This window comes from Geotrypetes seraphini, chromosome 8 (assembly GCF_902459505.1).
Source record: "Geotrypetes seraphini chromosome 8, aGeoSer1.1, whole genome shotgun sequence".
Classification (NCBI taxonomy): domain Eukaryota; kingdom Metazoa; phylum Chordata; class Amphibia; order Gymnophiona; family Dermophiidae; genus Geotrypetes; species Geotrypetes seraphini.
The window spans coordinates 68,582,998-68,651,506 of record NC_047091.1 but is presented as its reverse complement, the minus strand read 5'-3'; the positions used below and the strand labels follow the sequence as shown (position 1 = coordinate 68,651,506).

The 68,509-nt window shown below is 45.0% G+C and overlaps 2 protein-coding genes across 2 annotated transcripts; both read left to right on the top strand.

Moving 5' to 3' along the window:
• Window positions 1–2,711: 2,711 nt before the first annotated feature.
• LOC117364506 (toll-like receptor 5) lies at window positions 2,712–25,416 on the top strand. The gene is made up of 3 exons (XM_033953745.1): window positions 2,712–3,021; window positions 11,606–11,785; window positions 22,373–25,416. Exons 2-3 carry the CDS (start codon window positions 11,701–11,703, stop codon window positions 24,334–24,336), a joined length of 2,049 nt encoding a protein of 682 aa, XP_033809636.1. The 5' UTR covers window positions 2,712–3,021; window positions 11,606–11,700; the 3' UTR covers window positions 24,337–25,416.
• Window positions 25,417–37,762: 12,346 nt separating this feature from the next.
• TM7SF2 (transmembrane 7 superfamily member 2) lies at window positions 37,763–59,460 on the top strand. The gene is made up of 11 exons (XM_033953926.1): window positions 37,763–38,067; window positions 38,830–39,037; window positions 45,434–45,630; window positions 45,865–45,919; window positions 46,155–46,349; window positions 49,891–49,994; window positions 51,609–51,728; window positions 51,984–52,152; window positions 53,245–53,325; window positions 57,102–57,224; window positions 59,027–59,460. Exons 2-11 carry the CDS (start codon window positions 38,980–38,982, stop codon window positions 59,185–59,187), a joined length of 1,263 nt encoding a protein of 420 aa, XP_033809817.1. The 5' UTR covers window positions 37,763–38,067; window positions 38,830–38,979; the 3' UTR covers window positions 59,188–59,460.
• The last annotated feature ends 9,049 nt before the right edge of the window (window positions 59,461–68,509 follow it).

Here is a 68,509-nt window from a genome sequence, read left to right as displayed (position 1 = left end):
TTTCTCCTTTCCATGTTAATCAGGATGTATGTTTGCCTGCCTTTCACCCAACAGGTTCCAAGTCACAGGACTGCCTGTTGAAGAAACTGGATGTACGCAGAGTGCTTCTGCATTATTTGGAGGGCATCAACGAGTTTCATCTATCTTACCATCTGTTTGTGCTGACTCATTCAGTTAAGCAGGGTGCTCCCGCTTTCAAGGACACGATTTCCAGATGGATCCGGGAAGCTGTCTCTTGTTTCCGTTAAGGCGCATTCTTCGTGGGTAGAAGCTAGATCTGTCTCTCATGAGAAAATTTGCAGAGTGGCTACGTGGTCTTCTCTGCACACATTTGCTAAGTTCTACAGACAGGACTCCGTCTTTGGGTCCTTTGTCTTAAGGGTCAGTGCAGCAAGCCTACCCTAGAGTTTGGGGGGACTGGTTTTCTACATCCCTACTGTCTAGAATGTCTTACCTATTGCATTGGAAAAAAGAGACTTATCCAGGTAAGCTCTTTTCCAGTAGATAGGTGAGACATTCTAGACTCACGCCCTGTCTTTACTGTATCTGCTTTCAGTTTTCAGTCTGTTATGCTTCTCCAAGCTGATTCTTGGATGCCTGTCAGCCTTTTGGGGGCTGGGAAGAATTTTTATATATGTTCCATTTCTTGGGGAGTATTTTCTGAGCTCATTTGAAGCCTATGTTGGCAGTTAATGGTACTTTTAGGTTACTGTTTGAGCCTGTTGCTCCAGGTGCTTCTACACGTGGATTGGGTTGCTCTCTGCTTGACTACTAACTGAAGAGAGCACTAAACTGCACAGTGAAATACTACAGAGGCAGAATGGAAAATCCAGAGTGGATTCCTTCTGCAACCATGCAGCTAAAGGGAAATAACCCTACTGTCTAGAATGTCTCACCTACTGGAAAAGAGCTTACCAGGGTAAGTGCATAATCTCTTTTTCTAGGATGTATAATTGCAAGTTAAAGGTGGAAGATAGGAAGGAGGCTGGGAGTCTCTCTTCCCCTTGATCTGCAGTGAGTATATTAATCCACGCAATCAGAGATATTACTTGGTATAATAGTGGCCAATTTCCAAAGGACTAACTATAGAAAAAAACAACACACTGTAGCTGGTACATATCACACGCTCAAAACATTTACATGGAGTTTCAGAGACGTTTAAACAGTGCTCAGAAGTTTTAAATCTCAGACCAAACTATGGAACGTACCCGAGTGAATGTCTGTGTCTGGAATCTCAATCATCACACATGTTCATAATGCAAAAAATATCCACTTCTTTTAAACTGGTAAACAAAACCACTTATCTGATGAATGTAGAAAACATTGGGTTTTTTTTCTTTGGGTTCTGGCGCATTTCGTGGCTGCTGCCTCAGAAAATTCATAAACAAGTGCCTCTGACCCAAATTTCAAACTTGTAAATGATTTGTAAACAAAAAACATACAATGCAATTACAATCTGCTAAATGTAAAGTTTATAATGACTCAAGAAAGGAGCATTAAAATACAGTTATGGAGACTCCAGGAGATACCTATTAGAGAATGACACGGGGAAAAAATCTGTCCCCGTCACCGCCCCATCACCGGCCCACCATCCTCTGCACCGCCCCGTCACCGCCGATCCCTTCACCGCCCCGTCACCATCACCGCCATCCCTTTCACCGCCACTGCCATCCCATTCGCCGCCCCGTCACCGTCCCCACTGCATCCATATAAGCCTTTTTCCTTTCACTCCCTCCTTCCAATTTGAGCCGGGAACACTAGCGATCGCACGGTCCCCGCGGCCACTACCTGCCTGCCCGGTCGATCCTGGTGTTTGGCCGGCTCTCTCCCTTCTCCTCACCTTGGTTTGTGGGTTTTCTTTTTCGGCAACCTGCGCGCTTTCCCAGGGAGCCGCACACGCGCGGCTGCTCAGTGTTCGATCTGCTCTGCTGCAACTTCCTGTTTCTGGTTGCGTCAGAGCAGAAGATCGAGGCTGAGCAGCGGCGGGTGTGCGCGGCTCTCTGGTAGCGTGCGGGTCGCCGAGGAGGAGGATCTGCGGACTGGGGTGAGGAGAGGGGAGAGAGCTGGCTGGACACTGGAATCGATTGGGCGGGCGGGTGTGAGCTGCGGGGACCGCGCGATCCTTCATGCCTCACTGCGGGGGACAAGACCATTCACCGCCCCGCGGGCGGTGAATGGCCTTGTCCCCGTCGCCGCAGCGACTGCTAGTTTTCTTCCCCGTTTTCGGCGGGTGACCCGCGGCTAAAATGCGGTGGCCGCGGGTAAACCGCCACCGTGTCATTCTCTAATACCTATCTATCAAACCGCCTTCATTCTCACTTGCAGACAAAGAGTAACAAATGCCATCAGCATTAAATGGATCCTCACCAGAAATGACTTCACCTGCTCAGCGTGGGATTTTTAAAAAACAATCACTGACTTGAACCAAGCTTTCATCCTTTATTTTAGGAAGCACTGTGAAATCGATGTTCTTGATGTAAAAATTTATTAGTGCATAAAATAAAACCCAACAAAGAGCTAAAGTACAATAAATAGGATTGTTCCAAAACAAGCGATGCAAATGATGTAGAGATAATAAAACACATGCTTGTGAGTTTGGCAACTTTTGCTTCAGATTTCACTGATTTTTATTTGGAATTCATTTCAGATCCTAACTCAGATCGTTATTATTACAATTTAAATCCCCAAAGAAGGCTTTCTTTGTCGAAACATTGATCGTGTTGGGTCTGTGTCATATACTGACTTGTGTATTATTGACTCTACATCATTTACATTGCTTGTTTTGGGACAATCGTATGACCTTTATTGAGTTTTATGCACTATAAAATTTTTACATCAAAAACATTGATTTCATAGTGCTTTCTTTTTGTTTTACCTTCAGAGAGATGAGCATCCAATTGACACATTAAACTTGTAGTAATCTGCTGGTCTCTAACCAAGATGGACCTTTAAATGCAAGGCTCTGAGCCCAGGATAATTAAGCGGTGAGATATCTCCTCTCTCCTTTACAGGAAGGGACTGGTGAGTATTGCTCTCAACTTATCGTTGTAACTGCACAAAATATTATGTTTAGTGTGGTTCCAGACACTCTTGATTTGGTGAAATTTGCCTGGGCTGCAGGATTGCCACATGGCCGACAAGATGGTGCTGGCATCAGCAATGGAGTCAGCTTCAACTGATCAATTGACACTGAATAGTGGGTCGGAAGCGGTTTTTGCAGCGTTCCTGAAGAGCTTCGATGAAGCACCAGGCTCGTTGGCAGCCTTCGGCACTATTTTATAGGAAATCCACATGGATCTCAAGGTGATCAGAGCTGCCTTCTTTGGCGGCGAACATACAGGGGGAAATCTCAGAACAGGGCCATAGGCTGGAGAATTAGAGAGGTGTGTGGAAGATCTTGCTGAAATCATAACTAATACGGAGACACATTTTAAGAAACTTGCCCAAAAAGGAAACATTTATATTGGATAAAATAGAGGATCTTGAAAATTGCAGCAGATGCTGCAACATCCACATTCACAGTGTGTTAGAGCTACCAGAATTTATCAACTGTGAGGTAGTGGTGTAGCAAATCACAGCCATGTTGTTTAAAGAGGAACTGGACTACATCTCAGAAAGCAACATTAAGCAAGTAAGGGCACATTGGGCTTTGGGACGGGGTGTACCTAATAAACCAAAATATAAAATTTCTTTTTATTTGGATTTTAAAATCAAAGAATCTATACTTGCTCAGGCCTGCAAGTGGGAGTTTGTTCAATAGGAAGCTTACCCAAAAGAACTTCACCAAGATTTTGCAACAACTACATTAAAACGTGGGGTGAATTAAGGCCTTTTATGCTAGGGTTGTCCAGAAAAAAACTAAAGTAGGAAAAATTGTTCAAACTGAAGTTTTTCCCATGAATTTGATTGTCCTTGATCAGAAAATATTTTTAAAAGCCCATCCTGGGGTCACTCAAAGGCATGAGGCCTTTTTGCAAGGAGTTGAACAGCATTGCAGTCTTGAGTGTTTGGAATGCCATTGGTAGATGACTACACTAAAGAGTATGGAGCTCATAATCGAAAGTGAAAAACATCCAAAAACCGGCCTAAGTCAGCACTTGGACAGTCATAAACGAAAGACGTCCAAGTTAGAGAGTTGCGCGGGGACAGAAATCCTACCCGTCCCCACCCGTCCCCGCCAAAGTCCCACCCTTCCCCACCCATCCCCGTGAGGAATCCCCTCCGTCCCCGCCCGTCCCTATAAACTTCAGAAATAGTTATTTCATTTAATTATGCTACTGAATTAAAGGCTCTGGTAGAAACCCATTTACAAATAAGCAAAAAGACTTTATTAATTTGGAAATATTAATTGGGAAGAATACATACTTTGTAAACGGGTTTCTACCAGAGCCTCTTTTGTTTATAAATTTTTATCAACACAACTAATATACTACTTTATCCTGAAGAAAAAAAGAAATAGAATTCTTTTCCTACCTTTGTTGCCTGGTTTCTGCTTTCCTCATGCTCTCATTCAGTTCCTTCCATCCACTGTCTCTCTTCCTTCTGCGTCTTCCATTTGCTCTGTTACTGTGCCTCTCCCTTTCTCCCCCCTTCCAAATTGGTCTGACACCCATCTTCTTCCCTCCGCTCCCCCCATAGTCTGGCATCTCTGTCTTCTTCCCTGCCAGCGTCTTCTCCCCACTCTCTCTTCCCCATTTCCTTTCAGCGTCCTTCTCCCCCCCATCTTCCCCATGTCCTGTCAGTGTCCTTCTCCCCTCTTTGTCTTCTCCATGTCCTTTGTGTCCTTCTCCCCCCTCTGTCTTCCCCATGTCCTTTCAGTGTCCTTCTCCCCCCTCTGTCTTCCCCATGTCCTTTCAGTGTCCTCCCCCCTCTGTCTTCCCCATGTCCTTTCAGTGTCCTTCTCCCCCCTCTGTCTTCCCTATGTCCTTTCAGTGTCCTTCTCCCCCCTCTGTCTTCCCCATGTCCTTTCAGCGTCCTTCTCCCTCTCTGTCTTCCCCATGGCCTTTCAGCGTCCTTCTCCACCCCCCCGTCTTCCCCATGGCCTTTCAGCGTCCTTCTCCACCCCCACCCCGTCTTCCCCATGTCCTTTCAGCGTCCTTCTCCACCCCTTTGTCTTCCCCTTGTGCTTTCAGCGTCCTTCTCCCCCTCCTTCTCTCTCGCCCCGGGTGCAGCACAGCCGTCCAGGTCCCCTTACTTTTGTGGCGCTTCCCCGACCGACCGACAACAGCCCCGGTCTGACAAACCTCCCTGTCCTTAACCGCGAATCTAAATTTCCTTCTTACAGCTGATGTAAGAAGGTAATTTAGATTCGCGGTTAAGGGCAGGGAGGTTTGTCGGACCAGGGCTGTTGTCGGTCGGTCGGGGAAGCGCCATAAAAGTAAGGGGACCTGGACAGCTGTGCTGCACCCGGGGCGGGGCGGACTGCCCCCCTCCCTTGATAGCCACTCGAGCCGCGAGGCTACTCCTCCTTACCTACCCTGCCTGCAGCACAGAGCCGAATGGAAGTCTTCCCGACATCAGCGCTGACGTCGGAGGGAGGGAGGGCTTAAACAGCACTGACGTCGGGAAGACTTCCATTCGGCTCTGTGCTGCAAGCAGAGCAGGTAGGGAGAAAAGCCCCGCGACTTAGTACATCCAGCCCCGCAGGAACCCCGCGACCCTCGGAGGGGGATTCCCGCGACCCTAGGGGGCGTCCCCATGGGATCCCCGTGACCCGAAGGGGGAACCCGCGGGATGCCCGCGGGTCCCGTGGGATTCCCTTCGTCCCTGTTCCCGTGCAGCTCTCTAGTCCAAGTGCCGATAATTGAAACGGATTTTGGACGTGTTTACAAATGACCTAGGCCTTCCCAGTGCCGCTGAATGACCAGAGCTAAACGGGGCTTTTCAGGAGGAATGTTGAGGGCAGGACGTGGGCCATGCTAGACTTAGTCGTACTGAATGTATAACCAAAAGTTGTACAATACAGCCTAGACCAGTGGTCTCAAACTCACGGCCCGGGGGCCACATGCGGCCCGCCAGGTACTATTTTGAGGCCCTCGGTATGTTTATCATAATCACAAAAGTAAAATAAAACAGTTTCTTGATCATATGTCTCTTTAGCTATAAATTACAATATTATTATAAAGACTTAGCCAAAAGGAAAGATTTTTAAACTATAAAGAGTTTTACCTCATGCAAAGTTGTCATTTCTTTAATAAGACATTAACTATTTTTTCTGCGGCCCTCCAAGTACCTACAAATCCAAAATGTGGCCTTACAAAGGATTTGAGTTTGAGACCACTGGCTTAGACGGAACTTGGACGTTGTGACTTAGGCCATTTAAAACATGGTCTAAGTCACAAAAACCTATATAAAGTGACCAGATAAGCACTGAAAACAAATAGTACCGACCCCCACACACTACCCCAGTGACCACTGAACCCCCCCCACCCCAATAAAAATTGTAATCACAATTTTAAATATCTGCCTCCAGAACATCAGCACCTGACAACCTGCCATAGGAAAGCCTAGTAAAGCTGCACAGAGGCGGCTTAAGTCATCTTGGGAGTGGGTTAGGGACCCATGGAGAGGAGGACCCAGGCCCATAAGCCACTGTAATTACTGCATTCATGGCGAAACGTGCACTCCTCAAAAAAACCCAAAACCATTTTGTACTGCCATATAAGTGGCTCCTGCAGCTATTGAGGTTGAAGACAGGTGGGTATAGTACATTTTGGGGGGGCTCACCATGACCTATAAGGGAGCTGTGAGATGTTTATGGGGCACCCTTTTTGTGAAGTTCATAGCAGTGCCCTGTAAGGTACCCCCAGTATTCAGGTGCCATGTCTGGGTGTCCAGTCCATCACTTTGCTGACCCCTCCCACATCCAACAGAGCTTATTCTAGGCATTTTTGACTTGGACAAAAATGTTGTATAAAGATGGACGATTTAGCAGCTTGGATGATCAGACAGCTGGACATATAGTTAGACAATTATTTTTTTTTTTTAATTTTGGGCATATTTTTCAAAAATGTTTTCTAAGCTGTTTCTGACTTTGGGCGACTTAGGCAAAAACGGACTTAGACGTTTCTTTCGATTATGCCCCTCCACGTGTTTGGCTATTAGCAAAGTATGTTCAATTTCTGTTATTTACCACAATAAAGTGCAGATATTAAAGGTTCATTTAATAAAATACTGCTAGATGTTTGCATAAATGTCTTTTTATCAATGTGTCATTGCTGAGTGTGAAAACATTAAAGCTATGGGGGCGTCATGTGCCTACGGACAAGATGGCTGCTTAGCTCCCTCGCTCCGTTATAGCCCTGCCTGATCAGCGCCATTCTAGCCCTACAGAGCAAGCGATCGGGTAATTACTCACTCCCTTCACCTCCGACAATGTCCACCAAATCCAGCAAATCGGATTCTGCCACAGTCGCGAGCTCCGTTTCCTCACATTCAGCGTCTAAGCGCTCCAAGCACGAGCCGCCATCTCCCGCTAAGGCCACCGCCGCTGCTACCAGCGCCGCTGAGAGCGGCGTCTCTATTTCAAATGACCTACATGTTTTAAAAGATCTTATGCAGGAAAACCTAACTGCCACCGCTGACATTAAGCAGGAAATGTGTAACATCCTGATGCAGTTGAAACAGCACAACGCTCGTATAGACCTCGTGGAGGAGCGCCTAGCAACGCATGACTCTCAGTATCTGGCAGTACAACGTGAGCTCCATAAAATCACCTTACTACAAGCTGAAATGGAAGATATGTCTAACCGCATGCGCCGGAGCAATGTCCGCCTTATTGGTCTCCCGGAATCTTCAGAGGGGACAAACATGCTGGTGTTTCTACACTCCTTCATCCCCAAAGTTTTAAATATCCAATTCTCCCCTCCACTGGAGATAGAGCGGGCGCACAGGGTCCCTTCGGGCCCTCCCTCGCCATCCAAGCCACCGAGACCCATCGTCTTAAAATTACTACGCTATCCACAGGCTATTCAAATTCTTCAATCAGCAAAGTCTATCTCAGATTTAAAAGTGGACGGCAAAAAGATCATGTTTGTTCCAGATGTCTCCAAAGCCACAGCGCAAAAAAGAAAGGCTTTCCTATCAATGCGCACTCAGCTCAAAAATATTGGAGCACAATATGGGCTTTTTTATCCAGCCCGGATGAGGGTGACTTACCATAATGTCACTAAAAACTTTGATACTCCAGCAGATCTACAAAAATACCTAGATGACCAAGTGGGAGCCATGACCTGATTTGCCTCTTTGAGGGGCTAAATTCACTTATTCATTGTAGCTACCATGAGGCGGGCTTCGGAGCCATTTGCTGAGCTCCTCTTGTTAACATGCGACCCCATCTCAAGAGCTTCGTTTGTTATGTTAATCTTGTTCACTTTAAGCATGACTCTGCTATTTTGATTTCCCTCTCCTCTTTTTTTTTGTTCCCCCCAAGTGGTCACTCTTATTTTCCACCTCCGCAACTTCAACTAATAGCCCTCAGTTACACCTGGATACCATTTCTTATGGTTAAAATTCACCTCGTCTCCCTTAATGTCAAAGGTATAAACAATCCCATGAAAAGGAAAAAGATTCTACATTATTTCAAACATCTGGATGCGGACATCTGTCTCCTTCAAGAAACCCACCTCTCCTTGGAAGAAGCACAAAAATTATCTGGGGGCTGGGTACAACATAGCTTCACTGCGCCTGCTCAGGGTAAGAAAAACGGTGTTATCACTCTCATAAAGAGATCCTTCAACTTCCAGCTCTCTTCTCACCAATTTGACCCCAACGGTCGATGGTCCCTCTTGGAAGGTTCTATTGCTGGTCAGCCCTTGAACATCTTCAATATCTACGCACCCAATGCAGATGATCCCTCCTTCTTCCAGTCCTTCCAAACTGTGAGCGCGTCCTCCTTGACATCACATACCATCTTCGCGGGGGACTTCAATTTTCCCATTGATCCATTCATCGACAGATCCTCCACCTGCCGCCCGGCTAAGCTGATCGTTCGCTCTGCAGTTCTTAAGTTAATGGACCTATATGGTTGGTCTGACATCTGGAGACTCTTCCATCCTTCAACTAAAGATTATACCTTCTACTCTGCTCCTCACCAATCCCACTCCAGGATTGATTACATCTTGGGCTCTAAGGACATTCTCAATCTTGTTTCTTCATCACGGATCCATGACATTACAATTTCGGATCATGCAGCTGTTTCCTGTACACTTCACTGGTCTGCACCCTCTTCCTCTCGTCATTGGAGACTCAACAACTTTCTCCTTCATGATGAAGATTTCATTTCATAGAAACATAGAAACATAGAAAGATGACGGCAGAAAAGGGCCATAGCCCATCAAGTCTGCCCACTCCACTGACCCACCCCAATAGTCTAGATGCTAGTGACTCGACTTACGTAGGGATCCCACGTAAGTGGAGTCACTAGCATCTAGACTATTGGGGTGGGTCAGTGGAGTGGGCAGACTTGATGGGCTATGGCCCTTTTCTGCCGTCATCTTTCTATGTTTCTATGTTTCTATGAAATGAAATCTTCATCATGAAGGAGAAAGTTGTTGAGTCTCCAATGACGAGAGGAAGAGGGTGCAGACACATCAAAGCGGAATCCCAATCGTTTTTTGACATTAATATCACATCTGTACCTAATTTTTCTCTTGTCTGGGAATCCTACAAAGCCTGGCTTAGAGGCGAAGTAATCAGTTACTCTGCTTTTCAACTCAAAAAACGCAAATCCACCTTATCCCAACTTGAAACAGAAATACATTCGTTTGAGACTTCGCTTTACCATCGTCATGACTCATCCACTTACAAAAAACTGCAACTTCTAAAATTTCTGCGTCTTCCATTTGCTCTGTTACTGTGCCTCTCCCTTTCTCCCCCCTTCCAAATTGGTCTGGCACCCATCTTCTTCCCTCCGCTCCCCCCATAGTCTGGCATCTCTGTCTTCTTCCCTGCCAGCGTCTTCTCTTCACTCTCTCTTCCCCATTTCCTTTCAGCGTCCTTCTCCCCCCCCATCTTCCCCATGTCCTGTCAGCGTCCTTCTCCCCTCTCTGTCTTCCCCATGGCCTTTCAGCATCCTTCTCCACCCCCCCCCTGTCTTCCCCATGGCCTTTCAGCGTCCTTCTCCACCCCACCCCCCATCTTCCCCATGTCCTTTCAGCGTCCTTCTCCACCCCTTTGTCTTCCCCATGTCCTTTCAGCGTCCTTCTCCACCCCTTTGTCTTCCCCATGTCCTTTCAGCGTCCTTCTCCACCCCTTTGTCTTCCCCATGTCCTTTCAGCTTCCTTCTCCACCCCTTTGTCTTCCCCATGTGCTTTCAGCATCCTTCTCCCCTCCCCCGTCTTCCCCATGTCCTGTCAGCGTCCTTCTCCCCCTTCTGTCTTCCACAAATGCTTTCAGTGTCCTTCCCCCCACCCTGTCTTCCCCATGGCCTTTCAGCATCCTTCTTCACCCCTTTGTCTTCCCCAGTGCTTTCAGCGTCCTTCTCCCCCCTCCTTCTCTCCCGCCCCGGGTGCAGCACAGCCGGCCAGATCCCCTTACTTTTGTGGCGCTTCCGCGACCGACAGACCGACAACAGACCTGGTCTGACAAACCTCCCTGCCCTTAACCGCAAATCTAAATTTCCTTCTTACAGCTGCTGTAAGAAGGTAATTTAGATTTGCGATTAAGGGCAGGGAGTTTTGTCGGACCAGGGCTGTTGTCGGTCGGTCGGGTTAGCTCCACAAAAGTAAGGGGAAATGGACGGCTGTGCTGCACACGGGGCGGGGCGGGGCGGACCGCCCCCCTCCCTTGGTAGTCACTCGAGCCGCGAGGCTACTCCTCCTTACCTACCCTGCCTGCAGCACAGAGCCGAACGGAAGTCTTCCCAACGTCAGCGCAGACGTCGGAGGGAGGGAGGGCTTTGTTTACCGACGTCATCGCTGATGTTGGGAAGACTTCCGTTCGGCTCTGTGCTGCAAACAGAGCAGGTAGGGAGAAAAGCCGCGCGACTTAGTACATCCAGCCCCGCAGGAACCCCGCGACCCTCGGAGGCGTTCCCACGGGATCCCCGCGACCCGTGCAGCTCTCTATTGTGGACCTTCCCGCGTGCCAGCTGCAAGGCCTTCACGTGCCACAGCTGGCACGCGTGCCATAGGTTCGCCATCGCTGCGATATAGTATGAGGGGGAGGACAAGGATCATAAATGCTGCGTGTTCCTCTTAATTGCTATATAGTATGAAGGGGGGAGGATGAGGATCATCGATGATGTGTGCTCCTCATAATTGCTATATAGTATTAGGGGGGAGGAGAAGGATTATTGATGCTGTGTGCTCCTTTATAATGTTAGAGACGGAAAGAATTCTCTTCACTGCTGTGTAATTTTAAAGGGGAGGGATTTTTGTGGAAAGGATGAGGATCATTGGCATTGTGTGTTCTTCAGCTCTGTGGTATGCTTTTCATAGACCCAGGAATTTCAGAGAGACTGTTGACAGGACATGTTCACTGTTGACATTTCTGAAGAGTCACATAAGATTATGTGTGATTTGCATTAGCCTGGTAGGAAGTGGTTACGAAAGATGTTCCTAAGCAGGGTTTTCCCTGAAACTTCCCTTTCTGTATATTTCTCAAGCAAACAGCCCAAGCCAGCAGAACTGCATTTCCTGAGACATTGCCTCCATCAACTGCCAGCTGAGGTTAAATACTCTTGCAGAAGCAGCTGCAAGAATGATCATAGAATCAATACGGACTACCTTCCCCTTCGTCTCTTCTGCACACAGAGCAAATCAAGGACCTAGGCTTCAGCTGAGCTGTGAGTATTCAATATGACAGCAAGACCATTAGCAGTGTAGGCAGTAATTTACAAGACATTTCCCTTGGATCTAGTACTTGCTTTCCAGAAAAGCTTATAGTAGAGAATGACACGGGGACAAGTTTTTCCCCGTCCGTCCAGGAACTAATTTTCCTGTCCTGTCACCGAGAATTCTTTTCAAGTTTCAAGTTTAATTAATTTTAATATACCGACCATCGACATGCACCTGGTCGGTTTACAATGCTAAAAATGAAAGGTTAAAATAAATTTTTGTATAGGGGGGAAATGTGAATAAAAATTTTGAAATATAAATATTTCCCATCTAGGGAGGGTGGGGGGGTTGGGTGGGTGGGAGGAATTATTGATAATGATATTTTAGGTAACTTGGTTTCATTTTATATTATTTACTTGGTTCTTATGTTATTACTATATGCAAAATAATGTAATTATTGAAGGATAGTTCTGTTATCTATATAGATATTAGTGTTATGACTGAATGTAATAATATACTGTTCTTTTATTTATATAACACTGTTCTTGTTTAAAAATCAATAAAGAATTATAAAAAAAAAAGAAATATAAAGAGACAAATTACAAATACGAACATGAGCTTGAGGGGAAAGTTAATAATTACATCATTAAAAACAAATTAATTAAAGGGAAGAGTATAGAACACCAGGAATGGGGATCGCTTCTTAAAAGCGGTTCGTGTTTATTTTGCGGGCTGTTGAAAAGGAACTATTTAGACGCTATGGTATGGGTCTTGGAATAAGAACGTTTTTAGTTTGGTCTTAAATTTGTCGTGAATTTTCAAGGCGGAGTTGAGATGGCATGGCGTTCCATAAGTTTGGAGCTACAACGGAAAAGTTAGTTTTTCTAGTGTAGTAGAATTCTTTGATGGAAGAAAATTCTGATCAGCCAATCTAAGGATCCAGGAAGGGCAAAAGGGAATGATGAGTTTATCAAGAAAAGATGGGAGATGTGAAAGTTTGATTTTAAAGACCAGCATTAAAGTTTTATAGGTGATGCAGTGGGTGATGGGCAGCCACTGAGCTTCTCGCAGAAGAGGAGTAGCATGATCATATTTCCCAACCTTATAGATAAGTTTGATTGCCGTATTTTGAATGAGCTGCAGACGACGTAATTCTTTTTGAGTAATTCCATTGTATAGGGAGTTGCAGTAATCCTGTCCCTGCCCCATTCCTGCAAGCTCCGTCCTCATTTGTACAAGCCTCAAACACTTTAAAATCATAAATGTTCAAGGCTTGTTAAGGCAGAGCTTACAGGAATGGGACAGAGACAGTGACAAAACTCACGGGGGATGGGACTGGGAAACTGAGTTTCTGTGGGGACGGGGAAAAATGTGTCCCCATGTCATTCTCTAGCTTATAGTGCAAATCCTGAGTACAATGGTACCTCGGTTTACGAGTGCACCAGTTTGCAAGTGTTTTGCAAGACGAGCAAAACATTTGCAAACTTGGTGCCTCGTAAACCGAGCTTGCCTTGCTGTACGAGCGCCCCCTCCCCCAGTGATTCGGCATCCCCCCCCCACTGCATTGCCCCCTCCACCGTGATCCTACTTCCCCCCCCCCCGAGCAGTCAATGACACCCTTTACCCGACTTGGCACCAGTGCCGGTGCCCGAAGATCCTCCCTCTTCTGGCGCAGCCTGGGATGGGCGGTGCGTTGGAGATCCTCCTTCTTCTGGTCTGGGCTGGGCTGGACTGGCTTTGAGCATTTGCACATGCTCAAAGCCTTCTGGTCTCGCTCTCAAACTCGGAGAGAGCGAGACCAGAAGGCTTTGAACATGCGCAAATGCTCAAAGCCAGTTCAGCCCAGCCCAGCTCAGAAGAAGGAGGATCTCCAACGCATCACCCAGCCACGCCAGAAGAGGGAGGATCTTCGGGCACCGGCACTGGTGCCAAGTTGGGTAAAGGGTGTCATTGACTGCTCGGGAGGGGGGAAAGTAGGATCGCGGTGGAGGGGGGGCAACGCGAGCGGGGGGGGGGGAAGCTGGATCGCGGGGAGGGGTTTGGAACAGCGTCGGATTCCTCAAGGGGGGGGAGAATGGAGCAGCGCCGGTAGCCTCGTGGAGGGGGGGGGAGGAGGTGGAACCAATCAAAGCAGTTTCCCTTACTTCCTATGGGGAAACTTGCTTTGATATACGAGCAATTTGGTTTACGAGCATGCTTCTGGAACGAATTATGCTTGTAAACCAAGGTTCCGCTGTATAAGGAATTGGGCGTACACTTCCCCCTCCGTATTCACGGGGGTTAGGGGCACAACCTGGCCGCGAATATTTAAAAACCGTGAATAATATTCGGGCCGGTTCTGTCGGCTTCCCTCTGTTATTTTAAGCCCTCAAAGCACCCCCCCCCTTAAGCCTTACCTAGTGGTCTAGCGGGTTTATGGGGCAGGAGCGATCTTCCCACGCTCCTGCCCCGTGCAGATCGCTCACAGGAAATGGCTGCCTTGAGCTCCCATAGTCTCTCGAGCCATTTCTTGTGAGCGATCTGCACGGGGCAAAAGCTTGGGAAGATTGCTCCTGCCCCGAAAACCCGCTAGACCACCAGGTAAGGCTTAAGGGGGGGGACTTTCAGGGCTTATAATAGCCCAAAAAAAGAAAAAGTATTTTTAGGTTTAAAACTGTGAAAAAACAAATCCGTAGATAAAGAATTCGCGAATACGGAGGCAGTGTAGAATATGGTCTCAGATATACTACATACTGTATACTGATTGCTATTGTACCATACATTTTACTAGTGTTTTGTAAGATGCATGGTGACTTCAGTGCCATAAAGGGGGTGAAAGGCATGTATATCAATTTGTGTGATGTATGCAAAATTAGAAGCCACTGGGGTTTTTACCAAAGAGGCTGAGTGTTGGGCATTCAGGAGAATTCGATTAAGTGCTTCCACCTGCAACAGTGAAAAAGAGTAGGGCTGAGCAAAGGACTTCCAACAAGAGAATAACCAGGGAAAAAGGTTTTCATGCTTGTTCCCAAGGATTTATATAAAGAGATCTTGTAGGATTTATATAAAGAGATCTTCTGGCTCTCGTTAGAAGTCCTTTACTCAGCCCTACTCTTTTTCATTTATTTTCTCATAGCGAGGTTTCTTCTCTGATTCTAGTTAATGTGGAACAACAGCTCATGCTGAACAGTATTTACATCAGAAGGCAAATGTCTGTTGTTTATGGATGCTGTTACTCCAAGAACATAAGATATACCCAGGCTGAGTCAGACTGAGATCTATTAAATGAACCCACAGCCTATCTCTGAAAGTGGCTAGCTCACCTCAGATCACAAAACATAGATCTGTTTTACATGGATCCTTTCCTGGGATAAATAATGACTCTCCCTACCTGGCTACTATTTTTTACGAAGCTTTACTCCAGGTACTTGGCCAATCTTTTTTTTTTAAATCCAAATTCATGACCATCTCTCAGCAAACAATTTCAAGGCTTAATTATGTGCTGTGTGAAAAGAAAAAAAAACCCCAAAACTTTCTACAATTGTTTATTTTCCATCTGCTGGTCATTAGTTTCACTGAAAATCCTTTTGCTTTTTGGGTTGTTTGACAGGTTCCCTAATTAACAGTTCCACCCAACTCATGATTTTATTAACTTGTATCATATCCCCTCTCAGCTGCTTTTTCTCCACTTTGAAAATCCCTAATCTGTTTACGCTTTCTTCAGAAGGAAACTGTTTTATCCCCTTTATCATTTCTGACACCGTCTCTGAACCTGTTCTGGTTGACCTGTATAAACATACAACAAACTTTTCTACTAGGCAAAAAAAAAAAAAAAAAGATTAAACCCGTGTGCAAACAAGGTTGCATATACACAGTGTGGCTGGAGATAGAAACATAGAATATGACGGCAGAAAAGGGCTATAGCCCATCAAGTCTGCCCACTCTAATGACCCACCCCCCTGTCTTTACTCCCTTAGAGATCCCACTGAATATCCCATTTTCTCTTAAAATCTGACACGCTGCTGGCCTCAATCACCTGCAGAGGTAGCCTGTTCCAATGATCGACCACCCTTTCTGTGAAGAAGTATTTCCTGGAATCACCACGAAATTTCCCTCCCCTGATTTTCAGCGGATGCCCTCTGGTGGTCGAAGGACCTATAGCACAGAAGATATCATCTTCCACCTCGATACGGCCCGTAACATATTTGAACGTCTCAATCATGTCCCCCCTCTCTCTTCGTTCCTCTAGTGAGTACAGCTGCAATTTATTTAGCCTTTCTTCATATGTGAAATCCCTGAGCCCCGAGACCATCCTGGTGGCCATTCGCTGAACCGACTCAATTCGCCGCACATCTTTCCGGTAGTGTGGTCTCCAGAATTGAACACAATATTCCAAATGAGGTCTCACCATGGCATTATCACTTCAGGTCTCCTGCTGACAAAACCCCTACGGATACAACCCATCATTTGCCTTGCCTTGGAGGAAGCCTTCTCCACTTGATTGGCAGCCTTCATGTCATCACTAATGATCATCCCTAAATCACGTTCCGCCGTGGTCCTAGCCAAGGTCTCACCATTTAGTGTGTAAGTTCTGCATGGATTTCTCTTACCCAGGTGCATTATTTTACACTTTTTAGCATTAAAGCATAGCTGCCAAGTCGATGACCACTGTTCCAGTAGTAGTAGGTCCTGCGTCATACTGTCAGGCAAAATGCTTTTGCCTACTATGTTACATAGTTTGGCGTCGTCGGCAAACAAAGATACTTTTCCTCTAAGCCCTTGGGTCATATCACCTATGAATAAGTTGAATAGAATCGGGCCCAAGACTGAGCCCTGTGGTACTCCACTGGTCACGTCTGACGTTTTGGAGGGGGTACCGTTAACCACTACCTTTTGAAGTCTACCGTGCGATAAACATAAACTAATATACAATAAATACATAGGGCTAGATTCACTAAGCAATCCGATCGTATATCGATTGGTATGCGACACTAGAGAATGACACGGTGAAAAAATTGGTCCCCGTCACCGCCCCGTCCCCGTCTCACCATCCTCTGCACCGCCCCGTCACCGCCATTCCCTTCACCGCCCCGTCACCGCCACTGCCACCCCATTCACCGCCCCGTCACCGCCACTGCAACCCCATTCACCGCCCCGTCACCATCACCGCTGCATACATAAAAGCCTCAAACGGGTACGATTTTATATACTTTTCTTTATTTACGTATAAAGGAAACATTCTTTAAAACTTTAAAACTTTAAAACTTAGTTAAATATTAGTTAATAACTATACAAAAACAAAACACGCAGAGAAAAAATTAATTAATATAAATTCTCAAAACTGACACATTTTGATCACTAAATTTAAAATAGTTATTTTTCATACAATTTTTCAATCACTAATCTTCCACCACCCCTGGGGCTAGCAATGCAAAAACAAACACGACATGTACTTTAAATGCATACAATGTTAGCCTACATGGTAAGTAGACGCGGCCGCTGTACCTAATCGCGGCAAAGATCTCCCTGCCGTGATTAGCATAGTGACCGCGGCTACGGCTGCAAGTCTCCCCTCCCCCCAGCGATCACGGCAGGAGGGCACCCAACCCCTCCTGTAGACCTCCCCCAACAGCCCTCCCGACAATCGCAGCAGAAGGGTACCCAACCCCTCCTGCTGGACCCCCCCCCCAACGAACCCTCCCACCCCGGAACCCCCTTAGTCTTACTTTCCAAGTTGGACCGGACGGCTCCTCACACGTATGGCCAGCAGGCTTGCCTCCGTCCAAATGAGGCGGGCCCGCCCCTACCCTGCCCAACCCACAGGATCCTAGGGCCTGATTGGTCTAGGCACCTAAAGCCAATCCGCTATAGGAGGGGCCTTAGGTGCTTGGGCCAATCAGGCCCTAGGATCCTGTGGGTTAGGCAGGGGAGGGGAGGGGCGGGCCCGCCTCATTTGGACGGAGGCAGGCCTGCTGGCCAGACGAGCGAGGAGCTGTCCGGTCCAACTTGGAAAGTAAGACTAAGGGTGGTGTTTCGGGATGGCGGGGTTTGTTGGGGGAGGGTCCGGCAGGAGGGGTTGGGCACCCTCCTATTGGCGATATAGGGGGCCGTTGGGGGGGTCGGCAGGAGGGGTTGGGCACCCTCCTACCAGTGATCATAGGGGGGCTGTTGGGGAGCTGGCAGGAGGGGTTGGATATCCTCCTGCTGCGATCGTCGGGGGGGCTGTTGGGGTAGGCAGGAGGGGATGGGTACCCTCCTGCCGCGATCGTTGGGGAGGGCTGGTTCTGTCGGCATGAAGGGCTGAGCACCTTCCTGCCGGCGATCGTCGGGGGGGGGCGGGTTCTATTGGCAGGAAGGGTTGATCTGACAAATGAGGAGCACGGTGAAACACAGGTAAATAGCGGTTCCTAGAAGGGGGTACATTGGCCTGCGGGGACAAATCTTTTCACCGTTTTTGCGGGCGGTGAAAACTTTTGTCCCCATGTCTGCGGCGATTTGGCTTTGGAGTCTCCATAACCCGCAGCCAAACCGCAGCCATGCCGCAGCTGCCTGCGGGGATCACTCCCCGTGTCATTCTCTATGCGACACCTTTGCGACCCGATTTTCCTCCGACCCGATTCACTAACCTCTGTGCTGATCCGATTCCGATCCTTGCATGCAAATGAGGGGAAACGGCATGCAAAGTAGGAAGGGTCGCGATTCACTAACAAAATTCAGGCACACCGACTGGGCTGGCCGATCCAAAAACAAGCGACTATGAGGACCAGTCCCTTGTGCAAAAATCCTGCTTTCAGCCCCGATTCTCCTGCCTTTTTGCCTTCCTGCTCAGCCCCGACTCTCCTGCTCTGCCTCCTTTCCCTGCAGCGCGAGCCCATGTTTTAAGCCACTTTAAACCCACAAGTAAAAATAAAGTCAAAAAAATAAAAAAGTACGGACAGCAAACGCATGCGCAGACCATCTACAGGCAAAGAAGATGGTTTGCGCATGCGTCGGGATCACTCAGTAGCAATCCGTGTGATCGGTGGGGGGACGTTCCTCTGATCGCCCCCATTTGAATATTGTCCCATCGTGAATTGGTTGGTCTGCCACGGATCGGACACGGATCAGTCACGATCGGGCAGGTTAGTGAATCAGGCCCTTACTCTATAGCACTGAACCTGGCCATAGCAGCCTCCAAAACAAGGGGAGGACAAAGCCTCAGAACTCCACCCCCCCCAGAGATCAGGTATTGGATTACATACAGGGTAGGGGAACTTCCTTGGCATTAACAAAACCTCCTTTAGTGGGGTGTATCTTTTAGCCTTGTGCAATGCAAAGACTTCAGAAAAACTAAAGCAAACAATCACCTGTACAAAAGCAAGAAGATTTACTTATCTGGACTTGAAAGATCAAAAAACACCGACGATGGCCAGCGTTTCGCTATCCAAGTTGTCTCAGCTTCGATCAATTCCTATGAAGAAAATGTTGATATTAGAACAGCACTGACAAAATTGCTTCACCACAGACGTTGTTGAATATAACAAAAATGCATTCCTTTAAATCATTTAATCTAAACCAAACGCCTTCCTGCTTCACCAACATGGCTGCAGTATGCTGAGATCCGTCTAATGAACTGCGGAACTAAAGGCATCACATTCTCCTGTACACAGACAGAGGGTAAAGTTACAAAGGACATGTTTATCATACACCTCCAACCATACTATGTATATGCAACCTTGTTTGCACACGGGTTTAATCATCTTTTTTTTGCCCAGTAGAAAAGTTTGTTGTATATTTTTGTGAGCTTTACGTTCTTGAGTGTGTGGCACTAGTTGTACTGTATCCAGATCCAGATTTAGACATGCTGGGGCCCAGGGCATAAATTAAGGAGAGGGTTCTCTGATCCCTTCTCTACCCTGCCCCATCCCTCTAATCTCTCCTCCTGCTGTTACTACCACACATAAAAAACAACTTTAAATGACTTCTTCGCACACAAAACACCGACAGACCTTTACCAAATACAGAACTGGGAAACTCAAAAAGTTAAACTCGACAAGAAAAATAAAAATAGATATGCAATTTTTGCACTGCACACACAGGAGTCCTGGGCCCACCTCCCTTGCTGGTTGGAATCCCGAAGCTCTGCCAGTTGACGCCCACCTCTGGTCTGGTAGCCAGAAATCTCCAAGCTCTAAGGCTAGCAGCAGTGTTCCCAAGTTTGGAACTGGCTGCAAAGTTTGGAGAGTTCTGGCTAATGGACTGGAGGAAGAGGTCTTCAGCTGACAAGGCTTTGGGATTCTCCATCAGCTCAGGTCTTTATATTTTGCATTGGGGCATGGGGGAAGGTAGGGAGAAAATTTGGTGCTCAACCATTTTGGGCCACTGCCCATGCTACCTCTCCCCTCCCCCCAACCCCCATTGGCTGTCTGCTAAACCACTGAACATTATACACAGTGAGCAGCGCACATCGCAGGCAGTAATTGCGGAGCACTTTCCTTTTTGTTTGCCGCTCCTCTCTACTATATTTTTATCTTAACCATCTAGTGTACGCATATTGGAATACAGAATTAAGGATTGAAGATTGAGTATCCTCATGCACATTGTCTTGCTATACATTCAGACTCCTGAGGCAGACCCATTGGGGCCGAAACACGATCATGTCGAGTCTTTTTATTCAATAAATGAGACTGAGCACCAATCAGTCACCTTCGTTGTTTTTCTTCTGCTTTCACGTCCTGTGTTTTCTGCTTTTTATAATTGATGACAGAAGAATGTTTTCCTATTCTGTTATGGTTGTAACACTGTGGCCTCCTTTTATGAAGCTGTGTTGTGTTTTTTTCTTATCACCAGCTGCGGCAGTATTAGCTCCAGCGCTCATAGAATTACTATGAGCGTCGGAGCCAATACCACCGCAGCCAGCTATTAAAAAAGTCTAACACGGCTTCATAAAAGAGGGCCTATATTAATGGTGTTCTAAATAATCCGACCCCACTTGTTATGATAAGCATATTGGAGGCTCTAGCATTATTTCTGTACTGATTTTTTTTTTTCCAATAAAACAGACTTGTCATAAAATGTCTTTTTATCAATGTATCATTGCTGAGAGTGAAAACATAAAAGTTATAACTATAATATGAGAAATTTGCTCCATTATGCAAAAATAATAGCAAATGTTAAGAAAAACAGAGCTTTATGTAATCAGTGACTTTGAGGGATCACAATCAAATTTATGAGAAAAACTTCAATTTACAGTTTTTCCAACTTTAGGTTTTTCTGGACAACCCTACCATCCCGCTGACAACTGACCACAGCAGCGATTCTGAAGCGCTGCCTACAGACTCCTCCATGCTTTTCTTCTGCCGCAGTTCGCCCGAGGAAACAGAAAGTTGCGTCATTAGGGCCACACTGCAGCAGAAGGAAAGCATGGAGGAGGCTGCAGACAGCACTTCAGAATTGTTGCTGTGGTCAGTGTGTCAGCAGGAAGGGGAAGGTGAGTGCAACATTGGACTGGCGCAGAAAGAAGGGGCAAGGCATGCCAGCCCACAGCTGTGGGGCCCAGGGCATTTGCCCTGTTTGCCCTCCTCTAACACCGGCCCTGGCTATATCCCCTTTGAGGTGGGGTGACACAACTCAGAACATGATTGCATCAGTGATCTATACAAGTTTCAAGTTTATTTGATTCTTGATATATTGCCCATCAAAGGCATTTGAGCGGTGTACAATATAACAAATCAAATGGGAGAGAAAGAAGAAAATCAAAGAAGAGAAGCAATGAGGGAAATAAAGGTTGGGAATGTGGATGGAAGTACAATAATTGAGAGGAAAGAGCAGTGGGAGAAGAGGGGATGGGAAAGAAAATATACACAGGCTATCTTCACGGAAGGAGCTCTAGCCTACTGCTCAAAACAATACAGGGGATAATCACACCCTTTGGGTAAAGGAAGAGTTTAAAATAAAAGGTAAACAAAAGGTATTGAGTGTCATTATGAATTTATCCAGGAATTTTTCCAGTCGGAAGGGAAGTTGGGAGTGCATTGCAAAGAGTAGGTGCAGTTACTGAGAATATACCGTGTCGAGTAAATTCATGATACTGTATAACAGGGGTGTCCAACCTTTTGGCTTCCCTGGGCTGCATCGGCTGAAAAAAATGTTTCTGGGGCCGCACAAATGCGCAAACGCTGCAGCAAGACAGAGGAGGGAGCCGGCAAGATGGTAAACACCTGGGGCAGCAGAGGCAAACACTACATCGTCCTCGATTGGGGCCGCACAAAATACTTCACGGGGCTGCATGTGGCCCTTGGGCCGCAGGTTGGACACCCCTGCTGTAGAATGTAAGGAATTAGCAATTGATCCAAGAAGGTGTAATGTTACCTGTCAACATCACCGATTCCCCTCCCCCAATAATCTGTGAACATTGCCTTTATTGAAGGCATATTCTCTTGAAAGTGCAGTCTCTTACTGAGATAGTGTGTGTGTATGTTTGTGTGTGTGTGTTTAAAAAGAGGGTCCACCACGAATATGACATTAGAGATGGTATCTGCAATCCGATTGAGTGCTAATAATTTCTATGACAAGTTTCAGACTAAAGAATATTGTACATATAGGTAACACAACTTTTTCCCTCTTTTATTTTTCAGGCACAATGCTGCAGTGGAGCCTGCTCCTCCTCTTGGGTGTTGCCAACACAGCAACACAAAACTGTCACCCTACCTTTGTGAAGTCTACTGTAGTATCTAACTGCCAGGCCCAAGGACATTTATCAGTGCCTGAGATAGACCCATCCACTGAGGTCCTTTTCTTGTCCTTCAACCTCATCTCTGACATCATGGAGTTGTCCTTCCCCAGGTTGGAGAATATCAGAACTCTGACACTGGGCCTGCAGGGATCAGGCTTCCTCAATGTTGGTGAAAATGCCTTCATGAATCTCCACAACCTAACATTCTTAGACCTTGGTGGAAATAAAAAGATATCCCTACACCTTGATTCATTTTCTGGCCTGAGAAAACTAGAAGTACTCTTGCTGGATGCCAACGGTATTAATGACACTATCCTGGAAAGGGGTTATTTCCGCCACCTGGTGTCCTTGAAGAAGCTCGACCTCAGTGCAAACCAAATCAAGAGGCTAAGGCCTGACCCAACTTTCCAGAACTTGAAAATGCTGAACTCCCTGCATTTGAAACTCAACAAGATTGAATGGGTGTGTGGAGAAGATTTAAAGCACCTCCAGGGGCATAATTTGTCTCTTCTGGATCTTTCCTCCAACAGACTGTCTTACAGGGAACCATGGCAAAGTGAATCTACCTGCTCCAACCCCTTCTACAATATCACTATAGAAACCCTGGACATCTCCTCCAATCCTTGGAATGTAGAGAGTGCTGAACGTTTCTTTATGACTGTATTGGGAACCCAAATACGGCATCTGACAATGCAATACCCAGGAGGCATTGGACGCTCTTTTGGATTCAAAAATTTACAAGATATCGATGCAACTACGTTCTCTGGATTAAATGAAAGCAATATCCTCTCCTTGGACATCTCCCATGGTTCACTTTTTGAGTTGAATGCCCATGTGTTCTCTGTGTTCCCTCAATTGAATATACTCAATCTAGCCTTCAATAAGATAAATAAGGTTAACCAATATGCTTTTGCTGGCCTTCAGAATCTTGTCATGCTGAACCTATCAAATAACTTGCTTGGAGAGATCTACAGTGACAGCTTTGAGAGCCTGAGATCATCTCCCATTCGTTACTTGAGCCTGCAGTCAAACCACATTGGGGCTGTTCAATATGATGCACTGAGCGGTTTGAACTCCATGCAAACCCTGGATTTGCGAGACAACTCTCTCTTGCAGATCCCACCAATGCAACTTCCAAACCTTAAGCAGGTACTTCTAGGGGAAAACCGTATTAAGAACACCATTGGCATCCAGACGTTTGCCAGCAGTGCAACACTTATCGATTTGGCTTACAACCGCCTGGAGAACTTGGGAGAATTTTGGAACTTAATGAAAATCCCAACTCTTGAGTTCTTGTTCTTATCTCACAACTGGATTTCAAGATGTTCTATCAGCTCACAGACTACTGTTCTTCAGAACAATCGCCTGCATGTGCTGGATCTCTCCTACAACTCTCTGGAGGTTGTGTGGCAATCTGGAACCTGCTGGAATATTTTCCATGGACTTAATAGACTTATTTCCTTAAACTTGTCTAAAACTTACCTCTCCTTCTTACCAGAGGGTCTTTTCCAAGGACTGCAGGCCCTCCGTAATCTGGACCTTTCAGGAAATGTAATTGTCTCACTCCCTGAAAACATGTTCGAAGACCTAAGATCTTTAAAATTTCTGCGGTTGAATGACAATAATCTTGTCACACTCACTCCATCAGGCCTGGATATGCTCCCATCCCTTTCATTGCTGGACCTGAAGGACACACGTTTTGTTTGCCACTGTGGTTTAAAAGACTTTGTAAGCTGGTTGCAAGCCACCAAGGTCTCTTTGAATTGTCTGGCAGAAGATATTTCCTGTTATAGGCCTCAAGAGCCCCTCTTGGAGGTCCCTCTCCTGAAATTTGTAGAGGATAACTGCATGTATGAAATTAACTGAAGGTCAAGAGTTGGGTTTCTTGCAATTGCTGCTATGTATGTTCCAGTTAGGTCCAGCCAATGGATGATTAATAGAGTTGAATGCTGCCTGTGGGAGAAAAGGCTTTCACTTCTAAGCCTGGTTTCCATATCTCACTCTGGCCAGTGTAAGTATCTAGCCCTCATGGAGGGGAAAGAGTCCCAAGTCAGAATGCATGCATACCACATTTCAGAGGGCAACCTAGTTTGTGGGTCTCGATTTTAGGACTATTTCTGGAATAGCTGACCTAAATAGGGAAAAGGGACTCTGGAAAATTTGCAAATGAAGGCTCATGGTATGATTTCTAAAGCTTTACTCAATTGCATTAGGACTATGGATTGATCAATTAAGTTATGGGTCACTGATTGTATGCACTGCTATATCTGTTCTGGCTTGAGCTTTTCTGAAATAAATGCTTAGTATTCCAGTGGTTTCCAGACTGTCATTTAAAAAAAAAAAAAATCTGTAATGGTTCAGCTTTATAAAGAGAGATTTATGCATGGCAGATACAACAAAATTACCTGTAACATACAAAATAATTACCCAGCTTAATGGTTATTGCCTGAGAACATTCTAGTAAACTGAAGTATAATAGAAACCTTACTTTCTGGGATGCATGGATGTGCACATTTGAGGGCCATTGATATGCATGGATCTGGAAAAATAACCCATCACCAGGGCCAGCCCACCCATTAGACAAGACTAGGTGATTGCTTAGAGCAGCAGCTTCTTGGGGGCAGCAAAAGCAGCTAAAGTCAAAGTAAATTAAAAATCATATTCCTGACAACCACAGAAACTTAATGAACTGAACTGGCATTTTTCTAGAATTTTGGGATGGTCATGACTGTTGAGTTTAACTATCAAAATCTTAGTGGGTGGGGGCTGCAGGCTAAGGACTTTAAAGTTAATGGAGGGAAGAAACATTTGCAAGAAGAGACTGGAAGACCTAAATATGTATACTCTGGAGGAGAGGAGGGACAGGGGAGATATGATACAAACGTTGGTTTAAAAAAAAATTTAAATCATGTTTATTAAATTTCAATATAAATACTAACAATTGCAACTTGGAATAGGATGTTGTATATCAAATAGCCCAAATAAACTATAACAATTACAATGCCATTTGATGTTCCACATACTACTAACTCTAGAAAAAAACTACATACCAAAATTGGCATACCCAAGGACAAATCCAAAACATATGAGATAAAGAGGCTTTAAAATAACCACACGGGACAAGAACATACAGAGACAAGTGTTGCACGATAAGCACGCCAAGGTGCTAAATATATAGAACAAATAAATTTATACCCCATTTCAAAATATGAAATATCAGGTAATAATTTATATAACAATTTTAAAAATTTATGTATATAAGAACCTTGTAATGTGATCTGCATTTCCACATTCCATGCCTGTGCCACCTTATCATAATCTAATGATGAAGAAAAGTAACGGAGAGGATGTTAGATACCTGGAATGCCCTCCCAAGGGAAGTGGTGGGGAGGAAAACAGTGATGGAATTTAAAAAAGCGTGGGATAAACATAGAGGCTCTCTAATTAGAAAACAAAGAATGTAAATGAATGAGCTAAGGCTTGCACATTCTGTGTCCCATATGTGATGATTTGATGTAGGATTGGGCTGGGAAAGGCATCAATGGGAACTCCACTAACTTGATGGAACATGAGGATGTTACTAGCCAGCCTTTATGGTAAATATCCTGCAAACATGATGGTTGGATAGGTTGGAGTGAGCTTGGACGGCAACTTCCGCATTTGGAACCTAGGACAATACCAGGTGAACTTTACAGTCTATGACACAGAACTATCAAAGAAGAGACAAGTTAATTTAATCATGTATTTTTAATGGGTATAACTAATGGGAAGACTGGGTGGACCTGTCACACAGGGAGGACTTTGAGTAAAATAAATGCTAGGTATAGAACTGCAAGACCCACAGGTTTTCTTCCCACCCAACCCCAATTCATCACCATAGTTTACCATCCTACTCCCAGACCATCTACACCACACTCATTTCATGTCTTCCAGTCCACTCTGGCCCATCTGTACAACCCATATTTTCCCTTCCAACCAGTCTTCAATTGCCCCTCTTCCCTAACAAACTCCCTCCCATTGCTATTGTTAAGCATCCCCCCTGATACCCCCCATCAGTGGGAGCGATGCCCACCCCCTCCCACTGCTGCCATTAAGCCAAGCCCCCAACCCCCTCCCCCAGCAGCGGGAGAGATGCTTATTCCCTCCCGCCACCAAGCAACCCCCTGCCACTCCCCTTCAGCAGCGGGAGAGATGCCTACTCCCTCCTGCCACCAAGCAATCCCCCACAACACCCCCCTGACAGTGGGAGGAATGCCCAGGGCCGCCATCAGAAATTTCTGGGCCCCTTACTGAGCAATCCTATTGGGCCCCCCACGCATCCCTTCCCCCCCCCTGAACCCTCCTTCTTCCATGGGCCGAATACACACATACTTTTCTCTGTCGCCGCACTTTTTGACCAAAAGATCTGTAAGCCTGCAACCATGTCAAGGTAGACTCTTTCAGCAGGGCCCTAACCTAACCTAAACTAAACTAATCTATACCTATCTATTCTAAACTAACATATGTCTAATACTGAACTAATAACAAACTAACAAATATCTGCATAATAAATAACTAATAAATAATAGTGCTAGTAGCCAAAATGCTGGAAGGGCTGGTCAACTTGGAATTAGTAAATCACTTAGATAAGTTCTCTCTCCTAAATGACCACCAATCAGGTTTCAGAAAAGGATTCAGTACTGAGACAGTCCTAGGCTCTCTCCTTAAACACCTATACGACCTTTTCAATCAAGGTTCCAGCGCCCTGATCCTACAGTGCCTTCGATCTCGTGGACCACAAAACAATGCTTAGGTGCCTAGACGAAATGGGACTATCAGGAAGAGTATGGACCTGGTTCCAAGGATTCCTAACCAAATGGTCTTATCAAGTGGTCCATGAAGAAACTTACTCTAAATCCTGGAAAAGCCCTTCGGGAGTCCCACAAGGCTCCCCCCTATCTCCCACCTTGTTCAATATATACATCTCCTCCCTAGGCCACCTATTACAAAGGCTTAACCTAACTTATTACATATACGCAGATGACATCTCCATATTAATACCAATAACAAATGTGACCTCAGCCAACTCAAAACAAATCTCCTCCATCATGACCGAAATAGAAAAATGGACTTTAAACTTCAAACTGAAACTAAACTCAGAAAAGACAAAGATTTTCCTTGCTAGCCCAAACGAAAAAATCTCCGCAACTACAATACATGTAAATGGCCATGATCACCCAATACTAAAAACCATAAAAATACTGGGAGTCACCCTGGACACCCACTTGACTTTGACCGATCACATAAACTCAGTGACCAAAAAATGCTTCTTCATCCTTTGGAAACTGAAAACCATAAAAAAATACTTCGACCCGCTATCCTTCAGAATATTGGTTCAGTCACTGATTTTATCCACCCTGGATTACTGCAACATTGTCTACTTGGGGATACCTAAAAAAAATGTGAGAAAACTGAGAATAGTTCAAAATACGGCCATCCGTTTAATATTCGGACTAAAGAAAAGTGATCACGTTAGTCCATTCTACAAACTCCTTCATTGGTTAACAATTGAAGCACGAATTCTGTTCAAATTCTCCTGCCTCTGCTACAAACTAATCTGGGGATTGGCCCCCAGCTACCTACTACCTCACTTTGAATTCCACTCCTCTACCAGTCCTACCAGAAACCGTAACCTCTTTACCTACCCAAATATCACAGGCTGTAGATACCGCACCTTCTTTGACAGAACATTCAAATTCCAAGCAGGTAGACTGCACACTTGGCTAGGCTACTTCACTGATGCCGCCAGAGAATCATATAGTGTCTTTAGGAAAGAACTAAAAACCACCCTGTTTAAGAAATTCATAACCTAACCAGACTTCCCCCCCCTAAAAAAAAAAAAAAAAAAAAAAAAGCAGAGCCTCCTCCCATCCTAAGAAGCCCGTCCACCCTCATCAGCCAAAATTCCACCTTTAATTGTTAGCAGTTTGCTCACTGGTGCCCATCCTCCTTTAATGTACCAAGATAACAAATTAGTTCCTCAACAACATTCTTAAGTTACCTTTATCATCTATTCAGTCTTGCACCTTGTAACTCATTGACCGCGCAATCTCCTTTCTCCTTTCCTACTTATGCTCTCAATTTCCGCCGATTGTATAAAGTTACTCATTGTGAAACCGTGTAATTCTTTGACCCTGTAATTTTCCTTGTACTATCACAAGATGTTCAATGCTATAATTCGCTGTCTGTACAGTTTTTCTTCATTGTGAACCGCCTAGAAGTCGCAAGATTGTGGCGGTATATAAGAATAAAGTTATTATTATTATTATAATTAATTGAATGTAAAATCTCAGTTAAGGATTTCTTTTGACCTTTGTAGGCCAGAAGTAGATCACAATTGCACAATATTTTTTGTAACAAGTATTAAATGTGTTTTTATAAATACTATAAGCTTAATAAATATATCTGAAAAAAACTACACATCTGAGCGCATATCTGAACATACACATCTGTATGATCCTATCCTCCTCAGCTTGCCTATAGCTGCATCATGCATGTTAAAAATGTACGATATGTTGATATGTGCACCTTCCTTCCTTCCCATCCATCCTCCTCAGCCTGTCCTTACACATCCACAGCTGCATGTTAATGATGATGTATATGTTATGATGATAAATAAGTGCATATGAGCACATCATTAACATGCAGCTATGGATAAATATATAATGATGTTATGAGTGTGCATCTCTTCCTTCCCATCCTCCTCAGCATGTCACATACAGCATGTTACATTACACAGACTTTGTGTAATGTAACATGCTGTATGTGACATGCTAAGGAGGATGGGAAGGAAGAGGTGCACACTCATAACATCATTATATATTCATGAATCAATCTGATAATCATCACCACCAGGCTGTGTGTGTTATGGGATGGAGGAAGAAAGGTGCATGGGATGGAGAAAGAAAGGTGCATGTTTAAATTGATCACTGCCTTACTAGTTCTGCAGCTCCTCGTGCTGCTCCTCTCGTCCTGTCCTACTAGAGACGTGATGACGTCATCCGGCCGACCCGCTCTCGCAGATTCAGTGGCAGGCAAGTGATGTGTCTCCTGATTGGCTAGGCACCTTAGCCCAAGCCAATCGGAGTGGAGACAGGGCGGACCTTGGTGAAGGAGTCCGGAGACGAGAGGCACGCAGCTAGTATATCGCCGGCTGCGGCCGCGGGCCAGGTAGACGGATCCACTTTTGTCGGGGGGGGGGGGGTGCCATCAGGAAATCGGCAGGGGACAAAAAAAAGTATGACAGCAGTGTTTATTGTTTATTGTTGTGCACAGCAGAAGCATAATACAGGAATTTGTGCTATGGTGGCCTAGGATGGTGTTCTTCAACCTTTTTACATCCGTGGACCGGCAGAAAAAAAAGAATTATTTTGTGGACCGGCAAATTACTAGGACTAAAATTTAAAAACCCCGTTTCCGCCCCATCTCTGCGAGCTCAGTCCCCACAAATCATCTGATCCCATCCACACAAGCCTCAGTTATGATTTTATATTGAATGTATTTTATTAAAGTATAAAAAGAAACAATATTCTGTACAATTGTCATTTTATAAATACAAATAATTCAGAGCAAGGACCAGTGGAGTACTGCAGGGCTCGGTCTTGGGTCCAATCCTATTCAACATATTCATAAGTGATATGACCCAAGGGCTCAGAGGAAAAATATCATTGTTCGCCGACGCCGCCAAACTGTGCAACATAGTAGGTAAAAGCACTATGCCTGACAGTATGACGCAGGACCTACTACTATTAGAACAATGGTCATCGACTTGGCAGCTCAACTTCAATGCTAAAAAATGCAAAGTGATGCACCTGGGTAAAAGAAATCTGTGCAGGACTTACACGTTAAATGGTGAGACCTTAGTTAGGACCACGGAAGAACGGGATTTAGGAGTAATCATTAGTGATGACATGAAAACTGCCAATCAAGTGGAAAAGGCTTCCTGCAAGGCAAGGCAAATGATGGGTTGTATCCGTAGAGGTTTTATCAGCAGGATGCCAGAGGTCATAATGCCACTGTACAGGTCCATGGTGAGACCTCATTTGGAATATTGTGTTCAATTCTGGAGACCACATTACCAGAAAGATGTGCTGAGAGTTGAGTCAGTTCAGCGGATGGCCACCAGGATGGTCTCAGGGCTCAAGGAACTTCCGTATGAGATAAGGCTGAATAAATTGCAGCTATACTCACTTGATGAACGAAGAGAGAGAGGGGACATGATTGAGACATTTAAATATATCACTGGTCGTATCGAGGTGGAAGAGGATATCTTTCGTCTTATGGAACCTTCGTCCACCAGAGGGCATCCGCTGAAAATCAGGGGAGGGAAATTTCATGGTGACTCCAGAAAGTATTTCTTCACTGAGAGGGTGGTCGATCATTGGAATGAACTCCCACGGCAAGTGATTGAGGCCAACAGTGTGGCAGATTTCAAAAATAAATGGGATATTCATGTGGGATCTCTAATGAGGTAAGGGCAGGGGGTTGGTGAGCAAACTCAGGGAGAAGGGTCACTAGAGTGGGCAGACTTGATGGGCTTTGGCCCTTTTCTGCCGTCATTTTACATGTTTCTATGTTTCTAACAAAACCCCTGTCTCCCCTCCCCTTCACATATATCCCCTCTACTATCAAGAAAACTGAACAAGCCAAATTATTACAGAATTCTACACAGAAATATCATGCTAGCAGAATACTGCAGTCACACATGACAGGAATAGTTTTAGGGGAGTGCAACTAGGGCAACTGCCCCCTGGTCAGAGAGCACCCTAAGCCAGCTGGAAGCTAAAGAAGCACTGCTTGGGTTTTGCAGTCCCCAGTTATGTCTAACACCAGCTCTAGCAGGATATATATTTCAAATCTGATATATTCTAATCACAAAATAGAAATAAAATTATTTTTTTCTACCCTTTGTCGTCTCTGGTTTCTGCTTTCAATCTTCTTTTCACTCTCTTCCTTCCAGCGCCTGCCCTCTCTGTCTCTTCAATCCAGCATCTGCCCCTTCCATCCACTGTCTGTCCTCTCCCCCTTCCATATGGTATCTGTCTTCTTTCTATGCCCCTCTCCCCTTTCCATCCAGCTTGTGCCTCCTCTCTCCTTTTTACATGATTCATTCCAGCTTCACTGCTCTCTTCATTTTTATCTCTCCTACACCAGATCTATCATCGTTGTCCCTCTCTGCTTATTTTTCTGCTGACCCCTTCCTATCATCATTCTCTCTACTTTCTCATGCCTGTGTCTCCCCTTCCCTTCCTCTAATCTCTCTGCCAGCTGTTTCCTTCCTTTTTTATTCTCCCTTCCCTCCTCCTCCTGTCCAGCAGTAACTCTCTTCCCTTCCTCCCCTCCCAGAAGCATCTCTCCTTCTCCCTCTCCAGTAGCAGCTGTCCCTTTTTTTTGCCTTGCCCACAAGCTTCCCTCCAGGTCCAGTAGCAGCTGTCCCTTTTTTTCCCTTGCCCAGCAGCTTCCCAGACTCCTTTCCCTCCTCCCCTCCCAGCAGCATCTCTCCTTCTCCTTCCCTCCAGGTCCAGTAGCAGCTGTCCCTTTTTTCCCTGGCCCAGCAGCTTCCCAGATTCCTTTCCCTCCTCCCCTCCCAGCAGCATCTTTCCTTCTCCCTCTCCAGTAGCAGCTGTCCCTGTTTCCCCTTGCCCAGCAGCTTCCCAGACTCCAATAGTGGCTTTCTCCCCTCCCAGCAGCTGTCCTTACTTCCCAGCACAGCGATTCAGGAAGGCAGTCTCGGGACCTTTGTTGGGTCGTGCCGTCTCTGAGGAAAGAGGAAGTTGCATCATCAGAGGCAGCCGCGACTCAGCAAAAGCCCCGAGGCTGCCTTCGTGAATCGCTGCGCTGGAAAGTAAAGGAGAGCTGCAGAGAGGGGAGAAAGCCACTGTCGGAGGCTCCCCAAGATCTCTCCGGCCCAGCGCAGACTTCAGCTGTTGATCTTGCTGGCCCTGCGCGGACTGGCAGGAAATTGAAGGGAGTCAATCTTGCCAGCCCTGCGCAGACCGGCAAAAATTTCCTGCGGACCGGCGGTTGAAGAACTGTGGCCTAGGACCCTGGGGGAGCCCGGGCCCCCTGTCAGCTCCGGGCCCCTGAATGCAGGACTGGTAGTACTGCTCTGATGGCGGCCCTGGGAATGCCCACTCCTTCCCACTGCTGCTGTTGTACCCCAATGACCCCCTCTTACTTTGTTTGCGAAGACTGGCCAGATGGCTCACCTCTTCAAAATACTGGGCCTTCCCCTCCCCGGTGCATCCTGGGATATGCTGGGGAAGGGTCTAAGGCTCTGATTGACCCAGATTGCTTAAGGCCCCTCCTATGGGAGGGACCTTAGGTGTCTGGGACAGAGCCTTAGGTCTCTCTCCAGTGCATTCAGGGAGGGGCCTACGGCTCTGATTGGCCCAGATGCTTAAAGCCCCTCCCATGGAAGGGGCCTTAAGCAACCTGTACCAGAGCCTTAGGCCCCTCGGGGAGGGGAAGGCCCACCATTTGAAGAGGATAGGAGGCATCTCTTTGGCCAGCCTTCATACACAAGGTAAGAGGGGGATGGGAGGTCATCGTGGGTACGATGGTGATGGCGGGAAGAAGTGGGCATCTTTCCCACTGCCTGGAAATGTCGTGGGGGGGGGGTGTTACTTGACAGCAGTGGAAGGAGGGAGTGGGCATCCCTCCCGCTGCTGGGAGGGGTTGCTTGATGGCGGCAGCGGGAGGGTGGGAATCCCTCCTGCTGATCTTCAATTTGGGGTCTTTTATGCTATCACCAGCAATTGGTACATACAAATTTAGCGACTCTCCGCAAACCTCATTTGCATGCGCGGTGTTTTAAGAATAACTTATCTTTTTAAATCATTACAGTAGCGGCCACAACAGTGGCCCGTCAGATTTTACCACGGACATTTGAGAATCTTCCTCTGAGGGAGCAGGAGCAGCTTCCTGGGCAGGAAGTGGAGTTCAAAGATGATTGACAGCATTCTGCAAACAACTTGGGGGTTCAGATACATATTCCTAGCATTCAGGACTACTGGACAGATTGCACTAGAAATTCTATTGCTATTGGTAACTGGAAATAAATCTTGTATGAATGTGGCATATGATCGATGTAGCTTGTAAAATATGATTTATGGTTTATTTATTCTTGATTAACTGCTTTTCCAGTGAATGGATGAAGGCTCTGTACATAAAATATAACTAAAAAGAAAGAAAATAACTCCTTAGCAAATTGATAGGCAACAGCAAACATTCACCCAAGGGATAACATTACATCTCTGTCTCTACTCACACCTCTCTTACAGGTCAAGGAGGGCAAGTGAATCGGAGGGGAAAATTTCAGGTATCTGTATGATCAAATACTAGGCCACGTAAAAGCTGCCAAAAAGTCACAAAAATAGAACATAAGAATAGCTGTACTGGGGCTAGAGGCTGACTGAGGGGTTCTTTTATCAAGCTGCGGTAGGGGTTTAACACGCGTAATACCACACGTTAAACCGCCTGCCACGTTAGCCGCTAACGCCTGCATTGAGCAGGCATTAGTTTTTTAGCCGGCCGCGGGGGTTAGCGCGTGATGAAATGTCCGACACATTTGCTAGCGCGGCTTGATAAAAGGACCCCTGAATATCTGTTTCAATTATGGCACTGAAACTGGCCCAAAATTATTATTCTGTCCAAATATGATTTAGGCCAAAAAGTTATTTTAATTTTTGGTGATATTTTTGGATTGAGTTAAAAAAAAAAAAGACTATGGGCTCCTTTTACAAAGATGCACTAGCGTTTTTAGCGCATGCGCTAGCTGCTACTGCCTCCTTTTAAGCAGGTGGTAATTTTTCGGCTAGCGTGCACTAAAAATGCTAGCGCACCTTTATAAAAGAAGCTCTATGTGTTTTAGTTGGAAAGCACAAATTGGGGCTTGGTCCTATTTGTCTTCCTCCCCCCAGTGGCATAGCCAGATGGCAGATTTAGGGTGGGCCTGAAAATTAATCTCTTCCTGCACCTTCCTTACTTCTTTCTTACCCAAAGGCAATGCAAGAGCTGGAGGGATCCACAAGCCCCCACTAGAGAGTTGCATGGGGACAAAAATCCCACCCATCCCCGCCAGGATCCTCTCCGTCCCCACCCATCCCCGCAAGGAATTACCTCCATCCCCGCCCATCCCCATAAAAAGCAGCAATTACTTATGACAGGATCATCATTTTCACAGTTTCTGTTTTCCTTGTGAAATCTCTTTGGTGGAACCTTTTTTTGTTTTCTGTTCAAGTAATTAACTTATAAACCCCCTCTTTTACTAAGGCTGATGTGTCCATTATATTATATGGACAAACCCTGCTTCCAAAGTCTTCTATCCCTGTGGGAGTCCCGTTGGCTAGAGGGGGGTCCCCGTGGGAGTCCCGTGGGCCAGAGGGGGGTCCCCGTGGGAGTTCTGTGGGTTAGGGGGGATTCCCGTGATCCCCGTTCCCGTGCAGACCTCTAGTCCCCACCAGCTGAAGACTTCCTCCCTGCAGAAGGAAATTTCAAGTTTATTTAAAATTTTCTATCCCGCCCCACGACAAGTACCAACTGGGGCGGCTTGGATTCTGCTGCCTTGTGTTTGGCTCTAGGCATCATCTTCCAGTTTCTGCTTAATTTGATGTGATCTGGTCAAGTTGGTATCTTTGGGAGTCTGGCAGCACCAGTGTAGTTGGTTTATGCCAGTCAACACACCACCTGAGACAATAGATGAATACTTTGACTGATGAGCTATTTAATCGCACTGGACTATAAACGCTGATCTTGGAAACTGTCTGTGAACAACTGGGATTATTTTATTTTAATTTCCCATTTTTATTTTTCCTGGATATATTTATTTTTTTTACTGTTTTCCTTCTCTTCTGTTCTATTTTCTTTGATTTTATGGTTTAATATTGGATTTTGTAGTTTACGCCTCTTGTATTTACAATACTTCTCTTTCTCTTCTTTCTTACTTACTTCCATATTTACTATACACTTCTCTCTCCATATTTGCGGTTTCAGCAAACGCGGTTTCGATTATTCACGGTTTTTAGCTTGCTGGCTCCTCCCCCTAAATTACATCAGCTTGCATAGAGAAATCGCTGATTCCAAGTGTTTACAGAGAAAATTGCTGATTCCCAGCACTTTCTTCACCCTGTTTTGCCTCTCCTTCAGGAACAGGCCAGGTCTCCTACCATGTTATTCGCAGTTTCACCATATTCACGATGGTTTTTAATAGAAAATAGTGAATAACATATGAAAAAGATATTCGCGGTTTTTCTGTATTTGAGGTTCTGTTAATCCCCTATCACAGCTAATAAGGAGGGAGAAGTGTAATTTAGATTGTGAGCCTGTTGGGACAGAGAGGATTACCTCATTTTAGGGCTATGTGGAAAATACTAACGCCAGTTCTATGGAAGCTTTAGCGTGTAGCGCGCGGGGCAATTTAGAGCACACTAAAACCTCTAGCACAGCTTAGTAAAAGAAGCCCTTAATGTATTAGTATTGTAAACTGTGTAATGCTTATGTACAAACGTTATATAAAATTTAATAAATCAAATCTTTAAAATTACAAAAACATGGACATAGACAATGCTGTGACAAAAGGGAAAGGGGGAGAACTAAGTTGTGTGCTAGGACAGCATTGGGTTGGGAGGGATTGAAATATATTTGCTGTATGTGGCCAGCGCCCTTGGAAGAGCAGAATCTAGCCAACAGTGGGAAAAGGCCGTCAGGATCTAAGAGTATGCATCTTTACACACAAAAGGTTTTTGGGGCTGATTTGAACTGAACTAGGGATGCACATTGTCTAAGATGTTGCGGTAGTGAATTCCAGAATTGCAGGCCTTCAACGGAAAAGATAGATTGACGTCTATGTTCATAAATTATGCTCCTGTAGCTTGGAAAGCTTAAACAGTTTTGTTGGGTGGATCTGAGAGTGCATGACAGAGTGCATGGAGTCAGCTAACGTGATTGACAAGTGTGCTGGCTCTTCTGAAGAAAAGGTCTTGAAAACTAAGTGAAGCCTTATATGTGATGCTATGTCAGCCAGCTGCATTCTTTAGAAACACAGGCCGGAGCCACTCACACTGCCAGTCACTGCACAAATTGCACAAACATAGCATGCGTGAGGGATGGGGCAGCAGTAGCTTGGGAAGACACACTGCCGCCAGCAGCATGGTGTGTGTGGCTTCTGCTGGGAGGTCTTCATCTGGACAGGGATCACAAGGTCCCTCCTTGAGGGCCGCAATCCAGTCGGGTTTTCAGGATTTCCCCAATGAATATGCATTGAAAGCAGTGCATGCACATAGATCTCATGCATATTCATTAATAAACTTGAAACTTGATTGGGGAAATCCTGAAAACCCAACTGGATTGTGGCCCTCAAGGAGGGACTTTGAGACCTTCTGGCAGCAGCCAGCCACACTAACGGAGCATTCATTTTGGGGGTGCATGAGGCCACCGCTTCTCCCCGGCTGGGTGACTTGGGGCAACTCCAGCCTTGATTAGGCCATTAGACCAGCAGCAGAAGAGATGAGAGGTGTTCATCTGCAGCTAGAGAGCAGATCAAATACATCAAGAGATGAGAGCAGCAAAATATTCAAAGCAAGTGAAATATAGCAGTGTCCAATAAGGATAGACTGCTTCAGGGGCTAACAGAGGAAGCCACTAAAAAAAAGTAAAAATTTTCCCTCACTAACAATAGCCAAATGCAATAACAGTTTGGTGATTTGGTCCGCTCTACGTCATTAGACCAGCAGGGATTGCAAAGAAAATCCTGGAGGTACTTTGTATAGTCTGCGCTTATTTTGATATTAATTATACGCTCATCGCATTTTGTTTTGATGTTAACAGAAGTTAATTTTGCATTATAGTTCTTTTTTTTCTGATGTTATAAATCTAATCTAATACACGTTTGAGTTTAAAACAAAAAAACGTAGCCAGGTGCACTGTAATCCGTGACAAACGTAATACACGCCCTCGGTTACTATAGTTACAGCGTCCAACCAATGAGGGTGAGATCTCCCCATTCCTTGGGCGGAGCTCCCTCCTTTGCCCTTTCTGATAGGCCACTTATGTTTATCCACTGATGAGGAGGCGGAGGGAACAACAAACTCGGCAGATCCGATTGGAGCAGGTGTGCTCTAAACTGTCTCTAATTGGTCTGCTGCCGATGGGGACAGTATGAGCTGGTGGAGAGATGAGATTTAAAGGGACACATACAGGTAGGGATAGGTTTGTGCTATGAAGTCACAGGTAAGTGCTGTAGTTATCTCAGATTACCGGAACGATGGACTTGATGCGTGAATGCTGTTATTTGTTATGCTGAGAAACCGATGGAAATTCTCACCAGGCACTGGAGTGAAAAAAAGAATCACTACTACTACTGTTTATCATTTCTATAGCGCTGAAAGGCGTACGCAGCGCTGTACGTTTAACATTCAATAGACAAGCAAAACACATCAAGGCTAGATATGAGCGATATCTCTCTCCTTAGAAACCGGTATCATTGGAAGAATGACAAGTGGAGAGAGTGCTGGGGCAAGGGCGCAGGGCTTGCAATGCAGGAGAAAGGCTTCTAATTAGGTAATAATAATAATGTATTTTCTTGTATACCGCCCTGCCAGTAATTCTAGGCGGTTCACAACAGGAAAAAAAACTGAGACATTTCAGGTAGTCAGCAGATTGCAATCTTTTGGTCAGGACTGGAGTCAAATATCCTGTGAAATCCAGAGTCGACTGAATGCTTTAAGTAACTCTAAACTGGGACTACCAAGTTTATCGGCTCCAGAAAGGAGACTGGGCAGCAGGTCTCATAAAGCATTTGACAGGATTGCTGAAAAGTTAAGGATTGGTCCTAGAACTGGGTAACTTGACAGGGCTGGTAAAATGACAAGGTCCCGTGAAGTATTTTGTGCGGCCCTGGTCGAGGGCGATGCAGTGTTTTCCCCTGCTGCCCCTGGGTGTTTACCGTCTTTGCTGCCCCAGAAACATTTTTTTCGACCAGTGCGGCCCAGGGAAGCCAAAAGGTTGGACACCCTTGTTCTAGATGGAAAGAGAGGAACACATTAGTCTTGTTATGACTGTAAGCCCTCCAAGGACAGGAAAAATTGACACCGAAACTGGCCTTGAACTGCTAATGAAAAATCCCCCAAATCACATTGTTGCTCTGTCCATTAGTCTCTTGGCAGCAAGGAATATTGGATAGGTGATGGACTCTTATCTGTAGTAACCAAATCCACTAGAGATGCAGTGGGAAGTAAATTTACAAAAATCATGACTAAAATATAACCTGAAACGTTTATTTTCTTTCTCTTTCTTTCTTTTTTTCTTTTACTGAACTCTCAGCCTTAATGATGTTGCTCTAAGTCCAGCTCTCAGTCAACCATCAGCACTTGCTTCAAAAATATCCCCTGTGTAGTGTGTGATCTGTGAAACACCCCCAGCCCCGTGTTCTAACGGCTTGTGAACCACTGGGAGAAGACAACAGTGAAGATCATGTCAGACAAACACAGAGTGCCACGGACCAAAGAGCTGGAATTTGGAGGAACCTTAGGTGAGAAACACCCCTCCCCCCCTCAAAATCTTGCTTCATAATTATCCTTCCTGGCTTCAGTGCTGGAAAGAGTAGTGATAGTAAATTAATTTAATTCCCATATTTATATCTTAACCACAAAGTTCTAATATAAAAATAATATACAATTTAAAAAAAAACTTAAACTGTTAAAATACATCTTAAAATTTAATCATAATATTCACCCTACATAATCAAAATAACCATGTTTTTATCACTTTCCTAAAAAGCCCAATATTAGGGCAAAACTCTGCAACTCTTCCCAAGAGTGTTTTCTTCTTAAGCTTCAAGGATTCCTGTATGTTCTAACAGAATGAGCACATGAATGCTTTAAATATAACCAAAGAGGCTTAAATTAATTTGTTAAAATTTTCAAGATGAGAGGGGAGGAAGCCAGGCTACAGAATGGGTAGGCTCCAGGGGCATCTTCTTCTCAAGTTTATTAGGATTTTATATACCGCCTATCAAGGTTATCTAAGCGGTTTTTACAATCAGGTACTCAAGCATTTTCCCTATCTGTCCCGGTGGGCTCACAATCTATCTAACGTACCTGGGGCTATGGAGGATTAAGTGACTTGCCCAGGGTCACAAGGAGCAGCGCGGGTTTTGAACCCACAACCCCAGGGTGCTGAGGCTGTAGATCCAACCACTGCGCCACACACTCCTCTCTTTCTTGCTCTTTGTTCTATTCCTTTTCTGTCCTCCTTTTGCTGTTTTAAGTTGTATTTGTATAATTACATTACATTACAGATTTCTATTCCGCCATTACCTTGCAGTTCAAGGCGGATTACAAAAGATTTATAAATGGGGGTTACAATGAAAGAGCAAATGTCATTTCTAGAGTTGTTTAGAGTAGGTGAAGTTGGGACTGTTTCAGGAATTTCTTGAAGAGTATAGTTTTTATTTCTTTTCTGAAAATCTTGTAGTCTGGCGTGGTAATCAGTAGGTTGGAGATTTGGTTATCTAGTTTTGCGGCTTGAGTGGCTAGGAGGCCATTGTATTGTTTTGTCCGTTTTACTTCTTTGATTGGGGGAGGTGTGAATGGGGAGTGCGTTTTTCTATGTCTGGTTGAGGTTGCTTGGATGAGGCGGTTGTTTAGGTAGGATGGGCTGTTTCCGTTTAGGGTTTTAAATAACATGCAGTAGAATTTAAATAGTATTCTTTCTTGGATTGGTTGCCAGTGTGAGTTGATGTAAGCTTCTGTGATATGATTATGTTTCCTCAATGAGTAGATGAGTCTAAGAAGCTGTATTTTGGATTGTTTGTAGTTGCTTGGTCATAGTGGCAGGGCATGGGAGGTAGAAGAGGTTGCAGTAGTCTAGCAGTCCTAGGATTAGGGATTGCACTATAAGCTGGAATTGTGTTCTTTCAAAGAATTTCCGAACTTGTCTCAGATTTCTCATTATTGTGAAGGATTTCTGTATTGTTTTATTTATCTGCGGTTGCATAGTACAGCATCTGTCTGTTGTCATTCCTAGTAGTTTTATGATGGTTTGGATGGGATAGTTGATTGAGTTGAGTTCTAAATTGGTTATGGTTGGGACTTTGTCATTTTCAAGGAGGATGAATTTAGTTTTATCTGGGTTGAGTTTCAGTTTGTGATCTTTCATCCAGGTCGTAACTGTTTCTAGTGTTCGATGTAGTATATTTGTCATGGTGGTCTTTGGCTGATCATATGGTATGAGGATGGTAATGTCATCCGCATAACTATAGGTGGTTATGCCTAGATTGTCCAGATATGTTCCGAGAGAGGCAGTGTATAGGTTGAAGAGAGTAGGGGATAGTGGGTTAAAGGGGGTATTGTAAGTCGTGTAATGAACTTACTGTAAATCTTCATTTTAGTGCAATGTGTCTGAACTTGCAAGTTGCTTGCAGAAAACTGTCAATCATGTTTTCAACTCCACCTCATTCCCAGGGAGCTGCTTCTGCCCCCTCAGTTTGTTTTCTGCAAGCAAGTTGCTCAGAAGTGTTTCTGATTAGAGAATGACACGGGGACCGTTTACCACAGTAAAATGTTGTCATAAGAACATAAGCAGTGCCTCTGCTGGGTCAGACCAGAGGTCCATCATGCCCAGCAGTCCGCTTACGCGGCGGCCCATCAGGTCCAGGACCTGTATAGTAATCCTCTATCTATACCCTTCTATCCCCATTTCCTTCAGGAAATTATCTAATCCCTTCTTGAACCCCAAAACCGTACTCTGTCCTATCACACCGCAGTAAATCTGCAAGAATGGAGACATTTGCAACTGGTTTACTGCAGAAATGGGGATAAGACCTTTCACTGCCCTGCGGGAATGGGGACAAGAACTTTCACTGCCCCGCAGGAGTGGTAAAAAAAATTGCACCTGTGTCAGACTCCGCATCTCCTCCCCAGCTCCTCTTGCGCCTATTTTACCTTCAGGAGCCATCCATGCCACAATGAAGACAGAAGGAACACAAAACCAAAGCCTGAGACCAATGTGATTTGAAGAATAAAATTACCAGATAACAAAAGGTAGAGAAAAATTAATTTATTTTATATTTTGTGATTAGAATATTTCAGATTTGAAATATGTATCCTGCTAGAGCTGGTATTAGACATAACTGGGAACTGCAAAACCCAGGCTGTGCTTCTTTAGCTTCCAGTTGGCTTAGGGGCTCACTCTCTGACCAGGGGGGCAGTTGTCCTAGTTGCACTCCCGTAACACTATTCCTGCCGTGTGTGACTGAAGTATTCTGTTAGCTTGATTTTTCTATGTAGCATTCTATAGTAATTTGGTTTGTTCAGTTTTCACAATAGTGGAGGGGGTATTTGTGAAAGGGAGGGGAGACAGGGGTTTTGTTGATTCTTGCTCTATATTATTTGTATTTATAAAATGACAATTGTACAGAATATTGTCTCTTAATACTTTAATGAAATAAGTTCAGTATAAATCATAACTATTCGAGGCTTGTGTGGATAGGATCTGACAGTTTGCAGGGCGGGGAGGGGGACTGAGCTTACGGGAATGGGGCGGAGACGGGGCAGGAACAGTGATAAATTTTTTTTCCCCTGTGTCATTCTCCATTTCTGATCTACTCTGTGGCTTTCAGTCTAGCAACAACACCTCGCAGTGGCGTACCTAGCATATGTGACACCCGGGGCCTATCATTTTTGACACCCCCATATGAAAAATATGATTTTTAGTAACAATCTACATATCCACAACAAGAGTGTACCTAGGAAAAGGCAGCATCTTAAACACTGCAGCGAGCACTAGAACACCAACACATACATTGTAAAACTAAACAAACCAGATCCTGCACAGTCAATTGATCCTGTACAGTCGATGCTATCAGAAAGCTATGTCCCTTTCATACACACAGATAGATACACCCTCGCCCAATATGGAATAATCACAAACTAAAAATAGAAATATGTAGACAAAAGTTAAACTGAACTGCCAAGAAACCAGACTCTGCATACAATGCAACACCACAAAAACAGTAATACATGTCCTCTAATACTGTGCAAAATATAAAGACAGTAGATGTAAATTTGAAAAACTGATACATAACAATCACCACTTTACAAATTAATAAATAAAAATAAAACAAATAATGAGAAATAAGAAAATACCATTTTATTGGACTAATCCCCGTAAGCTCGGTTCTCATCCCCACAAACCACCTGATTCCATCCACACAAGCCTTGAATTGTTTTATATTGAACTTATTATATTAAAGTATAAAAAGAAACAATATTCTGTACAATTGTCAATTTATATATCAGCGTCTTCTCCCCACTCTCTCTTCCCCATTTCCCTTCAGCGTCCTCAGCCCACTCTCTCTCCACTTTCCTTCAGCGCACGCACATAAAAACAAGCAAGTAATTTTATATCATTTTCATTCTATTCATTTATAGAAATTAAAGTCTAAATAATGCCAGTCACATAACAAAACATGATTTTACAAAAATAATTCCCTGCACGGTCAAGCCTGCAAGGATTACTAGATGTCTTTCAGCAGCTCCTCTCCCTCCCTCCCTCCCTCCCCTTTACTTTCATGGCCAAGTCAAAATGATCTACCAACAATAAAATTTTAAACACACAAAGCACATTGTACGCAGAGAAAATGTTAATTATCATTTATATTCTGCGGGTTTTCAAAGAGGTCAAGGCAGATGACTTTATGCAATGTCACCTCAGTAACAACTATACAAAAATAGACAAATATACCCCTCCCTTTTTTACTAAACCGCGATAGTGTTTTTTAGCGCAGGGAGCTGCGCTGAATGCCCCATGCTGCTCTCGATGCTCATAGGCTTCCTACGCTAAAAACTGCTATTGCGGTTTAGTAAAAGGGGGCCATAGTGCAAAATATAGACAGCATATATAAATTCTCAAAACGGACACATTTTGATCACTAAATTGAAAATAAAATCATTTTTCCTACCTTTGTTTATAATTTCATCAGTCTCTGGTTGCACTTTATTCTTCTAACTGTGCATCCAATATTTCTTCCCTTCTTTCAGCTTCCTGTATGCTTCCTCTCCTCCAGACCTCATTCCCTCCCCCAACTTTTTCTTTGTTTCATCCTGTCCCCTTCTTTCTTTCTCTCTCCATGCCCCCTTTCTTTCTGTATGTTTGTCTTTCTCTCTCCGTGCCCCCTTTCTTTCTGTCTTTCTCTCTCTCCTTGCCCCATTTCTTTTTTTCTTTCTTTCACCCTACCTCCTTTCTTTCTCTCTCTCTCAGTACCCCATTTCTTTCTTTCTCCATGCCCCCTTTCTTTCTCTATGTCTGTCTTTCTCTCTCTCTCTCTTTCTCCCCATGCCCCATTTTTTTTTCTTTCTTTTACCCTGCCCATTTTCTTTCTTTCTGGATCCCTGTCCTCCCCCATGCCACTGCCACTTGGAAATATGCTGCTGCCACCGCCGCCAGGGAAAGGCTGCCACTGGCCATTGGAAACAGGCTGGCGCCGAGATCGCCCTGCTTCTCTTCCCCGCAGGCCGACCAACTGTCTGCCCGACGTCAATTCTAATGTCGGAGGACGTTCCGGGCCAGCCAGGCAGCGATTGGCTGGCCCAGAACGTCCTCTCTGACGTCAGAATTGACGTCGGACAGCTAGAGTTGGTCGGCTCGCGGGGAAGAGAAGCAGGGAGGGAGAACTTGGCGCCGGCTTCTTTCTGATGACGGCAATGGCAGCCTATTCCCCGGTGAGTGGCCAGCTTTGCACCCCCTTGGGCTGTGCACCCAGGGCGGACCTCCCCCCTGCCCCCCCCCTTGGTATGTCACCTTTACCAGTGTGATGGTGGTAGCAGTGCACCTCCGCAAGGCGTGGATCCAAGTGCACCCACCCGTATCTGGATGATTGGCTAATCAGAGCTCTGTCCAAGGAGGAAGATGAATGGGCAGTTTTGAGAGTGTTCCAACTCCTTCAAGACTTGGGATGGATTGTCAACTTCAAGTAAACAAATCAGAGAAAAATCCAAGGGGTCTGCAGTAAAAGGCAAACACCAAAAACAAGAAAAACTGCAGATGGAAATGTACAAGGACAGGAATCTTTATTTTAAAAAAACCTGCAAGTATTGTTTGATACAGCTTTGGGCCAGGTCTTTCTTCTAGAACCAAGCAGGTTAAAGTATGTGTGGCGATAAACATGGTTCTTTGAGTTTGTCTGGAAGGATGTATTGTTTTGCTTTAAACATGGGTGGCCTGAGCCTAAAAGGAGTGATGTGTGAGGCTCTGCTGTCGTTTACTGTGTTACTGAAGCTACTACCTGTTTGAAGCTGCTGCTATAGGCAGCTGGCTAGTCTTGCCTAATAGTTGGGGCAGCCCTTGCCCCACCCCTATTTTGGATGCTCAGGGGTGGGGTGGTGGGGAAGAGTGCCAACTCATCCCTTGCCTCAGGCAGCAGATTGTCTTGAGCCGCCCCTGGCTCCAGACAGTGTATAGTCTGCTTTGTCCTTTCTGAATAGCAGGACATTCAAGTAGCTACATGCTCTGTATAAGTGTAGTACTGGTTGCACACGTCTTTGGCTCTGTTTTATAGCAGCTCTTTGAATGTTATGTTTGTTACAGAGCAGAACAGAATTGTACGGTCGGGAATTCTTCCCCATTCCCTTCTTTCCAGTTATGTCTTTAATTTATAGTGCTACTTGATTGCTTTTGTATGAACCGAGGGGGCAGGAGCAACTCCCTGGGAAGTGGAGTTGAAAACATGATTGACAGTTTTCCGCAAGTAACTTGCGGGTTCAGATGCAAATCCTATGGTTCGGGACCATTAGATACATCTACAAGAAAGAAGATTAACGAGTTAACTTAATCTTTCTTTATCTGCCTCCCCTTTGGCTTCCTGTTCCTTGGTTTTCACACATACCATGATACACTTTCACTTTTAACTGCTTCTTTTCCTGCATAGGAGCTGTTGTCCTCCTTTTCCTCATGCCTGCCACAGTGTTCTACCTCTTGTTCACATGTGTCTCTGAGCAGGCCAGCCTGCTATCTATCCCAGGCCCTGTCCCTGCTCTCAGCACTCTCTGGAACCCAAACACAGTCCTGATGCTCCTGGTATGGATCTTCTTCCAGGCTGTTCTCTACCTGCTGCCTCTTGGAAAGGTAAGGGCCTGAAGTGAAGGGGCAAAAAGGAGGTTGTATGTGCAGAGGAGGGAGGAGACTGCGTTTCAGTATGTGAGATAAGTGATGGGAGGAATGAGTGAAACTCCAGCAGAGTGGTGAGAGAGGCAGTGAGTGGAATGAGTGAGACTTCATTATGCTGAGCGATGGGAGGGGAATGAGGGAGAATCCCATTCATTGTCTCAACTCTGCTCACTTGTTTTCTGCCACCTGCAGGCCACAGAAGGAACTGTACTTCGAGACCAAACCAGACTCCAATATCGCATTAATGGTGAGCTGGAAATGGTAACCATTTCACTTTGATGAAATGTGTCCATTGAATATTTGTAACAGAGCATGAATTCTTTGTGTTACTTGCCTCCATGTCATTCACGTCTATAGACATCAGTGGTATCGCCCTCTTTTCAGATAATCTGTTCCATGAAACATAAAGTTTGTTGGCTCTTAAATCTCTCAGAATGAAAAAAAAATAATAAAAAATACTGGTCTAATTTGTTCCTTTCCAGCATTCCAGGCATTTATGATTACGGTGCTGCTGGTGAGTGGGGTCTTGGCTTATGGCTTGCAGCTCAGCTACATCCACGACCACTTCCTGCAGCTGGCAGTCTCGGCTTCTGCTATCTCTCTGGTCTTCAGCATCCTCCTATATGTCAAGTCTTTCTATGCCTGTGAGTCGGCACTGGCTCCTGGTGGGAACTCCGGTGAGTTGCTCTCTGAATGCGCTTATGCCAGAGCCTTCTGGCAGGGGAAGGGAGTCACGGTCAGCAAAACATTAGTGAACACTAGATTATGCTTACTTCTAGAAACACTGATAGAACCAGAGATTAGAACTAAGTCTTGGGTAGAATCAATCCAAGGTAGCAAAGCAGTCAGTGACACAACCAATGAGTAGAGCTTGAAGCAGAGGGAGGTAACTCAGCCCAGTTCACCAGTAGAGCCTGGGATTAGAGCTGTGGTATAAGGAATAAAATGCTGCTTATATTAGAGCTCTAGAAAAGGTCTAGGTACCTACCTTGAAGTTAGAGAAAAAGTGTTATCTTTGGCCCAGATAAGATGCTAAGCACCTATATTACCTGGCTCCTGACAGGTGGTAGGATCAGAAGAGTTAGGTTGGGGGAGCAAAGTTAGAATCAAACCTCCCGATATTCAGTCAGCAGTAGGCAGCACTATGACTGCTGGCATTCAACCTGGATATTCAATGCCAGGCCATTTCCGGCAACAGATATTGAATATCCAGGTTTTTCAATGCTGGATAATGCATGACTGGTTAAGCCGATATTTAACTTAATCAGCCATGGCTAAGCAGGCTTGGCTTAGGCCTGCTTTTTATGCAGCCTTATTTGTCAACTAAGCCTGGCCAGCTAAGTTCCAAATAGCAGAACTTCAGCTGTCATGCCCCTGGAATTCCCCCAACATCACTGGCACTTTTTTCAGTGCTAACTAGTCATTTTCAGCGACAAGAACCAGTTAAATGCTGCTGAAAATGATTGGTTATCCCCTGTGATGTGAGTTAACTGGATGGCAGCCGATTTGCTTTGAGTATTGGCCAATAGGTATCTAACTTTGGTAACTAAACTTAGGTGTTTAACTTTTTTCCCCATTTTGGGATTAATTTTATAAAGCTTTTCCCTACTGGTGAAGTAGTTTTAACACACAGAAAATAGATCTTGTAAATTCCATTAGTAAGCATTACAGACTGTGGATGTTCAGACACCTGATGTAGGGCTGGATTCACTAACGATAGCAACTCAATTGCTGTTGGCCAATTCTCTGGCTGATTTTCCAATGATTGATTCACTATCAAGTTTGCATGCAAATAACATTTGCATGTAAACCCACTGACTCAAATCGCTCAATGAGCAATGGACACAATGCAATTGACACTGCTGTCAGGGCTTCTGCTTTTTTTTTTAATGGGACCATCTGTTTTATGCACCATCTGTCACATTAAAAAAGTCCCCTGTGCTAGCACTCCCAAGCCACACTCCCCACCCCCGAACTCCAAAAGGATGGCAGGAGGGATGCCCACTCCTTCCTGCCTGGAAAGACCTCCCTTCCCCTTCGCCCCCTGAAAGAAAAAGACAGGAGGGATGCCACTCCCTCCTGCCACCGAAGGAAGCAGGAGGTACTGAAAACACCTCCTGCTCCTCCTCCCTGACGATTACACAGGACCTTAGGCCCCTCCCTGGTGCATCATATGATGCACTTTGGAGGGGCCTAAGGCCCTGATTGACTCAGATGTCTTGGGCTCCTCCCTTGGGAGGGGCCTGAGTTATCTGACCCAATCGGGGACTTCCTTAGGAAGGAGCATAAGGAAGTCCCTGATTGGCCATTTGTTGTGGGCTTCCCTCCTGACGTTTTTTTTTTTTTTTTTTTTCAGGGAGTGGGCAGGAAGGAGTGGGTATCCCTTCTGCCTCTTTCTTTAGAGGGGGAGGAGGTCTTTTTTCATCGGGGGAGCACGTAATTGTTGGGAGTCATTGGGGGAGGGCCTTTGGCAGCAGTGGGAGATTCTTTTTTTTTTTTATGGGCAGGTATTTTGCTTGTGTAATACATGCAAAATATCTGTGCCATCGAAAAAAAAATAAAAATGGGCAGGTTTTAGAATCAGTAAAACCCGATGCTAAGTAGCCAAGCAATGTAAGTGAATCAATCGCTTGGCTATTTTGCATGGGGTTTTACTTATTTGCATGGCCGGATCGGAAAATGGGCAATCGAGGGGAAAAACATGCAGTGGGCTTAGTGAATTGGATCAGTTATTAGCTATCGTCGATAATAGCTGACTTTAGTGAATCTAGCCCGTAGAGTACCTAACTGTCACTCAGTGCTAATCTGGTTAAATGTTAGTCAAGACCCCTATAGCTAATAGACCATTTCAGGCCTTGCCATTTTCAGTTTACAAAACCAATACATATAAGCCAACGCGCAAACTTCCTCTTCTGTTTTAATGCTGGGTTTTATGAGGCTATTCCAAGTTTTTCCCCCTTTTTTTTTTTTTACAAAAGCGTAGCACGGTTTTTAGTGCCGGCTGCAGAGGTAACAGATCCTACGTTCATAGGAATTCTATGAGCATCAGGGCTGTCGGGGTTACGGCTGGTGCTTAAAAACCACACTATGCTTTTGTAAAAAGGGGGGGGGGGGGGGTTGTTTATGAGACTATTCATATTTTGCCATGGTTTGCAAGTTAAATCTTCCTGGAGCCATAGTTTGGGTGGAGTTGTATTCTATAAAATACCATTAAACCATTACAAGTTCACATATAGAATATATGCTGAGCAGTGCTTCTCCTCATCAAGAATTAGAAACTTGGAGTCTTATCAATAATAATAATTTTGTTTTATTTTTACCTCTTTTCTTCATTGAATACAAAATCAATATGAACATACAAAATTAATATAAGCTTTGGCTCTGTGGAGCAGACAAATTAGACAAAAATAAAAGCAGCATCTCTATTCTAGTCAAAGGAAAATAATTCTTCCTTGCATGCAATAGTTTGTTTTTTTTTGCACTGTTCGAAGCCAGCTGGTCACTTCCAGGGTGAATTATTACTTGGTAACCTAATTTTGTTCTTTCTCCTGTCGTCTAAGCAAATCTGCACAAACATGGGCCTCCTCATCTATGTTAACTTTTGCCTTCAAAAACAAATGAAATATTGCCTGGAGAGACAGAGCTGGTCCATTCACCAGCGCTCTCAAGCCACGCCCCCCCCCCCCTCCTCATAAGTTTCTTCCCAGTGTGACAGTCGCCCTATGTTTATTCTTACACATTCCGCAAAAACTCTTCTGAGGGACCTCTGTTTTCCTTTTAAATTTCTTCCAATTTCCATGATGCTGGCTCTAATACGATCTAATATTATTTTATAACTCATAGTATTATTGGCTTATTTTATGAAGTATAGGCATCTAAGTTGCCTTTATAGAAAGGTGTTGGGTTTTTTTCTTTAATTTTACATAGGTGTTTTATTATGATATTATCCCCCTCCTCCCCCTAGGTCTGTGGTGAAAAAATCTCAGTAGATAGGTGATACTATCAAGACTCCACTTTGTGTTTCTATTATTAGTAGATTGGCCAAATCATTCTGGGTCCTAAGTCAATGGCAGAGCTAGAGATTATCGGAGGCACATGGGGGATAGTGACTCGTCTCCAAATAACCCATAACGTTATTAGATCTTTATGAAATCTTTCTGTCCTTATCAAACTCCCTCTCCTTACATATTTTGTTTTTGTTTTTTCCCTGCACTTAAGGGAATCTTGTATATGACTTCTTCATCGGCCATGAGTTGAATCCCCGCCTTGGCATGTTTGACCTGAAATATTTCTGCGAGTTGAGGCCAGGTCTTATTGGCTGGGTATGTCATATAACCTGTGAGGGTATAATTTTCAAAATATGGCAATAAATTAAAAAAGAAGATACAACATTAAACTGGGCCTGATGTACAAAAAAGTTTTGCCATTTTGAGGTTCATAAATCCAAAGAAGACAATTTTTTAAAATGTATATTTTTGGGCGTTTAGCGGTTCAGCTTTTGAAAATGGATGTTTCTGTGCTTCCAACTTTGGTTGTTTAGTGGGAAACGTCCAAATTGAACTTGGATGTCCTTTCTGAAAATGGCCCTCTATTACTATTTTGTATCTATTGGGAGGAGGGTGGATAACTAAGACCTAGCAAGAGGAAAGGGACTCACTTCTGTGGGGTAGTGAGGGAGATTATCTTAATACTAGTGTTTAAGCCCATTACATTTGTTACAGTAATGGGTGCTAGAATAGCCTCACCTATATCCTGAAGCCACCCATGCCCCACCTGGATCGTGACTCCCACTGATCCCAGTTCCACCACCTCACCTTTCATCATTTCCTTAGTCCTCTGTACCCTTTAGACCATCATCACGCCCTTTCCCTCTCTCACCACCTCTACCATCTCTCTCTGACCCTGTTTCACCCCTTTTGCCATATTTTCCTTTCTGGTCCCCTTTGTCCTTCCCCAAGACCATATGTCTTTATTCTGCAGCAGCAGCATTTCCCTCCCCCCACTTCCCTGTGCAGCAACTGCAGCAGCATTTCCTCACCCTCCATTTTTATGTGCAGCAGCGTTTCCCTCCCTTTACCCCACTTCCCTGTGCAGCAGCAACAGCATTTCCCTCCCCCACTTCCCTTTTAGAACAGCAGCCGCAGCAGTATTCCCTCCCCATCCATTTCCCTCCCCCCACACCACTTCCTTGTGCATCAACAGCAGCATTTCCCTCCCCTTGCACTTCTCTGTGCAGCAGCGGTATTTCACTTCCCCTCCATGTCACTGTGCAGCAGCAGCATTTTCCCTTACCCCCCTTACCCTTCCTGCGGTCCTGACAAATCTCCCGACTCCAGCAGCGGCCGCAGCACTCTAAACACGCTGCTTCGCAGCCTTCTACTGCCCTGATGTACTTTGGCATGTCCCTGATGACATCATCAGAGATGCGGAAGAGCAAATCAGGGCAGTAGAAGGCCGCGAAGCAGCATATTTAGAGTGCTGCGGCTGCTGCTGGGGTCGGGAGGTTTGTTGGGACTGCGGGAAGGGAAGGAGGGAGTGCGGCAAGGAACTACGGGAGCCGGTCAGACCACAATGGGTGGTTCGGATGAGTTCGTTGGAATACTTTGTGGGGCAAGGGGGGAGTGCGGCAAGGGACTACGGGAGCCAGTCAGACCACGGTGGGAGGGTCGGATGGGTTCGTTTTGAATACTTTGTGGGGCCGTTGTAAGCGCGGGAGTACTGTGTGAGGCTGCGATTCACTTTGGGTTCACCTGCCAGGGCATTTCATGCATTGGAGTACTGTGTGGGGGCCATTGTAAGCGCACATGCGCACTCCTGACTGCCACAGACATATGGATCACGGAACACGCAGGTAGGAGTGAGCATGCGCGCTTAGCGTTTTATTATAGTAGACTAGTGAAAAAATATGGTATTTGTCTCTCTACTGCTTCTCTTAGGCCTTGATAAATCTGGCTATGTTAATGAAGGAGACGGAGCTGAGTGGCAGGCCCTCACTAGCCATGATACTAGTCAATGCTTTCCAGCTGCTGTATGTGGTGGATGCTCTTTGGAATGAGGTAGGAACTTGGTCAAATATATTAATTTTGGATTTTTTATGTTTTAAATTAGGGACAGTGTCTGTTCACTGAGACTGTCTTATGTCCTGGGGCTGCTTTTGAGGTCTTTATAGTAGAAGAGACCTCATAGCACAACTCCAGGAGACACTTCACTGACATTGTCTCCTGCTTAAGATCTCTGTAGTGCATATGTCTCCTTGCATTCATCCTATGGTGTCATGTAATTTTTGGTATGCCCTTTAATTTCTCTGGCAGGAGGCCATTCTGACTACGATGGACATTGTCCATGATGGTTTTGGATTCATGCTGGTATTTGGAGACCTGACTTGGGTGCCCTTCACTTACAGCTTACAGGCATACTTCTTGGTGAACCATCCACATGAGCTCAGTGCACTGTCTGCCATTGGGATCATAGCACTGAATAGTATGTGACTTTCATTCTGTTGCGCAAGGAATTGCTGTCTCTGTATGGTGGTAGAAGAATTACAAAAGAAAAGAGTTGTGGAGTCCAATGTTTTCAAATGTAGACTTTATTCTAATAAACAGAGTCGATAAAAACATCCACAGAAGACCCGGACCCGACACTGTCCATGTTTCGATCTAATAGTCTTCTTCAGGGGTCCCGGTGTGGACTCTTCTGGCATATTAGATATTGCGCCTGAGCACAGGACGATAGTGTTCTTGTGTTGCCATGTCGGGTCCAGGTCCTCTTCAGCACTGTAATTGTGGATGTTTTTATTGACTGTTTATGAGAATAAAGTCTATATCTGAAAACATCGGACTCCACAGCTCTTGTTTTGGATTTCTACAGGTCAGCTTCCTGGTAGAAGAATTAACAGCATCTGTAAAAAGATGAAGGCCTCTGTTCACTCTTCCACCCTGCTGCTACCACTTCAGCTCAATTTTTACCTTTTTTGTTACCCTACAACCAGGGATGCTCTGTACCCATTGCAGGCTTTACTGTTTACTCCCTCCACTAGTGGGAATCCTCTGTACCCATCCTGGACTTTATACAGCCTCCCAGTGTTGAAGATCCTCTATGCCCATTCTGTTCTTTACTTCTCATTCCCCCACTACTGAGGATCTTCTGTACCTTGCAGAACTCGGCCCTGGAAGTTTATTCCATGTGTAGAAGAAACTCGTAAATCCTGACCTGAATGGGAGCTGAAAAGCAACACAAGGGAAGGTTGTTTCCCAAAACTGAAGGGCTTGCCACAATTAAAAGCTTGTATCCCCTCATAAGTGTGAAAATTCAAGCAGTAGATTATTAAAGGGGGAGGGGAAGGAAACCTAGGGAAAAGACCAAACCTAGAACACATTTGAGCTGTTATTCTGAAGAATTGACCTTTTTGGAGTGGCACTGAATTCTACTGTCTGATAAAGAAAATGTTTGTAAGATTTGAACTGCTCATGGCCCATTTTCCTCGCTTGTTCAGAGCTATCTTAGCTCTGGCTGCTGCTCTTGCATTGTCAATGAAACATTCTGAATTTTTTTTCTTTCTGCTGCCACTCCTAGCCCTGGGCTATGCCATCTTCCGTGGAGCAAATTCCCAGAAGAACATCTTCCGGAGGAATCCTACAGATCCTCGGGTGGCAGGTAAGTACCTAACTGCTTAATCCTTTTATGTTAGGAATTCTGCCCTAGAAAAATAATGATGAAATCTTTCAGTGGAGCTATTAACAGTCAGTGCAGAGAGCCAGCCTCATCCCTTCTGGTGGGGCTTCCTAAGCCTATCATGAGGAGCCTCTGTGGAGATAAATTTGCATACATTGGAAACACAGTATATGTGAATATGCCTCATGCCTGTTCATTGCTGATATCCTGAAAACATGATTTGGCTGCATGGCCTTCAAGTTAAGTTTGGGAAGTTCTGCCTTATGTTAGGCTCTCCTTAATGGATGACATCTTATAATAAGAGACCTGTGCAGGCAGTCGTTTGTACAGCTCCGCGTCAGGAGCCTCAGCTGAGGCCTGCTAGGGAACTAACTCTGTGTTGCATCTGGTTAAGTTCCAAATCCACACTGTCCAATTGATCATATGCCTCCTCTGCCCGGTCAATCAGGGCTTGAAATTTTTTATCAAGTGCCACTTCCACTGCCGGCGTCATCTCCACTGCAATCTCAGCTGTCCATGCCAAGCTCACTGAGGCCGCTGGCAGGGTATGTGGGGCTGCCATCTTAGGTTCCTGAGGCTTCAGCTTCTCCTTCTCTTTCCTCTGCGATTTTGCTACCATGGAATATTCAAGCCACTGATATAACAGCACCATGGGTCCTGCACAAGTGTTTCACTCTTCTAAGTGACAAAAGGGTGTGTTCAGGTGAAAAATGCTGGCGATAAAATGCTGATTTACTGGGGAAGTAGGGAGCTCAATTTTTAGCGTCTGCTCCCTCCCATGGCACCCACATGACCTCCCGTGTGTGCCCCTGGATTTTAACCATTTAAGTGACTCCACCCCTTTCAGGAAGGTTGCTGCCCCCTAGTAACGTGAGTCAAAAATTCTCTAACACCTGTGGCTTCGGTGTTGCTAGGCAATCCCTTATTGATCCAGCAAGCATTTGCAAATGTAAGCAGTGTCTCACTTCTGGCTCATAACACAATTGTTTACCACGTACTCACCTTTATAGGACCTCCAGGGACCCCTGAAGAAGACTTTTTATCGAAACGCGGACCGTGTTGGGTCCTGTATCCCTAGCGGACTAGGTCCTTTAAGGCTCTTATGTGGATGATTTATTTTTATGTGGATGATTTCAGTGTACCTTTGGAACTTTGACACTTTCAAATAAAGTCCATTTAGGAACATCGTCACTCCACAGAGTTTTTTTGGACAACTCTCAGGGAACCTGAATAGGCAGCACTTGGAATAAAAATAACAATCTGGGCAAGACATTCATCAATAATACCCCACCAGGCACCAGAATAACCAGAAACCTCTCCACCTAGAAAGATCTCTATAAATTTGGTGTATAATAATCAAATAATTATGATGAAATATTGCTGTAAGGAAATTAGAAGACTGGGTGTCCAAATGGCAGATGAAATTTAATGTGGACAAATGCAAAGTGATGCACATTGGGAAGAATAACCTGACTCACAGTTACCGGATGCTAGGGTGGGTTGGTGCCCAAGAAAAGAATTTGGGTATCATCGTAGACAATATGATGAGACCTTCCGCCCAATGTGTGGCGGAGGCCAAAAAATCAAAAAGGATACTGGGAATTATTAAAAAAGGGATGGTTAACAAGACTAAGAATGTTATAATGCCTCTGTCTCGCTCCATGGTGTAACCTCACCTGGAGTATTACATTTAATTCTGGTTTCCTTATCTCAAAGATATAGTGGCACTAGAAAAGGTTCAAAGAAGAGTGACCGAGATGGTAAAGGGGATGGAACTCCTCTCATATGAGGAAAGACTAAAATGGTTAGGGCTCTTCAGCTTGGAAAAGAGACGGCTGAGGGGAGATATGATTGAAGTCTACAAAATCCTGAGTGGAGTAGAACGGGTACAAGTGGATCGATTTTTCACTCTGTCAAAAATTACAAAGACTAGGGGACACTCGAAGTTACAGGGAAATACTCTTAAAACCAATAGGAGGAAAAAAATTTTCACTCGGAGAATAGTTAAGCTCTGGAACACGTTGCCAGAGGATGTGGTCAGAGTGGATAGCGTAGCTGGTTTTAAGAAAGGTTTGGACAAGTTCCTGGAGGAAACATCCATAGTCTGTTATTGCGAAAGACATGGGGAAGCTACTGCTTTCCCTGTATTAGTAGCATGGAATATTGCTACTCCTTGGGTTTTGGCCAGGTCCAGTGACCTGGATTGGCCTCTGTGAGCATGGGCTACTGGGCTTGATGGACCATTGGTCTGACCCAGTAAGGCTATTCTTATGTTCTTGTGACTTCTGGGCACATGCCCCCACCCTGTTCTGCTCTGGCCCTGCCTTGTTCTGCCTCTAGCCCTACAAAGGCCACAGAACAGTTCTCCTATAAATATCTTATAAAAGGGGCTGGAAAACGCCTCCAACTCCAGGTATTTCCTGATTTAAGATTATTAATGGTATGCACCACCTTCGCCAATATAATGGGTTTATCTAGTTGTTCCCCCCCTCAATGTCTAATAGATGTGGTGGTTATACACAAGACAAATAATCTGCAACATCTGTTGACACCAATGGGTCATCTTGTTTGTAAAGCTCTCTGTAATAGTAAATAAATATAATGACCCAAAAAGGGTTGTGCAAAGTTCACCATCAGTATACACCATTTGGTCTCCTTGTCCCTTTATCTTCTGAATATTATAAGAATGTTGGGTATTATTAAAAATGGTATTACGACCAGAACAAAAAGAAGTCATCCTGCCGTTGTATCGGGCAATGGTGCGCCCGCACCTGGAGTACTGTGTTCAGTATTGGTCACCGCACCTTAAGAAGGATATGGCAATACTTGAGAGGGTCCAGAGGAGAGCGACACGAATGATTAAGGGCATGGAAAACCTTTCATACACTGAAAGATTGGAGAAGCTGGAGCTCTTCTCCCTGGAAAAGCGGAGACTCAGAGGAGACATGATAGAGACCTACAAGATCATGAAGGGCATAGAGAAAGTGGAGAGAGACAGATTCTTCAAACTTTCAAAACATAAAAGAACAAGAGGGCACTCGGAAAAATTGGAAGGGGATAGATTCAAAACAAATGCTAGGAAGTTTTTCCTTACTCAGCGGGTGGTGGACACCTGGAATGCGCTTCCAGAGGATGTAATAGGGCAGAGTACGGTACTGGGGTTTAAGAAAGGATTGGACGGTTTCCTGATGGAAAAGGGGATAGAGGGATATAGATAGAGGATTATTGTGCAGGTTCTGGACCTGTTGGGCCGCCGCGTGAGCGGACTGCTGGGCACGATGGACCTCAGGTCTGACCCGGCAGAGGCATTGCTTATGTGCTTATGAGTTTTGACAGGCCTGTAAAAATCTGGCCAACATTGAAACAGATTTATTACCAAATTTTAAAAAAATTCTACTTAATTTTTCTCTTACAAAAGTCTACTTCTGAGATTTGGAGTTGGATAAGCTCTGAATGAACCTGTTGCAGTTCCTGAAAATTTTGGGATAGCACAATCTCTTGTGTTGCTAATCCAAATCAGAATACACTATCAGTTGAAAGATTGATGCCTATGAGTTTTGTTTATCTTGTCCCCATTTAATTCCCCTCGAATAATTTACCTTAAGCTTATCCCAAAGAATGACATAATTAATTTCCCCAGTATCATATTTATTGAGTTGAAGGATTTGTGACCCCTTGGCAGAAAGAGCAGTTGAGTTCTGTGCTATATTCAAGATCATTTTCTGTAACGGGCTAACATTCCTTTCTCCTTGCTCCAGGTCTGCAGACCATCCCCACTGCCACAGGGAAGCGCCTCCTAGTGTCGGGTTGGTGGGGCTTTGTCCGTCATCCCAACTACCTGGGAGACCTCATCATGGCCTTGGCCTGGTCTCTGCCCTGTGGTGAGTGCCCTTCCACCTCTCATGCCAACGCTTACCACCCTGCCTCTCCCCTCACACTTCTTCACAGGTTTCAGGTTTATTTAAAATTTGATACTATCACTTATAATATTCTAAGCAGTGAACATGATAAAATTGGGGACATAGTATTACAAATTAAAATATGGACATGATCAGACATGGACTAACCTGACACATAAGGGACAAGGATAGAACTACAATAATTAGAGAAAAGAAACAAAAAAGATAAATACAGTTGGTAAGGCAAAGAATGTCTGGTGCATCCTGTAAATCGGAAAGGAAAAAATTCTGGATCATTGAAGGTTGAAGAGCTGGGATACAGACAAGACTGCACAGAGTTACGGACTCTGCCAAGGCATTCTCCACATTTTGGCTAACAAGAGTGCCTCTTTTTTTTTTTTTAAACTACCTTCTTGCAGTTCCCCGATTCTAGTGGTCTATACAGATAATAAGGTTGATATTTAAAGCTATTTAAACAGCCAGATTGCGCTGCTGAAAATGCCTGGTTAGCACTAAACTGGAACTGTCTACTCTGTGGGTATTTTGGGGGTGGAGCCAGCACTTAGAACTGTTTTATGTGGTTATCCTAGCTGGCTATCTTTATGCAGTTCATCTTGTCCTGTTAAGTTCTGAATATTGCATTTAACTATTTATTCAGCTGCATTTGTCCAGTTATTCAAAGCTGGTGTCCAGACATGGCAGCAGGCTGACTATCGAGCCCCCCAATTTTTGTAGACTGCTTTGATGCTATGTGAATGATGATAGTTTAAGTCCTAAAATTCATCACGTCACTAGGACTCGAGCATGAGTTGATGGCACCTAAGAATAATCAACATAAACAAGAGCTTGATCTTTGACTACTACTGGCAGACATTAAGTCACCATTTCAGCATAACTGTGATGATGTGTTTAAATTTAGCATGCATAAAGTCATAGAAGCTGCACTGGTTTGTCCAAGTCTGCGTTTGACTTCAGTGAGCAAAAAAGCCATGGCTGCACTGTGAGCAAGACCAGGCCTAGCTGAACTCCACAGCCTAGACCTGTAGCAGGTGCTGTTTTTAGCTAAGTGAGCTACCTTTGTGTCTTTGGCATCACTATTAAGAGGATATAAAACTAACCAAAAGGGTGTCTGAAGGATAATTTATAATACCTTTATACAACAATTTTTTTTTCTTTTGCACGTAAAGTGCTTTAAATTGTGAATGGTTTAATTTATTAATCCACTATTTTAAATATATAGACAATAACCTTCTTTAAAGATATAATTCATCCCCATAATCTATAATGAGGTTGAAGTATCATAGATATGCATAATTCTCAGTAAAGAGACCTTTTATAACTTGGATGTTATTTCAAGTCCTCATTCTGAATGCATGTGATGTAATCATTTACTTCAAAACCTCCTCCTACCTTCAATTTTAATTATTTATTAGTTTATTAAAATGTTTATTAGCAAATTGGTTAAAAATCTAACTAACTAACTGGAGTACAATTTTTATTTTATTTTATTTAACTTCATCAATTATATATTGTTCTAAATATGTACTTTTATACAAGAGCAACAACACTTATCTTAATGGTTTTCCAGCCAGAGCCAACGTTGGGACCATGAACATTTAAGTGAGGGTTGGATAATCTATAAATTGATCCGTATATGTAGTCTGAATCATTATTAAGAGGGCCACCTGTGTTCAGACAACTTGGATAGAAATTCCTGTAATATCTTGCAAGCAGAAGTTGCATATTTAGGTACTCATCACCTCCTTGCTTGTCCCCCTCTCCAGGTGTGACCCATATCCTACCTTATTTCTATGTCATCTATTTCACTGTCCTGCTGATTCATCGTGAGGCAAGAGATGAACACCAGTGCCTGAAGAAGTACGGTTTAGCCTGGCAGGAGTACTGTAGCCGAGTGCCCTACCGCATCTTTCCCTATATTTATTAAAAGCAGAGCTTCAGCATATTCTTCATTCATGGAGGAAGTTGAAGGTCTCAAAATCTGTTATCACTAAAATCTGGAGGCTTGAGAAGTGAGACATTAGCAGCTCCCTCCTCACTTGCTCAAGGTGTAATTAAATTAGATCGCCCACTGGTGAGAATACCTGCCTGCTTGTCCTGGGATAATCAGCTATGCAGATGATATTCATCCACAACACCGCAGCCAGACATATGAAAACTCACACCCCATTCTCATACCCCCCAATTAAGGAGGTCAAACAGAAAAAAAACTATATGATGGCCTCCTGGCCACTCAAGTAGCCAAATTAGACAACCAAATCGCCAATCTACTGACGGCATCCCTCGACTACAAGACTTTTAGAAAAGAAATAAAGACCATACTCTTCAAGAAAACTCTGAAAAAAGAAATAATACCGCAAGTCTCAAACTCCACCTCTCACTAAAGCCAACTACCCCAAACAAATAACCTTACCCATTTCTCACTCTTTTTGAAAATGACCAATTTTTTTTTTTTTTTTTTGTAAGTTCTTGTTGTAATACATCTTGGATAATTCTTTTGTAATCCGCCTTGAATTGCAAGGTAATGGCGGAATAGAAATCCCTAATGTAATGTAATGCTGGTCTAGAGATGAATGAAACAAATGAGCAGGTCTAACAGATGAATAAGGTTTTGTATTTAACAATTAAAAATAGACAAAGGATTCCAGTGGCTCTCTAAAACCTACCTCAGTTATGGGCAAATGCCTTCAGCCACAACACTGTCTGCATTTTATTTTTATCTAGATCAACAACATAAAAAGGGAAATTGATTTTTGTTGCAAAGACATAGGATTCTGTACTGAAGCTGATGCCCTGCTATAGTTGTAAACTTTGCAGAAGGGTGTCACTTATATCTTTCAACTCCTCCCCTTCACCAGTGGAGAATAGCTCCATCTTCTGTTTTGCCTTTGCAAGCGAACTGAGGTGTGTTCTGATCTGCTTCCTTTTTATTATTTTCAGGTCTTTGTCCACTGTCCCCCCCCCCCCCTCTTTGTGGCTTTAGTGCCCGGAGGTCCCCTTCTTGGGCTTACTCCTCCAAGGAAAAGACACAGAACTGTGAGGGTGGGCTGCTACTCATAGGCCAATCTCTGAGTAATTGTGGAGCCAGCCTGTTTTGTGATCCTTTGAAAGCTTGGGGTCCGTTCCCCTGGGAGCTTGCTAACTTGCTGAATTATCAGAGGCTTGAGTGCAGGCTGTGGAGTTCCTATATAATAACCCTTTGGGTGTCGGGGAATCATCTGCAAATTATCTCCCCCTGAAGTGCCGTGTGGATTTTCAGAGTTAAGAGTCCTTGGTCAGAGTTCTCCTGACCAGCAGCCAGAAGATTTCCTGTGGTGGATTAATTTCCAGGCAGTCAGAATCTTTTCCCTGCAGGCAGGTGCTGTAAGTTGGCAGGCACCAGAAACCACAGTGAGCACGCTCTACTCTCTCTTTATTCCTTATGGGGAAAATTGTGTGTGTGTGTAGGGGTGGGGTGTCAGATAAAGGTAGAACCAAGAGTTTCTGGGATTAGTTAGGTTTCCCCATCTCTAAAACACTGTTGCTGCTCCTTGTGACTTTGGACATGTCACTTAATCCTCCAGTGCCCACCACTTTTGAATGTCAGCTTTGAAATGCCAGAGCGATAAAAAGGCAGTATACAAGTCCCCATTCCCTTTTTGCCTTCCAGCAAAGCTTCTATGGGCTGTTTCTGTTGTGATTTTTTTTTTTTTTGGCAGTGGCCATCTTATATTTTTATCGCTTTTTTCCCCCCAAATCTTCCCTCTGCCTCAAACCCCATTTTGCCCAGGGATTTTCTGCAATGGATTGCCCAGGCCAATCTGCTCCCTGTTTCATGCCATTTTTTGTGCAGCTTCGTTGGCAGATGAGTAGCCGTGTTGCACGGGAGGAAGGGGCATGAGCTTTGAGCTCAGCCTCCTTTAGAGTCCTCGAGAGTGGGAGAACCCCAAAAAGCCTGGCCAACAGGGAAGAGATCCCGTTCAGAAGTAGAGAATGACATGGTGACAAAAATTCATCACCATTCCCGTCCCCGTGGATAACCGCGGGAAACCATCTTCATGTAATTCTTTAAGGAGAGAGGGAAGAATCAGAGTATGAATGGTCACAACCACTGACCTACAAGCTTTGCTTTGAAGAATGCTGGTGTAGAAGGACTGAGGTTGAAATAGACACTAAAAAATGACATGGGATTATTTCCCGCGGTTATCCACGGGGAAGGGAACGGTGATGAATTTTGTCACTGTGTCATTCTCTATTTAGAAGCCACATGCAACGAGGGTGTGAAACACAACCACATGGAAGTGATGGGAGGTCCAACTGCCCCAGTCAGGGGTCCTGCAGGGATTTCTTAGAGCCACCTGTCCAGGGGTTTTCAGACTTTGTCAGTCTCTTGAGGAACACATGTTTAATGGGCCTAGGGAGTGCTGTGCTGCCTGCAAGTGTGCCAGCACCGGTACAGGAAGAGTCCAGCCAAAGCAACCTTCTCTGCCTTGGAACAAGCATCAGTGACCTCTTTGAGCAGGACTGGGAGCAGTCCCTTTCCATGCCTTTATTATCTCAAGGATCCACTGCATCCTTGGAAGATTTAGGGTTCCTGCCTGGAGGTCAGGAGGCTGTGGCTGCTATTGAGCAAGGTGATGATCCCGCAGTCTGCCGTCTTTTCAAGTCCGCCACTGTTTCACATGTCTTTTTGGACACACAGTTCTCCACCTCCCATTGTTCTGTTATGATTAATAATAATAATAATAACTTTATTTTTCTATACCGCCACAATCTTGCGACTTCTAGGCGGTTCACAAAGAAGAAGAGCTGTACAATCAGCGAATTACAGTAGATGAATACAAGGTGGTTGAAAGGAAAATTATACATAGGTTGAATTATGGTCAAATATATTTTATTGAGCAAGCAAAAGCACAACATAGTAACACAAAATACAGAAACAGCTCAAAAGTTTTGAAAAATCCCCAAAAGAACCACCCCCCCAAACCCCCCCCCCACCAAACCCACCCCTGGGTCCTCCTTCGAAACACAAATTAACAAAGAATTTGAATAACAAACAATGCATAAAAGGCACAAAAGGGAAGTACAAACCAAGCATCAATTAAGTATCCGGCTACGAGCCAGAGGGGTCAAAGTATTCCAGAAAGGTTCCCAAGTGGTCTGGAAAAGACGACCCTGTCGAGAAGCCAAGTCAGTCACATCCCTTCGCTCCCACATCAAAAGAGCGATCATGCGGCTCCTCCAAAGGGAATAGTCCGGAGCCTCAGCTTCAAGCCATTTCAGCAGGATGCATTTCAAGGCAATCAGGATAGACCACTTGAGGAAAGCTGCAACTCCCTTAGAACGTGGAAAGTAGTGAGGAACAGTCCCAAATAAAAGCAAAGGGGAACTGCGAACAGTAACATGCCAAATAGACTCCACAAAAGCAAATATAGCAGTCCAAAAAAGGTGTATCTGAGGACAAGTCCAGAACATGTGGCCCAAGCTGGCTTCCGGAGCCTGACAACGAAGACAGGCTGCATGGGGACGGAAGTGAGCCAAATAAGCCCTTTTAGGAGAAATATATAAACGAAAAATCAATTTAAAATGTTGCTCCCAAAAGGTAGTGTATTTACGAAGAGCAGGTAGTCGCCGGACAGCCTGAAGGAGGATATCAGAAGGCAAATCAACAGCAAGATCACCAGACCAAGCATCTCGTAGCTTTGAATGGTCAAACAAAGGGCATTCATCCTTCAAGTGGCGGTGATGAAACGTGAGAGGGACCGGTTGTTGAGAACCAAGGGTAAAGGCCGTGGATAAAGTCTCATGACATACGGCCTTCAAGGAGCTAGAAGGTAAGGAAGAAATGTAATGATGGATTTGCATGTAAGCAAAATAGTCAGCAGCAGGGAGATCGAATTCAGCTCGCAACTGAGCAAAAGATTTAGTGACGCCTTCATCATTAACCAAGTGAAATAGATAATGAATGCCCTTTGTTTCCCACCGAGCAAAACTCGGCCCATCAATCCCAGGTAAGAAAGAACCATTGAAACGAATAGGAAGGAAGGGAGATACAGAATGAGAAAGAGTGTGAAATTTACAGACCCAACGCCAAACCTTCCGTAAGGGTCGATGTAAAACTTTCATAGAAAGAGACTCAGGTGCTGAAGAAGGAACAGAATGAAGATAGGCACTGAAATGAGTGGAAGAAAAGCAGGAAAGTTCCAGAGCTGAGGTAGTAAATGCCGAAGTACCCCTAAAGAGATCATTAATATGCCTCATTCCACAACCAACTGTCAAATACCGGAGATTCAATAATCCCAAGCCACCCCTATACCAGGGAGTCGCCGCCCGCTTGTAAGGCAAGCGAGGCCTCTTCCCTGCCCAAAGAAATTTCTGGACCAGACGTTCCAATCGGCGCTCGTCACGAAACGTCAAATAAAGGGGAAGGACCTGAAAAACATAAAGCCAACAGGGGACCAAAAGCATGTTGTACAGGTGTACTCGACCCAAAAGTGAGAAAGGAAGGGACTCCCAAAGGTGCAACCTATTTTGTAACGTTTGAAACAACGGGGTTACATTCAGCCGGTACAAACTAGATAAATCCAGCGGAATATTAACCCCCAAGTACCGCAAAGAAGAATCTGCCCAACGAAGAGGGAAAACACCCCGCCACGAAGTACGTAAATCTGGTGGAAAAGGTAAGGCCAAAGATTTATCGAGGTTAAGAGACAGCCCTGAATAAAACCCAAATTCAGAGATGAGATCCAGAGCCGCCGGGAGAGAATCTTCAGGTTGGGTAAGAATTAGAAACATATCATCCGCGTACGCCAGAGTCTTAAGTTCGAAGTCACCGACCGAGAGACCTCGGACCTCCGCAAACCCCCGAAGAGTGCATAACAACGGTTCCAAAGAAAGAAGAAACAAAAGAGGGGAGAGAGGGCATCCCTGTCGGGTTCCACGAAGAATAGGGAAAGAGTCAGTACAAGTCCCATTAACAAGCAATGATGCTAAGGGATTAGAATATAGGGAACGCACAGCATCTAGAAAGAACCCCCCGAGCCCCACATACTCCAAGGTACGAAATAAGAAGGACCAGTGAATGCTATCAAACGCCTTAGAAGCATCTAAGCTAACAAACAAGGTCGGAATCCGGAAAGATTGACACTGGGCAAAAGCAAGAAGTACCTTGCGGACATTATGTACAGACTGTCGGCCCCGAACAAAACCTACTTGATCCTCGTGGATAAGCAGAGGTAAATGAGGAGCAAGACGATCAGCCAACATACGAGCAAAAAGTTTTAGATCTACATTGATCAATGAAATGGGACGATATGATTCCGGCAAATCAGCAGCCTTACCAGGCTTCAAGAGTAAGGTAATAAGGGCCTCATTTGCAAAACGTGGAAAAGAACCACGGGCCACAGCTGTATTAAAATATGCCAATAAAGGTCCATAAAGTGTCGGAGAAAGGAGCCGATAGAAATCACCCGAGAACCCATCCGGGCCCGGAGCCCGATCAGAGCGGAGCGATTTAATAGCAGACTCCAATTCAACCGCCCTAAACGGACTATTAAGAGAGGCAATCGCATCCGCTGACAAACGAGGCAACCCAGAAGAGTGAAGATAGTCCGATATCATATCCAAAGAAGCGTCTTCCGGAGCTTCATATAACCGACTAAAGAAATCAAATAAGACCCCAGAGATCTCAGAATTCCGAGACACTACACCTCCGCCCTGGGTACGCATAGATAAAATCGGCTTCCTGCCAGTCGTAGCGTTAACCAAACGAGCCATAAGACGGCCGGGTTTGTTACCGTAACGAAGGAAACGATGTTGATAAAAGGCTTTACATTTTTGGGAACGAGAATGGAGAAGGGAGTTCAGGGCCACCTGAGTAGATAAATAGCAGTCTCGAGTCTCCGGAGAAGGGTGAAGAGAAAAGGACCGCTTTGCCAGACGTAAAGCCCGTTCCAAAGTAACAATCCCCTGATTAATACGCTTGTGACGAGCACATAGAAATGAAATGATGTGTCCCCGAATCACCGTCTTCCCAGCCTCCCAAAACAAGATAGGATCATCCATGTGGGGAGCATTATTTGTCGAATAATCGTCCCATTGAGTCTGCAAAAAAGCACGAAATTCCACATCCTTAGCAAGGTAAAAGGGGAACCGCCAGGACGGTGTGCGGAGGTACGTAGGATCCAAGACAACATCAACCCAAATCGGGGCATGATCCGAGATAGACAGAGGTCCAAGCTCCGCCGAGTGAACAGAAGGAAACATAGAGGTAGACAAAAAAATAAAATCGAGACGGGACCAAGTACCATGGGCACGAGAGAGATGGGTATAGTCACGAACCTCAGGGTGTAGAAGACGCCACGGGTCTACAATCGAAAGGGAGTCACAGAAATCAGAAAGGAGATGACCTTTAGAACCCAAAGAAGAGGCAGAAGAGCTAGATTTATCCTGATCGGGATGCATCACCAAATTAAAATCTCCCAAAAGAAGCAGCGGGTCATCAGGAAAGCGAGAACGAAGCTGAAGCAATCGCTGTAAAAAGGCTGATTCTCCAGAATTAGGGCCATATACCACTAAGAAAAGATAAGAACGACCTCCCAAAGTAAGGCGAAGAAGCAAGAAGCGACCGTCAGACGACTTATCAAGAACCTGGACACCTATTGGCGAAGACTTACGGACCAGCACTGCTATGCCCCCATGGCGACCCGAAGAGGAAGCAAAAAACACCTCCCCCACCCAGGATCGACGTAACTTAAGATGTTCTGCATCAGTCAATCTAGTTTCCTGTAGACAAGCAATGTCAGACCGGTAGCGTTGTAGAGCAACAAGTATTTTGGATCTCTTGACAGGCGACGTGATCCCTCCAACATTCCAAGAGGCAATTCTAAAAGGGGTACTCATAGCTGAAAAGCAGGAAGGAAGCAATACCAGAGAAGGAAAATCAGGTGAAAACTACCCCAAGGGCCCAGCCTCCCCCAGAGCAGTAGAAATCGCCAAAAGTAGAAAAGACAGAGAACAATAATGAAACATTGCAAACTTAAGAAGAAATTATATAGAAGGAGGACCCCCCACCCCCCTAAACCCACCCCTCCCAGTCCCAATCCGCCCATCCCAACTCCCCTCGTCCCCCCCAACCCCCTCCCATCCCCCAGAAACAAACCCTCCAAAAACCCAATCAGAAGGAAAACCCCGTCCCACATCGTGGAACAGAGTTGGAGGCACAGATGTAGTCAGGGCCCCAAATCCCTCAGCCCCACACTCACCACAAGCACACAAAATACCACATCCACACAGCACACCCCCCGGGAGATGTCAAAAGGGGGAGAAAAGCCAATAAGCAAACTAACTCTAAACACAAAAAGTAACATTGCCCAATAGCCAGTGGACCTGAAATAGGCACCAAAGGACCCTGGAAAGGAACATGGAAGTAAAGCATATAGAAGATACTCAGCCCCACCAGAACCGAGGATAGAAACCAACAATCACCCACACACAACCACACTAGGACTCCCCCTAACAGCCACTCCCATCCACACACACCCAGTCCATACCCCAAAGGAGAACTCAACCCCTCAAACATACTCTAACCCACCCCCATGAAACAAACCCCTGTACCATACAGGAAAAGAGCGCCACCCAGAGGCACAACATCCATTCAACCCCAAGTACACCTACAACCAACTAAGGCCACCAATACTGTATGCAGCAATAACCAGAACAGAAACTAGAAAATGGAAACTGCAAAACCAGATATGCAACCACAAGAATAACAATATGTAGATAACACATAAAATGCATTAGGAATAGGTCACATTGAAGCCCAAACAGGGAGTGAGATGTAATGGGCAACAGAGTCCAGAATCAAGCCATAGTAAAGCTCAAAAGGCTAGCAATGGGGAAACAAAATAAAGCCGCTCTTGTAATGGAGAACAGCTCCCCACACCAACTCTGCCCCGAGGCTCAGGTAGCCGAAGAGGGACCCGCCTCTCCCGGTAGGGAGTCCAGGTAGATCTGGGCATCCTCTGCTGTCGAATACAGGCGCCAGCCAGATGGAGTCCAAACCTTCAGTTGCGCCGGATAAAGTAGCTGGAACCGCTGTTTCTTGTCAAAAAGGGCAGAGCACACCCGGGAGAAGCGCCGTCGACGTTCTTGTAGGGCAGGGGAGTAGTCCTGGAACAGACGGACCGGGATTCCTTCATAGGAGAGAGTATTGCGCTTTTGCCGGTACTGCCGCATAAGTTCAGACTTCACCGCCGAATTGTGGACTTTGAAAATGGTGACTCGAGCTCGGTCACGATCCTCCGTACGCCGGCCCAGGCGGTGAGCGCGGTCAAGCTTCAAAGGCCCAACCCCCGCTGGAAGCGGCAACTCCTGCTGGAGCCAGGACTCCACAAGGGAAAGAAGGCGAGAGTCAGGAACTGATTCAGGCAGGCCAATCAGACGGATATTATCTCTCCTCGATCGATTTTCCAGATCTTCGATCTTGTCCGCCTGCCTTTGGAGCTGTGTGCGCAGAGCAGCCAGATCCGCCGCCGAGGAGGAGCACGTGTCCTCAACCCCCGATACGCGGCTCTCCAGGTCTCCCGTTCGCCGAATCGTTTCCCCCAAAAGAGACTCCAGAGAGGTAAGTTGGCTGGAGAGGAGGTCGAATCTAGAATCCAGCGCCCGCACCACTGATGCCGACAATGCCGCAATATGGGCCTCAGACAGGGGAAGCGCGGAACCCAAGTCTCCCGCCGCCATCTTGGGCTCGGGTCGCGCCGATCTGGTCTCCCTGTCTTTTCCCCCACGGCTCGATTTAGCGCTCATTACCGGGCTGGGCGACTGTAAGAAACGGTCCATTAACCTTTGCAAAGGTTCAGTGCAGGGCTAGGGCTGGCCAAAACGAAGCAGAACGATGCAGAGGGATTCAGGGCCCCGGAGCACGAGTGAAGCACGTCTCACCCCGCTCAACACATCACGTGACCTCCATACATAGGTTGAATTATAAGAAATTAACTATTTTGCATCTTACAATTGAAAATAGTCGGACACCAGCGAATATCAGGATACAATTATGAAGAGGGAATTTTAGCAGACAGGGAATGTGGATACCTAGTGTGAGGAAGAAATTCAGGATAAGGTGTGGAAGTTATGTTTGCGGGAGAGTGTCTGGCTAGGACAAGAATTTCTTAAACAAAGTGGTCTTTAGTTCTTTCTGGAAGATGCTGTAGGTCAACCTAGCGGTATCGATGAGATAGCCTAGCCATGATTGCTGTCTACCAGCTTGA

Excerpts from the sequence above, each read along its gene's own strand:
- TM7SF2 (XM_033953926.1), top strand. The coding sequence starts at position 38,980 with ATGTCAGACAAACACAGAGTGCCACGGACCAAAGAGCTGGAATTTGGA. Across the intron at positions 45,631-45,864 it reads ACCTGCTGCCTCTTGGAAAG|GCCACAGAAGGAACTGTACT; the intron begins GTAAGGGCCTGA and ends TGCCACCTGCAG. Across the intron at positions 57,225-59,026 it reads GGCCTGGTCTCTGCCCTGTG|GTGTGACCCATATCCTACCT; the intron begins GTGAGTGCCCTT and ends CCCCCTCTCCAG.
- LOC117364506 (XM_033953745.1), top strand. The coding sequence starts at position 11,701 with ATGATCATAGAATCAATACGGACTACCTTCCCCTTCGTCTCTTCTGCA. Across the intron at positions 11,786-22,372 it reads ACCTAGGCTTCAGCTGAGCT|GCACAATGCTGCAGTGGAGC; the intron begins GTGAGTATTCAA and ends TTTATTTTTCAG.